Source organism: Pelophylax lessonae (genome assembly GCF_965119305.1).
Source record: "Pelophylax lessonae genome assembly, chromosome: 1".
Lineage (NCBI taxonomy): Eukaryota > Metazoa > Chordata > Amphibia > Anura > Ranidae > Pelophylax > Pelophylax lessonae.
Genome location: NC_138768.1, coordinates 366,880,152 through 366,952,240, shown reverse-complemented (window position 1 = coordinate 366,952,240; position 72,089 = coordinate 366,880,152). Strand labels below are relative to the sequence as shown.

General features: G+C 43.2%; 2 protein-coding genes across 2 annotated transcripts in view; one reads left to right on the top strand and one right to left on the bottom strand.

Moving 5' to 3' along the window:
• Positions 1 to 1,105, bottom strand: part of LOC309545695 (uncharacterized protein) — a gene marked incomplete at both ends in the record, with an annotated part of 1,201 nt that extends 96 nt beyond the window's left edge. The window contains 3 exons of the mRNA XM_082245031.1: positions 1 to 552; positions 646 to 928; positions 1,014 to 1,105. The exon at positions 1 to 552 is cut by the window's left edge and continues 96 nt beyond it. Of these exons, the coding sequence (XP_082101157.1) occupies positions 1 to 552; positions 646 to 928; positions 1,014 to 1,105 (927 nt within the window). The remainder of the gene's footprint in view (positions 553 to 645; positions 929 to 1,013) is intronic.
• A 34,454-nt stretch (positions 1,106 to 35,559) lies between these two features.
• LOC309545694 (cytochrome P450 1A1-like) lies at positions 35,560 to 71,458 on the top strand (the record flags this gene model as incomplete). The annotated part of the gene is made up of 7 exons (XM_082245030.1): positions 35,560 to 35,699; positions 39,318 to 40,135; positions 48,326 to 48,449; positions 50,165 to 50,254; positions 62,177 to 62,300; positions 69,585 to 69,671; positions 71,176 to 71,458. Exons 1-7 carry the CDS (start codon positions 35,684 to 35,686, stop codon positions 71,456 to 71,458), a joined length of 1,542 nt encoding a protein of 513 aa, XP_082101156.1. The 5' UTR covers positions 35,560 to 35,683.
• Positions 71,459 to 72,089: the final 631 nt, after the last annotated feature.

Below are 72,089 nucleotides of genomic sequence, written 5' to 3'. Positions count from 1 at the left end.
CCTTGAATGCCGTATACAGGCCTGACATGATGCCTGGTCAATATCTCCACATGCCTCCTCCATTGCCTGTAAAAGGGCTACCTGTTGATGAGGATGATGGTCGTACACTTTCCAGCGCCAGGCAGAGAAGAACTCCTCGATGGGTTGTAAGAATGGAGAGTATGGAGGGAGGTTGAGTGCCATGAAGAATGGGTGGTCTGTAAACCAGTTGCGGACCAAAGCAGCCCTATGGAAACTAACATTGTCCCATATGATGACATATCGGGTATGCTCTGGTCTCTGAACAGTTAGCATGTCATGTAAGGTGTCCAGGAATGCAATAATGTGTGCAGTGTTGTATGGGCCTATGGTTGCATGATGGTGAACAACACCATTTTGGCTTATAACTGCACACATGGTTATGTTACCACCACGTTGTCCTGGGACATTGATGATGGCACGGTGTCCAATAATGTTCCTGCCACGTCTCCTGGTTTTACTGAGGTTAAAACCGGCCTCATCTACAAAAAGTAGCTCATGTCCCATGGCATCTGCTTCTAGTTCCATCACTCTCTGGACAAGACAAAACAAATGCAACACATCAGGCCCATGCACAGCACTACAGTATGCACTTCAAAATTCAGGACCAATGACACTATAGCTTACCTGCACATAGTCATATCGCAGTTGCTTTACACGTTCTGTGTTTCTCTCGAAAGGAACTCTGTAAATTTGCTTCATTCTTATTCTGTGGCGCGCAAGTACACGACTTAGTGCAGAAATGCTTACACTGTGTATATTTTGAAAGATGGTGTCATTATCAATTATGCGCTGCTGTATTTCGCGCAGTCTTATTGCATTATTGGCAATCACCATGTTCACTATATGGGTCTCTTGCTCTGGAGTGAACATTCTTCCTCTGCCCCCAACATCTGGACGTCTAGCAATTCTGTAAAGTAACAATTTCAGTATTTTTGCATGTATGGTACTCTTGTGTTTCTCATTAGAGTATGGCAGTGCTACAAAGTACTTACCGATTCTCATTTCGAAATGTCCTAATGATGCTTGCCACAGTGTAGCGGCTCAAATTAGGCAAAAACCGTTGGCCAGCTTCCCTCAGGGTCATCCCATGGTTGATGACATGGTCCACTATTGTAGCTCTGATGTCATCAGTTACAGTATTCTATGTCTTACTCTTTTTACCCTTCCTCTTTCCCCTCCTCGTCCTCTTCTTGCTCCTCCTTGTCCTCTTCCTCTAACTTCCTCTAGCCCTCTCGCTTCTTCACCTCCATGTCCTCTCCCTCGGCCTCCTCGTCCTCTTCTTGCTCCTCCTTGTCCTCTCCCTCTAACTTCCTATAACCCTCTCACTTCTTCAACTTTACGTCCTCTTCCTGCAACTTCTTCACCTCCACGTCCTCTCCCTCGGCCTCCTCGGCCTCCTCTGATTCTCACTCTTCTCACTCTTACTGCTCCTTCCATTGTACTCCACACAGACAGCTTACCTGTGGCTTATTTATAGTGCTTAGGCTGATTGCAAAGTGAACTAATTATCTAAAACAGTTTTCACATGTGAAAGTGTGCCAGACAGTTGGCAAAATAGTGTTAATGATAGCCATACGTGTGTATAATTTTGCTAGGAGTGTGTTGGAAATTTGGTAATTGAGTGTAAGCAGTGAGTTGTGTTTACAGTTCTGCAAAAAGAGTGTTGTGCAGCGAATTGTGCCTGCAAAGTGTGTGTTACAAAATTGCAAACTGAGTGCAAAGCAGTGTTTGTGCTTTTAGTTTTGCAAACTCAGTGAGTGGTTTTGCTACACGTATTAATAGTTTTAGAAATTGTGCTACAAGAATCACGATTAGCGCTTAAGCATTCAGAAAAAACTGTAACCTTGTTTTATAAAGTAGATGGGGGGGGGGGGGGATACCTGCAATGATCTTTGTCATGGATCAACTTAGTATTTTAAGAACCCTTGGGTAGAGTTTCACATTTATCAAAAAATAAACACAATAACAATACCTATGTAGCACCCTCCTAGACAGGTGCTAGGTAAAAATTTGGTTTGCTTCATCTGCTTATCAGGGGAGCCTGATCTTTAGTTAGGCCTGCTCATTGGGCTCATTGGGCTCAGTGTGTATACATCTGGTCTGAGGGAGTGTCTCCACTGCATCCAATAGGGAGGCCTGTTGGACAGTGGAGGAAACCTGGCCAATGATACACAGGCTTAGGTAACCGTCCCAGTGGCTTAGCACCTTGAGAGGTGCAACATGGGATTGGAAATAAAAGCCGAGAGCACATGACCCTTTGGGCGGGAAGCCAGGTCCCAGGTGGGGGGTGATGGCTGTTTCTCCTCCTGTCAGAGAAGAAAGTGGTCACAGGCAGTTGGCCTAGTGGGCCAGGTGTGGAGCTGAGCCAGAGAAGTCCAGAGGGAACTGACAGTGGAGCTGAAGGCAGAGCTACCTGGGAAAAACAGTGTCCGTGAGTACCAGGGAGCTTGCCAGAGGTCTGCCCAGGAAGGGGACCACTCCAGTGAGGTCAGTGGACAAAGGGATAGCACACACAGTCAGCAAGAAAGGGGGTGCCAAATTAGACCCTGAAGAGTAATCTATTGAATAGTTTGCCTTTCAAAACTTCACTTCAGTGGCAGAGTGAAGCAGCAGCCTTGCTGCATTCAGTACAGATAGAAGTCCTCAAGATTGTGCATAGTTACTAAGTTGGAGTATCCCACCCAAGTTCAAATAAAACACAAAAAAAACAAATCCCCTGGACTGTTTACTGTCACTGACTGAGCCAAGGACTTAAAGTGCTAAGAATTTACAATTCATTGCTATGGGTAACCCAGGGGAATCCAATCTAAGCAGCTCCCATGGGGCAGTGCTACACCTAAATTATTTAAAAAAGAGTTCTTATCAGTTATACATAGATCAGTATTTTCTCTTATGTGCCTGGCTGAGCTTATTTCTGTTTAGACTATTGAACGTAAGGGCAGTGACTCATTAGTCTATAATGCAAGCTTGGTTGTCTACAGGGAAAGTGAGCTGCAATTCATTCAGGGCTCTAACAATCTCTTTCGGATAAGTGAATTATTTCACAAGTGAATAATTGCATTTTTGAAGACAGCATTACCTTTGAATCACAATAAAGAATATAATATGTTTCTTTACAAAATACCCATAGGACTTCTGGTTTTAGTAAACTATTTTATATTTTATTATCCTCAAAAGCCTCAGAACTGAAGATTTATTTAACTGATGTTCTAGGAAGAAGGATTTTAAAAGCCACCCACTCATAATTATAACTAATGCATACAGTTTATAAAAAGGAGTATCCTTTATGAACAAATGTTCCGGATGGTTGGCAGATTTCTGCTCACTACTAGTTGATGAGAAAATGGCTACAGTATACGTAGATAGAACCTATCTGGAGAGAAACATGGAGGCTTCCATTGCTTACCTCTTCTTCCCATTATGCTAGTCAATATCCTGTCATGCTGACCTTGTTTTAACTTCTTGTTTGGACAATGAATCATCTTTATCAACTCTGTCCATGGCCATACATGTTTGCAATTGATATAACCTTAAAACCAAGAGTTAAAATGTAACAGAAGTCACCCATGGGTTCCAGGATATACAGTATATAGTTTGCACATAATGACAAACTTATTTCTTAGTTTGGTCTCCTCCAGAGATGATGGGTAGGTGCTCCCTTTCATTAATCTGTCAAAGCGGCTGCCCTTCTTTTTGCCCTATGTCTTCTTTCTTCAGCCACAAGAAATGTATTCGCAGCACATGCCCACTGGAGTAAATTATTTCAGCAATGGTAATAAATACTGAACTGCCAATGTGCTCAAGACAGTGAACACACAAAACAAAAACATCTAAGGAAATAGAGGTCTTTTCTACCAAAAAATACATCCTAGAATTTTTTTTTTTTTTTTTACTTCTGTTATGCTTTAAAATACAAATTATAACAAAACATTTTGGAGTTGGAAGTGCTTGTTATGACATTTAAAGAATGTCAATTTATGTAAATAAATTTTCCTTTTTTATCCTACACCCTGCCTACACAGGACTTTGGCCAAGATAGGGATGAACATTGTGCCATGTGTAACACCAACATGGTGATTTAAACAGGCATGAGCAAGGCTCTTACCTCGCAAACTTTATGAGAAATTAGCCCAACACTCACCTAGGGATGATCCGCTGGACAGATGGAAAATAGGGTTTCCATCCGTCCAGATTTGACAGATCGGATGTCAGCGGACACTCGGCTGACATCCGATGCACCATAGACATGCATGGGGGGACCGTTCAGATCTGCCAAAAAAATGGACAGGCGGATCTGAGCGGTCCGCCTGTGTGAAAGGGGCCTAAGAAGGCACCTGGACTCCCATCACCGAGCCCAGTGGGAGCAACACCATCAGAACCCACAAAGCCACACTCCAGGCTCTCACCGTCCAGCCTCTTCTCCTTCTCCTCTCTCCTCACAATTGTCCTCCACTCCACCTTCCATCATGCTGTCCTCACGTTTTTTTTCTAGAAAAAGGCAGGCTTCCATTGCCCAAATGTTCGAGCGTAAAAAAATGATGACGCCGGATAACCCTCTTACCCAACGGTTGACCGATGGCTTGTCAGGACTGATAGCCCGCCAACTACTGCCATATAAACTGGTGGACTCGGAGGCCTTTCAAAAATTTGTGGCCATTGGAACACCACTATGGAAGGTCCCAGGAAGGAAATATTTCTTGCAGAAGAGCTATATGGCCATGTTCAGCAGCAAGTGAATGTATCTCTGGCACACAGTGTTGGTGCCAAGATACATCTGACCACAGACACGTGGTCTAGCAAACACGTGCAGGGAAAGTATATAACTTTTACTGCACACTGGGTGAACCTTCTGACGGCTGTCAAGCATGTAACCTGTGGCACCCGTGTAGATTTGGTTTTACCGCCACGGATTGCATGCAGGCCTGCCACTTCTTCTCCTCCTCCTACTACTACATCCTCGGCTGACTCCTCCTTTTCCGCTACTACTGTCTCTTCCGTTGCGCTGCCCAAAATCCCCAGAACCTATTCGGCATGCCAGGTGAGTTGTCATGCTGTGCTGCATCTGTTGTGCCTGGAAGCCAAAAGCCACACTGGTCCTGCACTCCTTTCAGCTTTGCGTTCACAGGCAGATCAGTGGCTAACACAGCTCAATTTGACAGTTGGTAAAGTGGTGTGCAACAACGGTGCCAATCTGCTGAGCGCGCTGAAACAGGGCAAAATTACATACGTGCCATGCATGGCACACGTCCTGAACTTGGTCGTGCAGCAATTTGTTGCCAAATACATCGTACCTTACGCCTTCTTTCTGGAGCGTACATTGTGTCGTGTCATTGATCAAGTCGTCGAGGAGCAGGAGCAGGAAGAGGAGGAAGTCGCAACGCTGGATAAATATAGAAAGCATATTATAGTGGATTTGTATTGTGCAGCATTGTGACTGGTGAGCGGTTCTGCAGCGATACTACAACTACAAAGAGTGGCAAACGCAATTAGAAAAAAGTATTATAACTGGTGGGATAGACCAGTGGCCCCCCATAATGACAGATTGAAGCGGGGGTTGTATATAAGATGTTACTTTCATAATAGTGTATTTGGGTACTGCAGAAATTTTGCCTCTGCATCATCGACGTCACATTCCCCACCGCTAAAATTAGAGATCTCGGAGTAGGCAGCAACAGCGGGGACCAACCTCCTTGGGCTGATCTGGGTACTATCGTCAGACTGCTGAGTGGCGGCTGTTGCTACCTCCTCTTCCTGATCCGATGCCAAGAATGGCTGCGCATCATAAATGTCTTGTGATGGATCGGAAAACAATCCCTTTGACTCAAGCAGAGGGTATATGGTGGTGGTTTAGGTGTTGGTGGTGGTGTCTTTGGGGGTGCACACAGCAGAGAGTGAAGAGGGTGCAGATAGAGAGGATGAGGAGGGTGCAGAAGAGGAATGCTCAGTGAGCCACTCAACCAAGTCTCGTGCGTCTTTTGATGTAATCGAATGCACCTTCTGCAACTTCCCACTTTGGCTCCGGCCTGGTGCTCCTGCCCTACCCCTACCACCCCTGCAGAAGGGCCTGCCTCTTCCTCTGCCTGTCATTTTTTAAATAACCCTGTGACAAAAGTCTCTAGAGAAGCGCAGTATATGTGGAAGAAGGTATATAACACCCGCTTCAATCTGTCATTTTGGGGGGCCACTGGTTTATCGCACCAGTTATGAAAAATATTTTCTAGTAACTTTTGTCACTGTGTGTAGCAGAGTTAACGCAGCGAAAGAGGCACAATTTCTGCAGCACCCAAATACACTATTATGAAAGTATAACACCCCGCTTCAATCTGTCATTTTGGGGGGCCACTGGTTTATCGCACCAGTTATGAAAAATATTTTCTAGTAACTTTTGTCACTGTGTGTAGCAGAGTTAACACAGTGAAAGAGCCAAAATTTCTGCAGTATCCAAAAACACTATTATGAAAGTATAACACCCGGCTTCAATCTGTCGTTTTGGGGGGCCACTGGTCTATCACACCAGTTGTGAAAAATATTTTCTAGTAACTTTTTTCACTGTGTGTAGCAGAGTTAACGCAGCAAAAGATGCAAAATTTCTGCAGTACCCAAAAAACACTATTATGAAAGTATAACACCCCGCTTCAATCAGTGGTTTTGGGGGGCCACTGGTCTATCACACCAGTTACGAAAAATATTTTTTAGTATTTTTTGTCACTGTGTGTAGCAGAGTTAACGCAGCGAAAGAGGCAACATTTCTGTGGTACCCAAATACACTATAATATGCTTTCTATATTAGAAAGTATATTATAAGTGTATTACACCCCTATATACTGCACACCGAACAATAGTACACCTATACCAAATACCAGTCCTTTAAAGGACTTTTGTGGACCTATTACCGAGCGATTTGTGTCACTGACAATCTGTCCCTGCTCCACACAGCAAACCTCTCCCTACACTGACAAAAGACAGAATATAGATACTTAGATAGTACACCTAATACCAGTCCTTAAAAGGACTTTTGTGGACCTATTACCAAGTGATTTGTGTCACTGACAATCTGTCCCTGCTCCACACAGCAGACCTCTCCCTACACTGACAAAAAGCAGAATGTAAAATGGCAGCCAGGTCAGGTCTATTTATAAGGTAGGGGGTATGTCCATGTGCTGAAATGTCTCAATTGGCTGTCCTGTACCACCTGATGGATGTGTCATGGGTCAAAGTTCTTCACAATGTAAAAGAATATGGCCGCCGCGAACATCGCCATATGTTCACATGATCGGCGGACAGCGAACGAGCAAAATTTGCAGCAAACCGCCGAACCGCAAACCGCAAGGCCATCTCTACTGCTAGATAGTGTAATCACTATGCCAAAGTAACTTAGAATAGAGTTCTATACCACTAAACTGGAATCAACTCATTAATAGGCAAAATCAGCAATAAACAGTGCATATAAACATTAACTACAGTGTGAATAAGAATACTGTAACTGGATTGGAGTGCACTCTTACAGAATGGCTAGGATGTGGTGTAATGTCCCCTGAGAGGTACCTCTTAGCATAAGCAAAAGGTAAAGGTCTCTGCATAGCATCTGCAAAGGGGGCAGTCTTTAGACCTAACTTTTCAGCTGGCAAGCAGTGGGGCCCATATGCACCATTGGTGCACATGAGAATAATCGAGTCAAGCTTGCAGGCAGCAAAAAGGCTACTAGATAGCTGCATTGTCAGCTTCTAAAGGGCTCAGTTTCTCTAGGAGCAGATTGTAAATCCCCCACAGCAGCAGCTCACCACTCCCAGCGATATGGCAACTCCCCATTCAGTCACAAACAGCGATTGGTCCACTCTCTGTTCTACACTTAGGTGACTCTAGCTGTCAACATTCAAAACTCAGCGCTCCAGATCCCACTCAGGCAACGGATATACAGCAGTCATTGCATTGCATTCTACAGTATGCATTAAAGTGCAAAACCTTCTTGGTTTCACCTATCCCCCAGACCCCAGGTTATTCTTACTTGAACTCGAACGTTCCAGCTATGAGCACGAGCCCAGCGGCTCCAGCCGCTGTCTCGGATCCTCATTGGGTAGATTTATAGCAGCAGGAGCCATTGGCTCCCGCTGCTGTCAATCAAATCCAGTGCATGGAAGTGGAAGGTGGGGCCAAGTCCTGCTGTTTGTGTCAATAGACGCAGCAGCAGGACTTGTGAGTGCGCCCACACAGGTGCCCCCATGGAAAGCGGCTCTCAGTGGGGGCACCCAACTAAAAGGAGGAGCTAGCAGCACCGCCAGGGCACCCCAGAAAAGGAGGATCGGGGCTGCTGTGTACAAAACCCTTGCACAGAGCACGTAAGTATACATGTTTGTTATTTTAAAAAAAAAGAACCTTTACAATCACTTTAAACTCTTCCTACTCAGCAGCTCCCCCCTCTCACTGACACAGCTGTTAACCAGGTCATCACCGCAGGGCAGCAGCTACAGAGACCAACTGCAGTCGGTGTGTCTCTCACTGTCATCTTTAGCCAAGCACCTGGCTACATGAGAAATGGTCCCACCCAAACCAGGGAGGTAAATAAGAGAATGAGAACCTTTGCTAAATGGACAAATTAGTTTGATAATAGTCGGCAGTGCCTCCACTTGGGACAGGGCCTCTGGGAAATTAACCAGTAACCTATTTAGAGTAATTTGCCCCAGAGGAACTTCTGCAGCCTGCATAAAACATTAACCATAAGTATACAGATGCACACCGGTATGGAAATAAAACGAGCTTAATATATTAAAAGATTAATAATAGTACATACGTCCAATGTACCAACAGGTAATATCAGCAAAGGGACCAACAAGAGTCCTGGTGGAATTGTGCACATACAGTGCCTTGCGAAAGTATTCGGCCCCCATGAACTTTGTGACCTTTTGCCTTTTTTGTTAAAAAAGTTTGAAATATCCAATAAATTTTGTTCCACTTCATGATTGTGTCCCACTTGTTGTTGATTCTTCACAAAAAATTACAGTTTTATATCTTTATGTTTGAAGCCTGAAATGTGGCAAAAGGTCGAAAAGTTCAAGGAGGCCGAATACTTTCTCAAAACACTGTATACGCTGGTATATATAGTTAGTAATAAAGATACCTTTATTAATAATGAATGTTGCCATAAAGTTCAGTTATAGGGGGCCCCTGAGGATGATCACAATATAGCATCGTCTTTTTACTGCAGACAAGATAAGCAAAGATGGGGAGATCCTCCAACGATTGTTCAACCAGCTTGGAAGGCAAATTCCCACCAGCAGAAATCATGACGTTGCACTGGAACTCAGAGTCAGCCTTTCTACTCTGTGTCTTAGTCCTTAGTAGTTCTAATTTGTCATGCACCTGGACCTCTAACTACTAGACATGGCCATGGGATGCTTAACCTGGGTCTAGATTATGCTGGTTATTGGGCCCTAGGCTAAAAGTACCGTAGCTATAGAATTTCAGAATGGAAAGGAAAGTGTTAGCTAAAATACCAGGAGCTGTATATAAATTCTATTGCATTAAACAGGCTCATCTACTAACATGCACGTGGTCTCTCTCTCTCTCCCTCCTCACTGTCCTCTTTCTCCCCTCTCTCTCTCTCTCTCTCTCTCTCCTCTGGGGATTTCAACCCAGCCCTCCAGAGACAGGAAGTGATGTACAGTACATAGGTAACACAGTCACTTACAAATACAGACAGTAGAGGGCAGCAGATCCCTACAGATGAAGTTTTACACATTTTATACATAAACCTAACTCTTCATGGAGCAATGGTATCCTGGATAAGTTCTCTTGTGCATTATCAAATGTTGTATGCATTATATTGTTGTAAGAAGAATACTCCTCAAGAGGGATCTACACTGGAGAACAAAAGCAAAATCCACACACAAGACTGAACCAGCACTGTTAGAAAATTAATTAAAATTCATGGTACACACTGTGCCACAAAAAGGAAAACAGGAAAATGCTTATGCCAAAAGGAAATTAGACATTTCAACAAGAGCGGAGAACCTTGCACTATAAATGTATTTAGATGTTTAACACACTAAAGGAACAGTTAAATGTGGGAAAAGTATACCTGACAGCTCATGTAAACTAACTTCCATGAGCATTTCAATAGATTCTATCAGAATAGACTTTCTGACTCCTCACACTCCAGGGCTAATTAGTGACTCTTGCCAGTTTGCCGTTTACCTATCTACAGGTCATCTTTCTCTATCCTGGTAATATTTCCCACTCTGTGATTATGACCTTTGCATCTTGTAGTCTTTTAATGCAGTAACAAAAGGGCTTTTTTCAGCTGGAACTTGGTGGAATTCAATTCCACCACCTCTGGCTCAGGCTTTTTTTCTCCCTGCTCACCACTATAACTTGTAAACACAGAAGTTTGGCTCCTGTGTCTACAAATGACAGCTTGTCTCCTGAGCAGCTCCCACTTAGTGCAGAAATGGGACAAGGCAGATGCAGTTGCCCTGGGTGCAGTGTAGATGCTGACACCCCCACTGGAATATCTCTGTGCAAGTGAGAGAGGCAGAGGCACCTACAGTGCATGGGGAGGTACTAGAGAAGAAGAGGGGTGAAAGTGAGATGTGGATGGGGGATGCAGAGGTAAGCACCTGTGGAAGAAGGCTAATCTCTACACTTTGTGTGCAGCACAACCCCAAACTTTTCATGTAGCGCAAATCTGAACTCTGTGTGTAACCCCCTCTGAACTCTGCATCCGGTACCTACTATGTACTGTACTATGCACTCCTGCTATTTAATGCCCCTTTAAGATTGTCCCACTATTAGTGAAGTTTGACCACACCCACTATTTGATACGGTTCTGGGGAGGGTGTGTGTGTGGGAGGGGGGTTATGGAGGGTCGTGGCTGAGTTCCTGCACCTATTGTATTAGAAAAAAAAGCCCTGAGTAACAGTATATATACTGTATATTTGATATCTCACAAAAGTGAGTACACCCCTCACGTTTTTGTAAATATTTTATTATATCTTTTCATGTGACAACACTGAAGAAATTACACTTTGCTTAACTGTAAAGTAGTGAGTGTACAGCTTGTACAACAGTGTAAATTTGCTGTCCCCTAAAAATAACTCAACACACAGCCATTAATGTCTAAACCGCTGGCAACAAAAATGAGTATACCCCTAAGAGAAAATGTCTAAATTGGGCCCAATTAGCCATTTTCCTTCCCTGGTGACATGTGACTCATTAGTGTTACAAGGTCTCAGGTAGGAATGGGGAGTAGGTGTGTTAAATTTGGTGTTGTCACTCTCACTCTCTCATAATGGTCCCTGGAAGTTCAACATGGCAAAGAACTCTCTGAGGATCTGAAAAAAAGAAATGTTGCTCTACATAAAGATGGCCTAGGCTATAGGAAGATTGCCAAGACCCTGAAACTGAGCTGCAGCACGGTGGCCAAGACCATACAGCGGTTTAACAGGACAGGTTCCACTCAGAACAGGCTTCGCCATGGTAGACTACAGAAGTTGAGTGCACGTGCTCAGCATCATATCCAGAGGTTGTCTTTGGGAAATAGACGTATGAGAGCTGCCAGCATTGCTGCAGAGGTTGAAGAGGTGGGGGGTCAGCCTGTCAGTGCTCAGATCATACGCCACACACTGCATCAAATTGGTCTGCATGGCTGTTGTCCCAGAAGGAAGCCTCTTCTAAAGATGATGCACAAGAAAGCCCGCAAACAGTTTTCTGAAGACAAGCGGACTAAGGACATGGATTACTGGAAACATGTCCTGGGGTCTGATGAGACCAAGATAAACTTATTTGGTTCAAATGGTGTGAAGTGTGTGTGGCAGCAACCAGTTGAGGAGGACAAGTGTTTCTTGCCTACAGTCAAGCATTGTGGTGGGAGTGTCATGGTCTGGGGCTGCATGAGTGCTGCTGGCACTGGGGAGCTACAGTTCCTTGAGGGAACTATGAATGTGAACATGTACTGTGACATACTGAAGCAGAGCATGATCCCCTCCCTTCAGAGACTAGGCCAAAGGAACAGTATTCCAACATGATAACGACCCCAAAAACACCTCCAAGACGACCACTGCCTTGCTAAAGAAGCTGAGGGTAAAGGTGATGGACTGGCCAAGCATGTATCCAGACCTAAACCCTATTGAGCAACTGTCGGGCATCCTCAAACGGGAGGTGGAGTAGCGCAACGTGATGTCATCATGAAGGAGTGGACGAGGACCCCAGTGGCAACCTGTGAAGCTCTCGTGAACTCCATGCCCAAGGGGGTTAAGGCAGTGATGGAAAATAATGATGGCCACACAAATATGGACACTTTGGGTCCAATTTAGAAATTTTCACTTAGGGGTGTACTCACTTTTGTTGCCAGCGGTTTAGACAGTAATGGCTGTGTGTTGAGTTATTTTGAGGGGATAGCAAATTTACACTGTTATACAAGTTGTACACTCACTACTTTACATTGTAGCAAAGTGTAATTTCTTCAGTGTTGTCACATGAAAAGATAGAATAAAATATTTACAAAAAGGTGAGGGGTGTACTCACTTTTGTGAGATACTGCATATGTCTATGTGTTCTTGCAGTTACCTGCATTTATCTAGTACAGAAGCACAGTAGCTAAAGGCCCGTACACAGATGACCACTGCCTTGCTAAAGAAGCTGAGGGTAAAGGTGATGGACTGGCCAAGCATGTCTCCAGACCTAAACCCTATTTAGCATCCTCAAACGTAAAGTGGAGGAGTGCAAGGACTCTAACATCCACCAGCTCCGTGATGTCATCATGGAGGGGTGGAAGAGGACTCCAGTGGCAACCTGTGAAGCTCTGGTGAACTCCGCGCCCAAGAGGGTTAAGGCAGTGCTGGAAAATGGTGGCCACACAAAATATTGACACTTTGGGCCCAATTTGGACATTTTTAACCACTTCCCGCCCGCCCTATAGGCAATTGACGGCGGGAATGTGGTTGTATTATCCTGACCGGACGTCATATGGCGTCGGCAGGATAATACAGCTCTGGGCGCCCCCCGGGGGCGCGCAGAGCGGCGATCGGTGATGCGAGGTTTCAGCCTGACACCCTGCATCTCCGATCTCGGTAAAGAGACTACTGACGTAGCTCTTTACCATGTGACCAGCAGTGTGCAATCACGGCTGGTCAAATAGTAAACAGGAACAGCCGTTGATCGGCTTTCCTTAGTGGGTGCCTGACAGGCACGAGTAAAGGAGCGCCGATCGGCGGCTCCCCTGACAGGGGGGGTTTCGGCACTGGTAATCAGATCATTGATTACCAGTGCAGACCCTCGGGGGGGGATGCCACTAGAACCACCAGGGATGCCCACAATGACCCCAGGGATGCCCACTATGACCCCAGGGATGCCCACTATGGCCACCAGGGATGGCAATCAGGGCTCAGGGAGCCCCCATTGCCCTCCCCATCAGTGCTGCCCGCCAGTGCCCTCCCTATCAGTGCTGCCCACAATTGCCCATCATTGCCATCTTTTAGTGTCGCCCACCAGTGCCCATTATTGCCCACCAGTGCTGCCTATCAGTGCCCATTAGTGCCCATCAGTGCTGCCCGTCAGTGCCGATCAGTGCAGCCCATCAATGCCCATCAGTGCCCACCAGTGCCACCTATCAGTGCCCATTAGTGCCACATATCAGTGCCCGACAGTGCCACCTATCAGTGCACATCAATGCCGCCTATCAGTGCCCAGCAGTGCTGCCTATCAGTGCCCAAAAATGCTGCATATCTGTGCTACCTATCAGTGCCACATATCAGTGCCTATCAGTGCCGCCTATCAGTGCCACCCCATCAGTGCCACCCCATCAGTGCCTCCTCATCAGTGCCTGTCAGTGCAGTATCATCAGTGCAGGAAAAAACTTATTTATTTACAAAATTGTATAACATAAACAAAAAAACTTTTTTTTTTTTCCAACTTTTAGGTCTTTTTTTATTTGTTTAGCAAAAAGGAAAAAACCCACAGGTGATCAAATACCACCAAAAGAAAGCCCTATTTGTGGGGGGGAAATGACATAAATTGGTGTAGGTACAGTGTTGCATGACCGCGCAATTGTCATTCAAAATGCAACAGCGCTAAAAGAGGAAAATTGGCCTGGGCAGGAAGAGAGGAAAGTGCCCTGTATTGAAGTGGTTAATTAGGGGTGTACTCAATTTTGTTGCCAGCGGTTTAGACATTAATGGCTGTGTGTTGAGTTATTTTGAGGGGACAGCAAATTTACACTGTTATACAAGCTGTACACTCACTACTTTATATTGTAGCAAACTGTAATTTCTTCAGTGTTGTCACAAGAAAAATGTGAGGGCTTTACTCACTTTTGTGAGATACTGTGTATGTATATATATATATATATATATATATATATATATATATATATATATATATATATATATATATATATATATTAATACCTGGAGAAGGAGCATTACAGCTCGAAAAGCTCTTTTTTATAAAAATATCAGCATCTAATATACACGCAAGTGCTTTACACTATCTTTGATGCTCTTCAACATCCATATGGGGCTAAAATGGGATTGCCAGTGGTTCAAAAATAAATAAAATATTTAAAAGCAAATTTTTGATTAAACTCTTAAAAAATAAGATTTAACTGAATCTTTAAAAATAAGAACACATTATAGTTGATTTTAATCTCATTGACATTTTTTTTAAATTTACATTGGTTTTACACTGCAGAATAACCTCTTACACCTTTTAAAATGGAATGCGGCACAGAATGTTATAATATTTGGATTAAGAGTGCGTAAATATTTTGGGGAGGAAATCACCCGGCATGAACAATTTCTCATGCTGACATTGATTTTGCAAAGATTTAGACTAGAAAAAAAATTCAGAACATAAATTAACTTTGATGCCAATTAATGGACTCTTAAGCCACAAAAATATGTGTTAAAGGACATAACACATAATTAACCTTCTACTCTACGCTAATGTACAGGTCTTCCAGCATCCAGAAAAAGCCTCTGTGAACAGATCTGTTAAACTGAAATGGCATAATGCATAGTTTAAATACTTTTATTTCATATGTTTATTCTTTAAAAATATAGAATAAATATAATTTTTATTCTGCATAGAGATGAGATGCATTTTATGTCCAAGAGGTTTATTTTTACATAGTTTATTTTTAGCTCAATGTATTACACTGCCATTAGGTTTTGTCCACTTTATTTTTATAAATAATTATTGGATGATTGACTGCGAGAAATATCAAGGCTTACAACTAATTCAACCAGTTCTGAGTCTGACTTTCTTTTCAATAGTTTTTATTAAATTAAAAAAAAAAACAAATAACAATTACAACATACAGGTACACTGGTTGAAATTATCAACAATCACAATGAACAGTGCATACCTGGCTCGGCTATCAGACTGCGCCATAGCATTACCCAGGGTAGAGCTCCCCCCCAGGCCGGCCCCCCGCCCAAAACTGCCGCGTTGGGCCGAAAGGGAGGCCACCCCAGACCACCCCTAAAGGGAACAACACTGTGGTCCGGTGCGATCCCCCCCCGCCCCCCACAAGGACCGGGCGCCGACCCTGGGGTGCCCACCCCTTTCCCCTTGTCTTGAATGGGCACCAGATATGGTAACCATAACCATAGCTAATTGCACTTCAACCCTTGTATAACTGATAGGCACAGATCATTGGTAAAGAGGACTATCAACCGGACAGTCCGAAACACTAGCCTCTTGTGCAATTACAAGTCATCATTCAGAATTACAAACACAATGACATATAGAAATACCCAAAGATGAGGCTTGCCTTCACCTCGGGTATTTCAGTGACCAATGGTTCCAAGTCTGTTCAAATTGTAGACTCCGCCCGTTCATATTAGCAAAAATTTTTTCATAAGAATAGTAGGAGTGGACCCTATTAATCACCTCCAGTGAAGTGGGCACAGTATCAGATCTCCAAGCCGCTGTGATAGTCGTCCTGGCTGCAGTAAGAATATGGGTAACTAAGGTACGGTGGAGAGAGGGAATTTTTTGGATTCCTAGATTCAAAAGGGCCAGAGCCGGGGACATAGGGATCAACTCTCCGGTTACTGACCGAAGTAGGGCAAACACCGCTGCCCAGTAGCCCCTAAGTTTCCTACATTGCCACAAAAGATTAAACAGCGTCCCTGGTCTCCACAGCCCCTCCAGCAGGTAGGGGCGGCATCCTTAAACATCCGCCTCAGCCTCACTGGAGTTAGGTAGCTACGATGAAGGATTTTTAGGGCCACCTCCCAATGATTGGTGCAATGAGTATATGAATATCCGGAGCGAACGGCTAATCTCCAGTCGCGCTCCGAAAATTCCTCCTCCAGGTCCCTTTCCCATGCTAACTCGTTGGCTGATTTACTGTACCTATGATGGTGTTGCAGTGCCTGATAAAACCATGAGAGCCTTTTTGGTTTGTGATAATGTTTGAGCAGATAGTCCCACATGTCCGATGGTACCTCTACTGTCGGGTCAGGGTGTTTAATGTGGTAGTGATGTAGTTGGGCCCGGAAAAAGGGAGGTGTAGCTTTAAGGGAAGAACGTAATTCCCGATACATCCCCAGATGGAATCTTCAAAGAGGGTATGAGGAATTCATAATACACTAATTTCAGTTCTGTCTTAGTCCTAGGGATCCCCGTCATGGATTGCGTCCCTCCCCAGGCTCTCAAAGTAGCCTGCAGAGAGGCCAAGTTGGGACTAGGAACTTCTCGCTTCTTCAGGGAGGCCAGGAGCAAGGCCGGGAGTTCTTTATGAGCCACTACTGCCCTTTCCAGGAGAACCCACAGCTTGTCGGAAGCAGGGTCAAACCAAGCCTTCTCCTGGTCCAACAGGGCTGCTGAGTAGTAGGTTTTGAGGCGCGGGAAGCCTGCGCCCCATGCGGATCTGGATTTAATCAACGTAGAGTACGGAACTTTCGGTACCTTGCCCCCCCATAGGAATTTCCGAAACCCTTTGTCCATGCTATGAAAGAAGGATTCCGGTATCACCACAGGGAGTGTCCTAAAATAATATAGGATCCTTGGTAGAACCAACATCTTGAGAGCAGCTATGCGTCCCAACCACGATAGCTCGTAGGAGGCAATGTGCGTTAAGTCCTCCGTAACGGTGGACTGTAACTAGCATGGTATGTTTGAGACGTCGGCACCACTAAGGATACTCCTAAGTAAGGGACAGATTTGGTAGTCCATTGAAAGGGGTACTGAGCCCTAAGGAGCTGCAGCTCTCGGGTGGATAGAAAGATCGGCAGGCACAGGGATTTAGTCACATTAAGTTTATAATAGGAGATGGCTCCAAAGGCATCCAGTTGGCGCTGCAAGCTCTGAAGGGATTTTGTTGGGGAAGTCAGGGTAAGGATCACATCGTCCGCAAATAGCCAGATTTTGTGATCTCTAACCCCCCACCCTAATTCCGGAAATGTTGGTATCACTCCTAATGGCTTCCGCCAAGGGCTCCATGACCAAGGAAAAAATGAGTGGGGACAAAGGGCACCCCTGGCATGTGCCATTAGTGATAGCGAAGCTGTCGGACAATGCACTAGATGTAAACACCCTGGCCGATGGCTTCGTATAAAGTGCCGAAATAGCAGAGAACATAGGTCCCTGAATCCCAAATTTAGTCAACGTTGCCCTCAGGTACCCCCAGTGCACCCTATCAAACGCTTTTTCAGCATCTAAAGTCAGGAACACAGAGGGCACCCTCCGATTTTCGGCAATCTGTAAGAGATTTAACATCCTTCTAGTGCCGTCCGGTGCCTGCCGACCTTTCACAAATCCTACCTGGTCTGCTTTAACCAGGCAGGGGGGTCACCTCAGCCAGCCTTACTGCTAAGATTTTTGCATATAGCTTTAGGTCTGAATTTAGGAGGGAAATGGGGCAAAAGTTTTGGGGAGCATCGGGTGGTTTACCAGGCTTGGGAAGTGCAACTATTACTGCTTGTAGCATCTCCTCTGGAAAGGAGGAGCACTGTGCGGCTGCATTAAACACTTTGCAAAGGTATGGAGACAGGGTTTGTTGGAATGCTTTATAATATTCGGCCGAGAAGCCATCCGCCCCAGGAGATTTGTTAGATGGCAGAGAGGAGATGGCTTTTTGTACTTCGTCCTCCGTTATGGGGGAGTTCAATGCATGCAGCATATGTTCTGTTATAGTGGGGAGTTGCAAAGAGTCCAGAAAAGAAGTAATGAGGGAGTCTGAAGGCTGCGGGGTAGTCCTATCATCCTTAAGATTATGCAGTGACGTGTAGTAACTTGAAAATGCGTTGGCAATTGCAGTGGGGTGGTGCACTAAAGTTTTTGTTTTGGGGTCCCTAATAGAGGATAGCTTAGTTTTTTTGTTGCCTTTTCCTCAGGAAATTAGCTAGCATTTTACCCGATTTGTTGCCCTGGGAATAATAACGCACCTTGGTGAGGAACAAAAGGTGCTGATGGTCTTCTAAAAGCTTGTGACGGACACGCTGTCTACAGTCAGTAAGCTCTGCCAACTTAAGCAAGGTTGGGTCCACCTTATGAGCGGCCTCCAGGGATCGGAGTTCCTCTAGCAGTAATTTCAAAGCTTGAGCCCTTGCCCTCTTAACCCTGGAGGCCTGCTGGATAAGGATCCCCTGAGAAAATGCCTTATGGGCACACCAAAGATTGAAAATATCCATCCCCGGAGTATCATTATGCTCAAAGTATTCCCGAATCCGACCACCCAGCCGCTCCCGATGGCCCGCATCCCGGAGCAAGGAAACATTGTTACGCCACAGATGAACTGGGGAAGTCATATGGGGCTCCGAGACCACCACTGAGACCAGAGCATGGTCAGACCAGGACATCGTATGGATCGAGGATTTCTCGACTGCTCTGAGAAACTGCAAGTCAGCCACAAATAGATCCAGTCTCGAGTATGATCCATGAGGGGCTGAGTAGTAGGTAAAGTCCTTATCCGTAGGGTTAAGGCAGCGCCACACATCATACAGGTCAGAAGAGTGCAAGAAATTTTGAAGAGTAGCCCTTGCACGCCCCTGAGTAGGAAAACAATCTAACTGCGCATCCGCAATGCAATTAAAGTCCCCACAGTACACTGTAAGGCCCCTCTTCACACGATCCACCTTTTTCACCAGCGCTCTCAAAAATCTAAGTTTGCCCTGATTAGGAGCATAAAGGTTAACAATTGTGTAGGTAATATTATTGATATCACATATCAGTTTAAGATAACGACCCACCTAATCAGTAAACATCTCATGCAGGTGAAAGGCTACAGAACTTTTAATAGCAATAAGCACTCCCTTCTTCTTGGTAATACCAGAAGAAGTGAAAATGTGGGGGTAAGATCTATCAGAGCACTTAGGTGGCCTGGATCGCATGAAGTGGGTCTCTTGGACACAAAGTACATCCCCTTTAAGAGCACGGGCCTCCCGCCAGAGAGACCTGCGCTTGAAAGGGCTATTAAGACCGTGAGCATTAACGGTAACTATATTAATAACCATTTAAAGGTAATAAGGATAAAGATAAGTGAACATGGCAGTCCTTGATCGTGAATTAACAAAAGGGAGTCCTCCAGAATTAAAAAAGCCCCCACTGGGGAAGGGAGATAAAAAAGAGAAATGGTGTGGACAGTACCTGCAGTCCCTGCAAGAAGACACAGTCACAAACCTTCGCTGTTGCCGTGAAGCAGAGCCGTTGCAAACGTCCTTGGTCACTAGAACAGTGGTTTCCAGATCAGCGTAGAAAGTATTGATGCTAAAAAAAAATAGAAGATAAAAGAAAAGGGAACAAAAAGAGAACAGAAAACATGTAAACAAGGGTACGGGGGAAACCCCATCATGAGATAAGATCGCAGGCACTGGTGAAGGGGTATCAGCTCTGATCACCCGGTCACTCCTGGACTCCGACTCATCCAGGCATGGAAGCAACAAAAAAAAAATGATGAAAAGAAGATCCGCAGTGGACCCATGGAGTAAACATCATGGAAGCATAAGTGAGGGCAAGGAGCTCATCTGTTGACCCGCCGCCATTCAGGTTCCAGACGAGAAGGTTCTGCGCGGGGAGAAGATTCCTGTGGGTCCGGAAGGAGACCCCACTTCTTGGTGAGAGCGAATCCATCAGCCACGGAGCGGACAACGTGCGTGCGGCCATCTTTAACTATGAGGAGTTTGGTAAGGAACCCCCAGGAGTACGCCACTTGGTTGTTTCGGAGTAGTTTGGTCAGAGGGATCAGCTTCTTCCGAGCGGCCATAGTGAATTGGGACAAGTCAGCATACACCGATAAGCCGTGATAAGGATCAGGCAATGGGGAGTTATTCCTTGCAAACCTCATGAGATCGTCCTTAACAAGGAAGAAGTGGATGTGTGCTATAACATCCCTCGGAATTTTGTTAGGCAGGTGTTGCGGTTTAGGCAGGTGATGAGCACGATCCACCCCTGCTTCTGCTACAGGGGTGTCAGGCAGAAGAGCCAGCAGCATAGCCTGCACGTAGGCTCTCAGTTCAGATGGGGAAACTGACTCAGGGACCCCTCGCAGTTTTACATTATTACGGCGGGCCCTATCCTCTAGGTCCGCCATCTTGCTCTTTAGGGCCTCCAGGTCATCTCCCCTTGCGTTGTGATCATCCACTAGTTCGTTGTGGGCAATAGAGAATTCCTCCATTTTATTCTCTATGTGATCCACCCTGCCCCCAAGCTCCACCACCTCCGTTTTAATGCCATTGACACAGGCCACAATTTCCCTATGAAAAGCGCCATTAATGGACATCAGCATGTCTTTCATAGTGATATCTGTGAGCGGCTGCCCTGTAGTAGGAAAGTCCTTGATATTAGCATAAAATTCTAGTGTGCTGTCCAGGGAGCCATTGCCCGCTCTGCTACCTCCTGCACAGCGATGTGCTTCTGAACGCCTGGGCGCAGTCTGTTGCGGGCTGTGGGATGGGGAGCCCCCCTGGGATGATCTGCTGCTAGCGGAGGGCGATATTAAGCCCAGGTCCCTCCCGCTCCCATGCTGTGATCCGCCCGAGGCTCCGGCGCCTCCAGCCTGCGGGGAGGCCTCGGCGCCATTTTGAGATCTCGGAGTGCTGGTGGAGAAATCGGTCAACTTACGGGGTCCCCCGCGATTCTTACGCTTCCCCATCACAGTCTCCAGGGTCTCAGGGATGTAAGTGGAGCCGGAGTCGCTTGCCCACGTTGCGGTAATCATTGCGGAGAGACCGGGAGTGTCGGAGCTCTGTACTCACGCGGCCATCTCCATCGGCTGCCGGCCATGCCCCCTCCCTGAGTCTGACTTTCAAATACATGTTACTCTGATTCACTACATTGAAAATAATTACAGGTAGGTTCCATTTTTCTTGCAGTGTAATTTTAATTTGTGCCTGGAATGTTACATCTCTGGTTTTAAAATTATGCAAATGTATACATAATTTCACATTCATGGGACAAGACAATGGGTCATAGGACTTAAAGCCTAGGCTTACTTAAAAAAAAAAAAAAAAAGCACAAGAGACATTACTTACCTATCAGCCTCCTTTGTGTTCCTTGTCCTCATTTAGCAAACATATTCCTCCCACTCCCACCACTAAAAGTCTTCTGGTGCAGAGAGGGTTAATCAAAATGTGGGTGCAGTGACAGCAAGAGTGCTTCACTTTGCTCATCCTTTACATCTAGCCTCTCCATTTACAGAAGCTGCACCACAGCTTCTATTAATCAATTACGATCTAGAGATGGAGAGGATGGACTTTTCACTCATCCACCCAACCTCCATAGTTACATAGTTGGTAAGGTTGAATAAAGACACCAGTCCATCCAGTTCAACCTGTAGTGTGTGTGTGTGTGTGTGTGTGTGTGTGTGTGTGTGTCAGTAGTAAATCCCATATCCCTGTATGTTGCGATCATTAAGGTGCCCATCTAATAAATATATTTTTTTTAATTATCAACACTCCCTGCTGATACCACTGCTTGTGGAAGGGAATTCCACATCCTTACCCCTCTGTAAAGAAGCATCTGCTCAGTTTAAGGTTAAACTGCTACTCTTTCAATTTCAATGAATGGCCATGTGTCTTTTTAAACTCCCTCCCATTGAAACCTTGTTTCCCTATGCTAGGGTCACCACTAAGGTATTTGTATATCGCTATCATATCTCCTCCCAAGTGTCTCTTCTCCAGAGAGAATACTTTATTTTTTATAGTCTTTTCTCACAGCTGCAGTCCTCCATAGGGATGATCGAACGGTTCGGGTCAACCATGGGTTCGACTCGAACATTGGCTTTTCGAGGTTCGGCCGAATTCCGAACTTTTTGCTGAAAAAGTTGGGAATTCGGCAACCAGAACCGACCAAAAGGTAATAGGACAGGAAATGGGCTTTAAAAGCCCGTGATTGGACCAGAACCCATCAGTAAAAGCCAATTGAGGGGGCAGGAGAATGCTAGGAATGTGATTGGAGTGACTAGGGGGTCCAGAGGCCAATCATTAGTGAATACGCCCCCCAGTATATAAGATAGCCCCGCCAAATTCCTAGCATTGTAATACAGGGACGTGGAAGAGAGTGGAAGCAGTTCTGTTACTTCTGCTTCAAAGTGTCATTTAGCAATTATTAGTGTGAGGAAAGGGATATCTAGTGTAGTTAGGATACTATTTTCCACTATAGTTAGATTTAATAATCTAGTTTCTGTAGGGAAAGTGTTAAGTGTAAGGGGACCGTAGTGTAGTGTAGGGTTAACTGACTCTGACTGCTATGGCAGGGTGACAAAACCCTTCCATGTCAAGGTGACCGCTATAGAGAAAAGATCGTTTCTCTTAGAACACTTATAGAACAGGGATATGGCTTCGCCCCTGTCACCCTGCTTTTTGCTGCAGGCGTTTATAGGGCTTTTTTGAGGACATGTTTGGAGTCAGGCATGACATCTGAACTTCTGTGTAGGGGTATATATACACACACACATGTATGTATATATACACATACACATATATAGGTGTGAAAGTAGCAGAAACCTATGCTTGCGCTAATGAAATAATTAACACCCACATGGCTTCTCTGCTATAACACCTATATGTGTGTATGTGTATAAATACATATAAGTGTGTGTGTGCATATATACCCCTATACAGAAGTTCAGATGTTTTGCCTGCCTCCAAAGACCCCAAAAAAATGCCCAAAAAAATGCCTGCTGCAAAAATACACCTGGGCGTTTTTGTAGCTGGCGTTTTATTGGGCATTTTTTGGGCGTCTTTGGAGGCAGGCATAACATCAGAACTTCTGTGTAGGGTTATATATACACACACACACACATGTATGTATATATACACATACACATATATAGGTGTGAAAGTAGCAGAAACCTATGCTTGCGCTAATGAAATAATTAACAGGCATATGGCTTCTCTGCTATAACACCTATATATGTGTATGTGTATAAATACATATAAGTGTGTGTGTATATATACCCTTAGACAGAAGTTCAGATGTTATGCCTGGCATTGCAGGGTGTTGCTGAACCTGTCATCTACTAGCACCTCAGAAATAATGGCAAAGTCTGTTCAGAAAAAATCATATAGCCTCAATCATCCATTATGGGATCAAACAGTCCAGAGCCACACGTGATCCGGTAAGATGGTGGCAGCACTATAATAAAAGTCAATGTCCAATCTTGCTCTAAAGTCCAAATAAGTACTTTATTTAATATACAATAAAAATAAGTCCATAAAATGATGATAACACTTCACACTATATTCATTATTAAGGTACTTACTGTGGTATCTGCAATGTGCAATGAGGAACCAGCATAATTCATACTCTGTGGGAATGAACAGGGAGAGCACAGATGTATTATACAGCTGATGGGTATGGAAAAATCCACAACAGCAGAGAAGGATGGGTATAAGAGCATGCAAGCCGAAAAGGACTCCCAGGCTGGAAGTATGTCACTGCTAGACAGGAAGTCTTCAAACGGCCATGTTTTTGGAGTCCTCAGCAATAGACAATACCAATAGACATGCACAGTCTCCAAGATACTTAAACAAATATGACCTATAAGTGCAATCACTCTTTAAACATTACCGTGAATATACAGTATGTCTGTTAGATTGAGGCACAGGGAGACTGGAGAGCATGGGAGACTGCATGGTTAATGGAATACTAAAGCTTGACACTCTGGAGTGCCTTTTCTATCCTATTTTATGTTGGTGGTCTTACCTTACTTTATTTTACAGTTATAAGTACACAGGGAGCACTATTTGTCGAACATAACAACATAACTCCCTTTCTCTGTACCCTGGATTAGTGGAACATTTTTTCTTTTGGCTTCTTATGTTAACCACTAATGTGCATGGGACTGGTTTGATCTATTTTATTGAATCATTAGCATACAAAGAGCATTATTTGTTTTTCCTTTATACTTTTCATACACCATTATCGTCTGGGAGAAAAACACCAGTGAGGATCCAATAGGTATTATTTAAGACATCCAGAGTTTTTGGATCTTTATTAAATGTGTGTGTGCCTTTATCTAACAGAGACATCACACAAGAAGGCGAGCAGCTAATTTTTCTATATATCTTGGTAACTCCGAGGAGGAGGATCCCATAACTATTGCACATTGAACACAAGTTTTTTTGATAAGATAGAACTATTTATGTACACTTTTTAAGTAGATTTTTTTGTTGTGCTGTGCTTTTGATAGTATTACAGTCTCCAAGATGACATGTTTTGAGGCACTGCCTCTTTCTCAAATCTTGGACATGGAAGCCTAAGGCTGCAATAATTAGTGAGGGGATACCATAATGCAGAGGATCACTTGATGATCTCATTGAAGATCACATCCACCGTATTGTTGAAGCCCAAGGGTTATACATTTTATAGCTGTAGCACCCTCTAGCTTAGTGTGCTAGCTGTATATAGTTTTTTGTGCTAGTGTAGGTGAATTTGGCTTGGCTGGCAGCAAAGGCTGTGTTAAATCTGGGTCAGGGTGAGTGACTCAGGAAGGCAGGATGACTCATCAAGAAGCATCTCTGGTACCACCCTACTTGCTGGAACCTTAGAGAAGCTTCCAAAAGAATAAGTGGGAGGTTAGGAGGGGCTGCTTGGAGTACTGATGAGGGCCCAAGCCAAGTGGGCTAGCAGGAGGAGGGAACCTCTTAAATACTCCAGAGTCAGGCCAGCAGAGGCAGTCAGATAGAAGATGGAGATGGAGTGCTGAGGAGGCTGTCAGTGGCCCTTGAGAGTGCTCCCTAGTCTGGGGTGACATGGGGCCTGAGGCTCGGGTGTTGGAGGGATCCACTTACAACACACAGGGGAGTCTTGTCCTGGAGGAACGGGAGCAAGAGTGAGAACCACAGGAGCCAGCTAGCATGTCCAGGAGTCTCCAGAAGAAGTCAGTGGGGTGGGCTGGTAAGTGTGCAGTCTGGGAGAACTGTGGGAAGTAGCCAGGAGGGCTAGTGAGAGAGGCAGCTTCAGCCAGGCAGGCTGGCAGTGGCTAAAGAGGTGGTGCTGGGATCAGTAGCCACACAACCCAGGGGGCCCGCAGTCCCTGCCTGTAAAGGACTTTTGCTTGATCTGGCTGAGTGCTTTGCCAGATTCATAAAACAGTGTTCCAGCTTGATCTGTGTTTTCTGCAAGCAAGTCAGTGCTGGAGGAAGAGGAGTGTATATAGGCTATATATAGACTGTAAATAGCCAAGTTGTCCCTGAAGAGTTTTGCTAATGTCAAGTGGGCCTCCCATAATTTCCCTATTCCCTATCAAAGTTTTATCGCCTCAATAAAACATAAAAACAAGCACTGGACAATTTACATAGTTACATAGTTACATAGTTAGTGAGGTTGAAAAAAGACATCAGTCCATCCAGTTCAACCTATGATGTGTCTGTGTGTTTGCTTTTAACCGTACATTGTATACCCCTGTATGTTGTGGTCTCTAAGGTGCCCATCTAATAGTTTTTTGAAACTATCAATGCTCCCTGCTGATACGACTGCTTGTGGAAGAGAATTCCACATCCTTACCGCTCTTACAGTGAAGAACCCCTTACGCATTTTAAGGTTAAACCGCCTTTCCTCTAGTTTTAGTGAGTGGCCAAGTGTCTTATTGTATCTCCTTTCTCTGAATAGTTTGTTCCTTATGCTAGGGTCGCCAGTACAGTATTTGTACATTGATATCATATCCCCCCTCAATCGTCTCTTCTCCAGAGAGAATAGGTTCAGTGCTTGTAGTCTTTCCTCATAGCTGATGTCCTCCATTCCCCTAATTATTTTTGTTGCCCTTCTCTGGACTCTTTCCAATTCCAACACATCCTTCCTGAGGACCGGTGCCCAGAACTGGACAGCATACTCCAGATGTGGCCGGACCAGAGTCTTGTAGAGCAGGAGAATAATCTCTTTATTTCTGGAGTGAATCCCCTTTTTTATACATCCCAGTATTCTGTTGGCTTTGCTTGCAGCGGCTTGGCATTGCATGCCACTGCCAAGCCTGTTGTCTACCAGTACCCCAAGTCTTTTTCCATCCTAGACTCACCCAGAGATTCCCCCCTTAGTGAGTAGCTTGCTTTCTGGTTTCTGGCCCCCAAGTGCATTACTTTACATTTTTCAACATTAAACCTTATCTGCCATGTAGTTGCCCACCCCGTTATTTTGTTCATGTCCGCTTGTAAGGTTTCCACATCCTGCATAGAAGTGTAATGTTCTGGTACCTTTGGGTACCCTAATTACTCTTTCATAAGTGTATGCGCCCCACCATTCTCTTTTGGTAAGGTGCGCATACACCTTTAAGACTGATGCTGTCATCACTGAGAGCCGGACTGGATGGCTATTTAGATCGCCGGCTCTCACTCACATGTGTTCGTTCAAACTGCTTTGTGCCTTGATGCTAACCTGTCTTGAAGCTCTCATGCTTGCAAGCATACCTCGCTATCGGAACCACGCTGCGCTGATCCCTGTATCCCGCTACCGGATCATCCGCTCTTGCCGAACCTCTCCTCTGCTACATTGCTATTAGTGATAAGTACCCCACAGGGGAAACCTCTATAACCTTCATACTAAAGCTTACACTATCTAGCTCTGCATACTAAGGACTATTACTACATCTGCATTATCTAAGATTGCTAGCTCTTGAGCCTACTACCACCTGTTCATGCACTGGGTTGATCTCTCTTGTATGTCCACCTGCTACTCTGTCATCTGCTACCATACATGATTGCTAAACCTATCTGCATCCCATCTGCTACTATCTTACTTTCAAGAACATTTCCTTTCAAGTGTCTGTCATCTACCATCTCTACCCAACCTGTCTCTTCAGCCTATCATCACTGTGTTACTATATACATAAGTCACTCTAGGAAACATCTTATTGAGTGTGTGTATTTACTTGCTGAATTGAGATCATCCACACATGATGAGTCATTGGGAGTTGGGATTGGTGTCTCAGCGTTTCTCTACATGACTACTGAAGTGGAATATTTCTGCAGCTGAAAATCCACATCATACATAAAACGCAGGAGTGTTACAAGAAGATATTGGCAAGCTTAGTTTAGTATCATCCGCAAATACTGAGATTGTACTAGATATCCCCTCCTCTAGATCATTTATGAATAAATTAAACAGGATTGGTCCCAGGACAGAACCCTGGGGGACCCCACTTTCCACACCCGCCCAATCCGAGTACTCCCCATTAATCATCACCCTCTGGATTCTCCCCTGGAGCCAGTTCTCTATCCAGGTACTCACCTTATGGTCCATACCTACCTTCCTTAGTTTGTACAGTAAGCGTTTGTGGGGAACGGTGTCAAAGGCCTTTGCAAAGTCCAGATACACCACATCCACAGGCTTTCCTTTATCTAGGTGGCAGCTCACTTCATCGTAGAAGGTTAATAGATTGGTTTGGCAAGAAAGATTTTTCATGAATCCATGCTGATTACTACTAATAATACAGTTTTCATTACTAAAGTCTTGTATGTGGTCCCTTAACATCCCCTCCAAAATCTTGCAGACTACAGATGTTAGGCTGACCGGCCTATAGTTACCCGGGATACATCTCGGCCCCTTTTTAAATATTGGTACCACGTTGGCTTTTTTGCAATCAGCTGGCACCATACCCGTCTGTAAACTATCCTTAAAGATCAAGAATAATGGTCTGGCAATCACCTGGCTGAGCTCTTTAAGAACCCTCGGGTGCAAGCCATCCGGTCCCGGTGATTTATTTATGTTAAGTTTCTCTAGTTTAGTTTTAAGTCTATCTTCTGTTAGCCATGGCGGTATTTCCTGAGGTGTGTTGCTTAGTTCGGCCTTACAAGCTAGTTTTGTGTAGCCCCCCGATTCTTTTGTGAAGACTGAAGAGAAGAAATTATTTAACACTTCCGCCTTTTCTCTGTCCTCAGTGGCCATATTTCCTTTGTCATCTTTTATGGGGCCAATGTGTTCTGGCCTCGTTTTCTTACTGTTTGTATACTTAAAGAACTTCTTGGGGTTCTTTTTACTCTCCTCCGCTATATGTCTCTCGTGTTCTATTTTAGCCGCCCTGATTTCGTTTTTACATTTCTTATTACACTCTTTGTAATGCTTAAATGCTGCCAATGACCCCTCAGTCTTGTATTTTTTGAAGGCCTTTTCTTTAGCACTAATATGCATTTTTATGTTGGAGTTTAGCCACCCAAGGTTTAGTTTTGCTCTTTTAAATTTATTTCCCTTTGGAATGCACTGGTCAATCCCCTTGTTAAGTGTGCTCTTGAAGCACTCCCATTTTTCCTCCGTGTTCTTTGTTCCCAGGGTTCTATCCCAATTGATATTTTCTAGCAGCGAGCGCAGTTTTGGGAAATTGGCTCTTTTGAAATTCAGTGTCCTTATATTACCCTTGTGCTTCCTATTACTGTAATTAATACTGAAACTTATTGACCTATGGTCACTGTTTCCTAAGTTGCCCCGTATTTCTATATCCGTGAGCAGGTCTGTATTGTTGGTAATCAGTAGGTCAAGTACCGCATTGTTTTTTGTCGGTGCATTCACCATCTGACCCATGAAATTGTCCTGCAAAACATTTAGGAACTGCCTAGCCTTGGCTGAGTGTGCGGTTCCTTCTGCCCAGTCTACATCTGGATAATTAAAGTCCCCCATTATAATGACATTTCCCATCCTTGCTGCCAATCCTATCTGTAAAATGAGGTCCGCCTCCCCCTCCTCCCTCTGGTTGGAGGGCCTATAGCATACGCCCAATATTACCTTCCCCACCGTGCCTTCCCTTTGAAGCTCTACCCATAGGGATTCTGCCTCGTCCTTAGCTCCATTATTAATATCATCCCTCATATTTATCTGTATACTGTTCTTAATATACAGACATACCCCTCCCCCTTTTTTACCTTCTCTATCTCTGTGATAAAGGGAATACCCCTGAATGGTCGCCATCCAGTCATGAGAGCTGTCAAACCAAGTCTCAGTTATCCCCACAAATTCTAAGTCCTCCACCAACATCAGCAACTCCAGCTCTCCCATCTTGTTGGCCAGGCTTCTGGCATTGGTAAACAAACCTCTTAATTTTGACCGGCTACATATATCCTCATTTGATGTTTTTAGGCTGCTCTCTTGATTTTTCCCCTTTCCCACCCTAGGTATAGGAGCTCCGAACACCCTACCGCTAATGCCCCCATTTGTGCCCTCTGAAACTTGCTTTCCACTGGCTAATTCTACATCTGTACCCTCCCCCCCATCACCTAGTTTAAAAGCCCCTCTAACTTTTTGGCCATCTTCTCACCCAGTACGGCTGCACCCTCCCCATTTCCTTGACTCTGGGATACTGTGGAGATTCAATGTGCCTGGCTGTACAGGGTGGGGAATCCCAATTCCCTACATGGGGTGTGCTACATTATATTACATAGATTGATACGATCTCAAGGGGACCTAGCATTACCCATTTTATTTAACTACTACTGAGCCGCACAACGATATTCTCACGTGGACCCAATCCCGACTGGACACACATTATAAGACAGGCTGTCCCAAATTACACACTTGACTTCATTGCGTGTTGCCCTAATACACTCAAACCTCCAATTATGGCTCCCACCCTTTCATACTCTATAAAACTCTATACCTCTATGTCATATTTTTCATCACCCTCAATTTTCCCCTGGACAAAAAATTAAAGCATTTAAGTGGTGAACAGACAAGGGTCTATATTGCATCGGTCACTTCCTACCCCCCTCGGGTCCGCTCTCTCTGACACACTGAAATTCAGTTTCCTCCATATTACCCACTTCCTTAATAAACTTTGGCCCAACAAACGCGAACCCCCGTCTGCAACAAATTATGAACGCTGGTGTGCAGATTCCCAAGATCAAAGAGGGGGCATTACGACCATCTATTCGGCCCTGATGTCCACAATGGACAAGCCTTCTTTTGCCCTTCATTGGGAACGGGATGTAAATATAGAACTTAAGATGGAGGATTGGCACCGTATTTTCCGCAGATCCTTTAAAGGTATTGTTAACATCACCTTGATCGAAACCAATGTGAAAATACTTTCCCGCTGGTATTTGGTCCCTACTCGCCTACACATCATGTTTCCACAGACCTCTCCACTATGTTTCAGGGGCTGTGAACACTTAGGATTCTTCATGCACATTTGGTGGTCTTGCCCCAGGATTATGAGCTTCTGGAACAAAATATTCCAACTCATTAGATTTGTCACAGGAATCCCTCTTCCTCAAACCCCCCCAATCAGCATTTCTTCACGAGAAATTCTCTGGGTCCCCCAAACACTCCTTTTCTCTTATCTTCTTCATGCTCCTAGGCGCCAAACTCACCCTGGCTAAAGCTTGGAAACAACTCTTGGTCTCTTTTAGAGCTGCCAAACGGAAAATTTCCTGGATAATGGCACAAGAAAAAATAGTAGCCATCATGCAGGATAAAGTACCAAGATTCAAGAGTATCTGGGAACCATGGGCACAGCTACAACGAATACCAATTTAACGGTTTACCTTCTCCAGTTACCAGAAACCCCCCAGGGACTACGCCCTTTACTTCTCCCTCTTCCCTATCACTTATCTCTCTATCGACTGTGCTCTAATTATCTTCCTCTCATAGCCAGACTTGTATAAAGTACTCGAAATTTCTACTTGAGTAAAAGTACAAGTGTTCAATCAAAAAGTGACTTAAGTAGAAGTGGAAGTGCTCGCAGAAAAAGTTACTTAAGTGGAAGTACTAAAGTATTCAACATTTTTTTTACTTAAGTATTGCAAGTAGTTTTTTCAAAAAAATTGCTACTTAAGTACTAAAAGTTAAAAGTACCAGTAGTTTTGAAAAAAAAAATTCTACTCAAGTACTGAAAGTAGAAGTAGAAGTAGAAGTACTGTGTTATGTAGTTATTAAAGAAAGAAGTCAAAAGTTTGAACATCATATTGTTTTTTATTATTTGAATTTATTTCAAATGATTTATTCAAATGATTAACCTAAAGGACAATCACAATTCCTTAGGCTGTAACTTTTTGTAAACAAAAAACAGATAAAGTATGTCCCTCCCTTCCCCTTTTAAAGCATCCCTCCTTCTCTTCCCTGCCTGTTTTTTTTTTTCTCCACAGCTTATTGGTGCGCAAAATCATATATAAACCAATGTGATATACAACAATATATTCCAATAATGAAATAAAGGAAGAGTGTATGAAATCTAAGTCAATAAAAAGTTCAAAATATTGTGAATCTTCAAATATATATATGTGACAAAACAAGATGAATATAATTTCATATCTGCTGTTAATGGGAAAGAACCTCCCAACCAGGGCCGGCCTTAGGTGTTCAAGTGCCATGTGCGAGCTGATCCTGTGGCGCCCCCACCAGCGCCCTGCACATTTTTTCTTGCACTTTTTTTGCACTTCATTTGACTTTTCTTTTTTATGATCACTACAAACTTAGCCCCCCTTACATTAGAGACCCCCCTTACATCAGAGACCCCCCTTACATCAGAGACCCCCCAACGGAGCCCCCCTTACAACAGAAACCCCCCAATGGAGCCCCCTTACAACAGAAACCCCCCACAGAGGCCCCACTTACATCAGAGACCCCCCACACAGAGCACCCTTACAGCAGAGACCCCCCAGCCCCCACAAAGAGCCCCCTTTACATCAGAGACCCCCACACAGAGCCCCCCTTACATCAAAGACCCCCCACAAAGAGCCCCCTTACATCAGAGACCCCCATACAGAGCCTCCTTTACATCAGAGACCCCCCCACACAGAGCTCCCCTTACATCAGAACAGAGCCCCCTTACATCAGAGCCCCCCACACAAAGCCCCCCTTACATCAGAGATCCCAACACAGAGCCCCCTTACATCAGAGACCATCCCCACAAAAAGCCCCCTTACTTTAGAGACCCTCACACAAAGCCCCTCTTACATCAGAGACCCCAACACAGAGCCCCCTTACATCAGAGACCATCCCCACAGAGCCCCCCTTACATCAGAGCCCCCCCCATACAGCCCCCCACAGAGCTCCCCTTACATCAGAGCCCATCCACACAGAGCTCCCCTTACATCAGAGCCCCCCACATCAGAGCTCTCCCACACAGAGTCCCCCTTACATCAGAGACCCCCCCACACAGAGCCCCCTTACATCAGAGACCCCCACACATCAGAGACCCCCCACACAGAGACCCTTACATCAGAGACCCCCACACAGAGCCCCCTTACGACAGAGACCCCCCACACAGAGCCCCCTTACACCAGAGACCCCCCACACAGAGCCCCCTTGCATCAAAGACCCCCCACACAGTGCCCCCTTACATCAGAGACCCCCCACACAGAGCCCCCTTACATCAAAGACCCCACACACAAAGCCCCCTTTACATCAGAGACCCCCACACAGAGCCCCCCTTACATCAGAGATCCCCTACACAAAGCCCCCTTACTTTAGAGACCCCTCACACAAAGCCCCGCTTACATCCAGAGACCCCAACACAGAGCCCCCTTACATCAGAGACCATCCCCACAGAGCCCCCCTTACATCAGAGCCCCCCCATAGAGCCCCCCACAGAGCTCCCCCTACATCAGAGCCCCTCCACACAGAGCTCCCCTTACATCAGAGCCCTCCCACACAGAGCCCCCCTTACATCAGAGACCCCCCTTACATCAGAGACCCCCCTTACATCAGAGACCCCTTACATCAGAGACCGCCCACACAAAGCCCCCCCTTACATCAGAGACCCCCCCATGTTTCCCTTAACCAAGATGGCCGTCAGTGCCTCGATCGCACTGCGCATGCGCACGTGCCTCTACTGCGTGGCCGCCGGAATCCCCGCCTCCCGGCGCGGAGACGTCAGCGAATGGAGACAAGGAGGGGAGGAGCGGAGTGGCCGAAGGCCGCCACACATGTCAGAGTGCCGAGAGGATCATGTGGGAGCACTCCACGCCGGCCCAGCGGAAGCCTGGAGCGGAACAACGCTACCCAAATGGCCAGAGACCAGGTACCCATGAAAAAGGGGGGTATCTTTACCTTTGCCTTCCTATAGAAAAGGGGAGGAGAGGGGGGAAGGCAGAATAGGGAGGATAATTGAAAGAGTAGGAGAGAGCAGTAAGGAGGGAAACCAAACAAAAAAGAAAAAGGGAAAGGCAGAGAAAAGTAACGATGCAGCACAAAAAAAATATTGGAGTAGAAGTATCGAAATCATCGAAAAAATGTAGTGAAGTAAAAGTAGAAGTAGGAGTAAAAAATTCTACTCTAGGAAAGTACAGATACCGCATTTCGGTACTTAAGTACAGTACTTAAGTAGTTCTACTTTGTTACTATACATCTCTGCTCATAGCCTTATTGACCTTTCCACCCTTCCTCTCCCCCCCGGGAACTTTCACAGTGACCCTTTAAGCCGAAAGGGTCCCTCCTTTCTCTTTTGGCTGAGGTACCGCCTGGACTCCAAATGTGTCGCAACCTTCCCCAGGTGCTTGGGACCAGGAGCGACCTTGGGATGCACGGCACCTATGAAGGCTGAAGGAACATAATATTCCTGTTTTTACACCATGATCTCCACGCTACACATTGCGTTCCAGAAGACGGTTGTATTATGAATTGGTGGTGTTGATTACGGTATATATCTTTTTTGTACTTGTTAATAATGTATTATTATATTTTCTTTCTCAATAAAAATGATTGAAAGTTAAATTACAGATATCGAGTAAAATTACCTACAATATTTAGTCCCAGGGTAGCTAAATATCGCAACATAGGAGACATGATCCCAAACCACAAGATTTTTTCAGAATAAATATTTGGGGATTTTTCTGTGAATCTGACAGAAAAAGCACAGATGTAAAGCGTGCAGGAAAAACAAGGCAACCTTGCAGAAGCACAGGGGGAACCCTATGTACCTTTAGATTTCCTAATTTACTTTCATGTCAGCTACTCCTTTTGTCTTAATACCCAGTATTTCTGGGTATGCAATTTACTTGTAAATTCCCTCCGCTTCCCACAATGTACTGATCAGTGATCAGTGACCCATCACCAAGCTCATGCACCGTTACAATTCACAGATGTTTTAGATTTTTTTTTATTCACTTCATTGGATACACTATATTACCAAAAGTATTGGGACACTTGCCTTTACACGCCCATGAACTTTAATGGCATCCCACTCTTAGTCTGTAGGGTTCAGTATTGAGTTGGCCCACCCTTTGCAGTTATAACAGCTTCAACTCTTCTGGGAAGTCTGCCCAGTGTCCACAAGGTTTAGGAGTTTGTCTATGGGAATGTTTGACCATTCTTCTAGAAGCACATTTTTGAGGTCAGGCACTGATGTCAATGAGAAGGCCTGGCTCACAGTTTCCGCTCAAATTCACCCCAAATGTGTTTTATCGGGTTGAGGTCAGGACTCTGTGCAGGCCAGTCAAGTTCCTCCACCCCAAGCTTGCTCATCCATGTTTCTAAGAACCTTGCTTTGTGCACTGGTCTAAATCATTTGATGGAGGGGGGATTATGGTGTGGGGTTGTCTTTCAGGAGTTGGGCTTGGCTACTTAGTTTGGCTCCTTAGTTTGTGCAGGCCAGTCAAGTTCCTCCACTCCAGAGTCCTGACCTCAACCTGATAGAACACCTTTGGGATGAATTAGAGCTCAGACTGCGAGCCAGGCCTTCTCTCCAACAGCAGTTACTGACCTCACAAATGCACTTTTGGAAGAATGGTCACACATTCCCATAGACACACTATGCTCTTATATCTGCAAAGAGTGAACCAACTCAATATTGGACCCTACGGACTAAGACTTGGATGCCATTAAAGTTCTTTTGGATGTAAAAGCAGGTGTACCAATACTTTTGGTAATATAGTGTATGTTCAGGTAGCCTCAGACAAGCAGGTTACATACATATACAAACTGCATGTAAGCCCTGTGTTCTTTCCATCGCTGAGTAAAAACTGTGTGAAACTGTAAAAGGTTATTGTTACTGCAGTAAAACACTAAGAGGCAAAGATCTTAGTCGCACAGTATGTAACTAGTAGATAACATATCTAAACAGAGGCCAGGCAAGAAATGTTTCTTTTGCAGAAAGATATAGCAAGATACACAAATCAGCACATTTAAAAAAAAAAACAGGAGAGAATATAACGAACATGAGCTTGAAAAGTACAAAGGTTAATACAGTTCCCGCTGTTAAGAAACAAGTCAAACCAGTTTGGGCAAAGGCGTCCATAGAGAGGAACACACAACATTTCTATTTTTTTTTTTTTCTTCATAAGTCACTGGGGAATCAAAGACCATGAATTTGAAGTCAGGTAAATGTTTTTCTGTCCTTTTTAATACATTTTTTATTTATTTTCCATATGAAAACTTTTCATTTGCTAGTACAAATCACTGCTTAATGAAAGCATAAATAATTGCCAAATCTATAAAGAAGGAGAAGGGGAATGACAAGTAGTAGCATGGGCTATTGTGTAATTTCATTCTTGTCTTGTATTATGTTACTTATATTACATTGCATGTGTGATATCAGTCTGTTTTGTTCTATTTCTTGTTTAAAGAGTAATGCCACTTTTTTCGATAAAAAAAGACAAATAAAAAAAAAAAAAAATCCCCTCTGAGTGATCAATGTAAATTGCAAGCATTTTACCAAACTTTGTTGCAGAGTTCTACCTGTTTCTACTCTGAAAAATTAGCTCTTCCGTTAGATCATGCGTCACAGGACTGAGGCTCGGTTCACATTTATGCGATGCGGGAAGGCTGCGAATTTGCAGCCTGTTCCCGCATCGCACACGCACCCCCGGCAGTTCACACTGCCATATGCGATACGCTGGGGGTGTCAATGTAATCTTAACGACACCCCCAGTTTGATCGCATATCGCAGTGCGATCGTGCAGTTCGCACAGGATGGGATCGCACAAGTGTGAACCGCTGTGCGATCCGATCCTGATGCGGCTGCAAAAATGCCTCCTGTGCGTGTTTGCTCCGGGTGCGATGCGAATTTAGCCATACAAACTGTATGGCTAAACTCGCACCGCACAGCTGATCGCATGTAATGTCGGAGCAGTGCGCTCCGACATTACATGTGAACCCGGCACTCGCACAAATGTGAACCGGGGCTGATACTGAATGGGAGTGACTTTTTAATTTCTGATCAGCTGATGCATTTGCAAGACTCTTAATGAGAAGAGGGGCAGGGTCTGAATGTAAAAGCTTTAAAAGTGACTAATCCTTTAGGAGCATCTCATCAAAACATACATTTTTGTTGTAGAGGATGCTGAAAATCTGACTTGTATCTTAGTGCAGACTTTGGGGGAAATCAGTGAGCCAATCACACAAGCGGGAAATTACATCCTGGGTGGGGGAGGGGGGGAGTTGTGTTGCGTACACCATCTATGTACAGAATGCCTTCAGGTCGCCTTATTGCGTTGAATTTTACAGCAAATTACAGCACTGCAGATTGAAAAGGAAGTAGCATTTTTAAAACAATAAATTACAATATGGCTTGTAGCTCAATTGTATACACTATATTATTTTTTTTTTTTTTATATTTTTTCCCACAAAAGTTGAGTTATGTTTTAATAGACATTGACTTAACCTAATGAATACATTTGGGATAAGATATCCATAAAATGCACATTTTGTTAAATTGTTAACAAATAGAAGGTCCTGTTGGCACTACATGTGCCTTTCTTTTAATAAATTATATTTTTTATTTCTTGTAAATTAGCTTTTTATGATTTTTCTATTGATTTATTTTTGCCATTTTGCATCAGCTACTCATGACCCACAATGGGCGAAAAGTCACCAAATTTGTTAAGGCCGCTAATTAATAAATGAGGCCACATTGTAAATATATTTTTGTCAGGCTCTTGGGCAGATGGGAACTATGCTGTGGCTGATGTAACTTATTTGACCATTAGGGATGGGTGAACAGATTAGTGGGAATCAGAGCTAGCAGTGGATCAGACCACATCTCTTGAAGTAGAGGCTTGCAAATAATTTGTAATCCATACTGGAGGGATGAAGGGAGGGGTGCATGCTTTTTAATGCCACGTGTGCATTTTTTTGGGGATACTGGCAGACCTGGTTTTTCTCACTTGCATTCCCTCTGACAAAGGGGTGAAATTTCCACAAAGTAAAACCTCAGGCTTTAGAGAATGTTAACATTTCATGTGTCCTGTAGAGAGGTAGAAAAGCGGGAGAGACTAGTGGCTGTTGTTAGGAGAAATTGTGTACAATTCAAAAACTGCTGTTAAAAATTCAAATGGTATCTGCATCTTAAAGAGGAGTTCTGACCCCCCCCACGAAAAAATGAAAAGTCAGCAGCTACAAATACTAAGCTGCTGACTTTTATTATTAGGACTTACCTGTCCAGGGTTCCTGTTATGTCGGCACCTGAAACTGATTTTTGGATCAGCTCTCGGGTGCTGGCGCCGCCATTCAAGGTAAGGGAAACTAGCAGTGAAGCCTTTCGGCTTAACATTCTGTTCCCTACTGCGCATGCATAGTGTAGGGAGGAGGAAGGAGGAGGGGGGTCGAACTTCCGAGAGACGGCGCAGTGCTGCCGTCTCCCGGAAGTGGGGAAGGGTACCTGTCAAAAACAGCGGAGGTTCCACTTTTGGGTGGCTTTAACTTAGACTAGTTAACAAGCTGTCCGTACAGGTAGAACTTCATGTGATTATAAAGAAAAATAAATAAATAAATCACAAGCATGTTTACATGTACCTGCTTTGTGTAATGGAATTGCCCAGAGTGGCCCCAAACCTCCTCTTCTTGGGTCCCCTGCCAGTTCTCCTGGCCCCTCCTCTCTGTCCAGTACCCCCATAGGAAGCTGTTTGAAATATGAAATGAAATAAAAAGGCCCTAGCAACATTAGAAACAATATTAATGGTGGAATGATTTGTTATGTTTCTGTTATACCATGTTTCTTCAATAAACTTTTTGGAAAAAAAAAAAAAAGATAAACACCATAAAAACATCAAAATGAAAAAAAAGCAAGGGAGGGCCCAGCAACTAAACAGCAATTGACAGGACAGAGCTCTGTATTATTTACATTCACAGAGCTCTGTCATGTCATCCTTTTCACTGATCAGCAGGTGCTAGTGGTCAATCATTGGCAGGGACCCGCTGATTGGCTTGTGCTGTGACTAATCACAGCACAGCTGGGAAGGCCCCTACCTGGAAGTACTACATCACGTATCTATTACGTGATCCAGCGCAGGAAAGCCGCTTTGCCTCTGTACTCCTACATGAGGCGGTCAGCAAGCGGTAAAAATAAAGACATGTAAATTGAATGTCACTCATGTCATTCAGTAATGTAGATACTCATTATTCACAATGACTTTCCACATGAGGATGTTGATGTTGATATTGATATAGCAACCTGCCACCTGACAACCTGCCACCTTACATTGCTCTCCTGTCACACATTAAAGTTTAAGGTTCCATGTGCATTTAGATTTTAAAAATGTTAAATTCAAAAAAGATCTGGTTATAAGCCTTTATATTTGTATTTGTGTTATTTAAGCAAGAATAAAGTTGTTTGCTATGAGTACTTGTAGCTGTGTATCAAGACTATATTGAATAGTCATACTAATGTAGAACATCGTTTTGAATGCACTTGCTCTTTCTTCTGAGCAAGCCAAAATAAAGGAAGAAGAGACATGTGCCTCCTCATATTGTAAAGATAAGTATTTTAATAATCTTTATTCTTGTGAGTATAATAAGGTAATAACTGAGGGAAGCATAGGTATTAAAAGCTTCCTCAGTTTTAATTTGGATATCCATGGCCATGGAGTGTGCCAAAGATTTCAGTGTATGGGTACTCAAGGAAAGGGCAATAGTGATGATTAGGCTCTTAAGACTTGGAAATTCGTAGCAATAAACACTGTACAGGAAGCATTTAAAGACTGTGTTTATTTCCTTTACAGCTTTGAAGAACCTACTGGGAGAACTTTTTTCATTTGAAGTGACTGTGGTTCTAATTGCCTTAACAACTGTTTTACTTGTACTGAAATCACGTAAAAGAAGAGGACTTGCTTTGCCAGGCCCATGGTCACTGCCTATTGTAGGGAACTTCTTTCAGATTGGAGATCAAGCTCATATATCTCTTACTGAGATGAGAAAACTGTATGGCGATGTCTTCCTCCTCAAATTTGGCATGATGCCTATAGTGGTTGTAAGTGGTTCTGACACAGTAAAAAAGGTCCTTGGTAAACAAGGGGAACATTTTGCAAACAGGCCAGAATTCTATTCCTTTTCTCTGCTGGCCAATGGACAAAGTATGACATTTTCAGAGAAGTACAGTGAAGCCTGGAAAATACATAAGAAAATAATGCAAAATGCTTTAAGGTCTTTTTCAAAAGAAGAGGCCAGTTCATCAAACTGCTCATGTCGTCTTGAAGAATACATATCTGCTGAAGCATCAGAGCTGGTTAACAATATGACACAACTGTCAGCAAAGCAGGGGAGTTTCAACCCTCTCCCTCTTGTAACAATTACCGTTGCCAATGTTGTCTGCGCCTTGTGTTTTGGTAAGAGATATAATCATCATGACAAAGAGTTTCTCCAAATAGTTGAACTAAATGATGACCTCCAAAGATTGTCTGGGGCTGGACTTCTGGCAGATTTTATTCCAGTTTTAAAGTATTTTCCATCATCTGCCCTTAATGAGCTGAAGAAGTTTATAGGATCTTTGAATGATTTCATAGCTAAATCTGTACAAGATCACTATGAGTCACATGATGAGGTAAGTGGCCATAAATAATTGTTTTATTAGTAAAAAAAATAGTTTTAACTTTTTCTGTTGTTTTAATCACTCTGCTCTTGAAACTTTTAACATTTAAATGATAATAGTACCAATTTCTGCAGGATTTATGTTTTCATGCTGTTACTCATCCTATAATAGTCCCTACTCAAGTTACCTAAGCCAAATACAGAACCCAAACTAACTCAATTCTTACTTGTCCTCATTTAAGCTCTTTCACTTTTTCAAGGGACATATCATGGTTATGCTATTTACAGTATCTCCCAAAAGTGAGTACACCCCTCACACTTTTGTAAATATTTTATTATATCTTTTCATGTGACAACACTGAAGAAATGACACTTTGCTACAATGTAAAGTAGAGAGCTTGTATAACATTATAAATTTGCTGTTCCCTCAAAATAACTCAACACACAGCCATTAACCACTTACAGACTGCTCACGTTGCTGCTACTGCAGCAAAGTGGCAGCCCTGTGTCCAGCGACTTAGACCTACGTCGCTGGATTCCTCGCTGTCTCTGCAGCATGCGCCACTGGAGGAACGCTCCCGCTGTGTTTAGACACAGTGGGAGTCGGGCCGGAGGAGGAAAGACAGCGATCACCATTTCTCTTCCCCGATCATCGGGGAAAGAGTGAGAAAATCCGCCCGCTTGTGTAAACAAAGCGGGCAGATCTTCTCTGTGACAGACAGGAACAGATCACAGGATTCAGCATAGCTGAACCTGCGATCTCTGTCTCTGTCACAGAACCCCCTCCGCCCACACACGTCAGTAAGCATGAGGCACACGTTTAACCCCTTGATCCCCAACAGTGTTAACCCCTTCCCTGCCAGTGTCATCATTACAGTAACAGTGCATATTTTTAGCACTGATTACTGTAGTAATGTCACTGGTCCCCCCAAAAGTGTCAAAAATGTCAGTTAGGGGTCCGATCTGTCCGCCGCAATATCACAGTCCCGCAAAAAATCGCAGATCGATGCCATTACTAGTAAGAAAAAATAAAAAAATAAAAATGACAAATCTTTCCCCGTAGTCAGTAACTTTTGTGCAAACCAATCAAAATACACTTATTGCGATTTTTTTTTTACCAAAAATATGTAGCAGAAAACAAATTGGCCTATAATGTTAAATTTTGATTTGTAAATTTTTGGGGGGAAATGTAATATATATGAATGTGACAAATATTGTTTTTTTTTTTTCAAACTGGTCGCTATTTTTTTCAAAAATTAAAAATCGCACAGGTGATCAAATACAACCAAAAGAAAGCTCTATTTGTGGAGAAAAAAAAGGATGGAAAGTTAATTTGGGTACAGCGTCGCAATTGTCCGTTAAAATAGCGCAGTGCCGAATCGCAAAATATGGCCTGGTCAGGAAGGGGGTAAAATCTTCCAGTCTTAAAGTGGTTAAAAATATGCTGATTGAGAATTTTTTTGTCAAAGACATGTAGCTAAATACATTTTCGCCTAAATATATGACAAAAATTTAATATATTGGATATTTTTTAACTGTCAAAGTAGAAAATGTCAATTTTTCGCAAAAGTTTCGCTCTTTTTTTATTAATATTGCAAAAAATAAAAAGCACAGAGGTGATTAAATATCACCAAAAAAAATCTCTATTTGTGGGAAAAAAAGGACATAAATTTCATTTGGGTATAGCATTGCATGACCGCGCAATTGTCAGTTAAATTCACGCAGTGCCAAGTTGAAAAAAGTGGCCTGGTCATTAAGCCGGAAAATCCTCCGGTCTTAAAGTGGTTAATATCTAAACCGCTGGCAACAAAAGTGAGTACACCTCTAAGTCAAAATGTCCAAATTGGGCCCAAACTGTCAATATTTTGTGTGTCCACCATTATTTTCCAGCACTACCTTGGGCATGGCATTCACCAGAGCTTCACAGGTTGCCCTTGAAGTCCTCTTCCACTCCTTCACTAGGACTTCATGGAGCTGGTGGATGTTAGAGACCTTGCACTCCTCCACCTTCCGTTTAAGGATGCCCCACAGATGCTCAATAGAGTTTATGTCTGGAGACATGCTTGGTCTGTCCATCACCTTTAACCCCAGCTTCTTTATCAAGGCAGTGGTTGTCTTGGAGTTGTGTTTGTGGTCATTATCATGTTGGAATACTGCCCTGCGGCCCAGTCTCTGAAGGGGGGGATCATGCTCTGCTTCAATATATCACAGTACATGTTGGCATTCAGGGTTCCCTCAATGAACTGTAGCTCCCCAGTGCCGGCAGCACTTATGCAGCCTCAGACCATAATACTCCCACCACCATGCTTGACTGTAGGCAAAACACACTTGTCTTTGTACTCCTCACCTGGTTGCCTCCAGGCACGCTTGACACCATCTGAACCAAATAAGTTTATATTGGTCTCATGAGACCACAGGACATGGTTCCAGTGCTCCATTTCCTTAGTCTGCTTGTCTTCAGCAAACTGTTTGCGGGCTTTCTTGTGTGTCATCTTTAGAAGAGGCTTCCTTCTAGGATGACAACCATGCAGATCAATTTTATGCAGTGTGCAGCTTATGGTCGGGTAATGATGACCCGCTGATCTCCCACCCCTTCAACCTTGGCAACAATGCTGGCAGCACTCATACTCATGTTGCCAGCGGTTTAGGCATTAATGGCTGTGTGTTGAGTTATTTTGAAGGGACAGCAAATTTACACTGTTATACAAGCTGTACACTCACTACTTTACATTGTAGCAAAGTGTCATTTCTTCAGTATTGTCACGTGGAAAGATATATTAAAATATTTACAAAAATGTGAGGGGTGTACTAACTTTTGTGAGCTACTGTATATGTGATGTTTTGAAGATCTGTAATCAAAACATGATTGGAGAAAAAATACATTTTATTTATAAAATATCTTACACTTATTTATAAAATATCTTAGAGGAAGGGTGCCCTGGTATAGAGAGGACTGGACCCAAGCTACGTTGCATACAAGGTTACAAAAACCTTGTATGGCTCCCCAATACTGTAAAATGTAAACAGATACCAAGTAATCAGGCAGGTATCACCATAAAGCTTTTATGAGTAAAAGGTTTTGTATATGCTTCTAAATGTTTATTGTGTTTTCATATACAGTATCACTGTGGGATTACTTTTGGGCATGATACTTATTTTTGTGTGCAGCGATATCTGTATTGATATTTAATAATTGCACATGAACTTCAGCTATAAAACAGCTATAAAACAGCTACGTTAAAAATGTAATATAACTTGTCATATGTACAAATGTAAATATTTTGTAATATGTTCAAATTTAATATATAAAATGTAATATAGACTGTTGGTGCTATATAAATCCTAAATAATAGTAGTAATAATAATAATTATGTTCTAAGTCCATCTATTTTATTGCACTTGTTGTAATATGGGAAGGAGGATGAGATTTGGATCAGGATATCCCCATAGTACTCTAGATCTCAAACATTAGGTTGGACCTCAAAGTTTCTTATGGTTACCTTCAACATCAGACTGTGCTGGTGATGCTCCTGCAGAGCTCTGGTTCCTTGGCAATTGGGGGTAAATTGGTACCTCAGTCTCTACATCCAAGGAAAGGCAGCATGGAAACGCTCCTGTAAATAATTTTACTACACTATACCTCACCACAAGTTCATATGTAGGGAAAAGGTGCAGCTTTGCCTTGCACCCTTATTTGGAACAGCCTACAACTTCAGGGGTACCTCCTAGGAGAGCAGATCTCTTCATCCTCCTATGTCCCTAGTTCCTAAGTCGAGGAGAGATTGGCTTTAAGCTGACAACCTCACAGGGCAAAAGCCCAGGAGGAAAGAGACAGAAAGGAATGTGGCTCCAACACTTACGTAATAGTTCTTCCAGCATGCCTCAGCAGTTTCCTCAGACCCAGTTGTGGGCGGGGCCACTCATCCTCCACATGGGGGTACCTTTTCGCTCATATGCACGCTCATCAATGCCCAGGACCAGGCAGGGACCATGTTCATGTGAGATTCAAACATTATTGTGGATCCCCAGGTTAGAGGTGAGTTGTAGACAGTGTGCAGCAATAAAAGTCCTTCTGTCCCATCGCCAGGTGTTCCCGCCCTTTCTTATCCACTTAAGCCCCGGAAGATTTTACCCCCTTCCTGACCAGGGCCTATTTTGCGATTCGGCACTGCATTATTTTAACGGGCAATTGCGCGTCGTGCGGCGCTGTACCTAAACGAATTTGACATCCTTTTTTTCCCACAAACAGAGCTTTCTTTTGGTGGTATTTGATTACCTGTGCGATTTTTTGATCATGCGCTATAAACAAAAAAAGAGCGTCAATTTTGCAAAAATAACAATTTTTTTCAAATTTTTTTATATGAAATCCCCCCCCCCCCCAAAATGTAAAAATCTAAATTTTTTAACATTTTAGGCCAATTTGTTTTATGCTACATATGTTTGGTAAAAAAAAATCACAAACAGCGTATTTTGATTGGTTTGCGCAAAAGTTATTGTGTTTACTAACTAAGGGAAAGATTTTTGTCATTTTTTTTTTTTTTTTAACGAGTAATGGCGGCGATCTGCGATTTTTTTTTTTGCTGGACTGCGACATTGCGGCAGACGAATCGGACCCTTGACTGACATTTTTGACACTTTTGGGGTTACCAGTGACATTACTACAGTAATAAGTGCTATACATATGCACTGTTACTGTAAAAATGACACTGGCCGGGAAGGAGTTAACTTTATTTGAGAAGGAGGGATTAAGTGTGTCCCTAGGGGCGTGCTTCTAACTGTGGATTCATTGAATCATTGGATGTGGCTACTGGTGTAAGAACAGAGATCAACGGTCCTACATAGCAGAATGTAAATCAGCATTAGGCAGTCGGCAAGTGGTTAAAAAAGAGCTGTCACAGCTCTGGCAGCTCATTGCCAGTAGGCGTGTGAAGCGGCGGGGGCGTCTTTTTTATTCTCCTATTTTTCGGGTGTGCGCCGGACGACGTGATTGATGATGGATTTACATCGGGGGACACTTTTTTTAATAAAGAACTTGTCAGAAACTGTTTTTTGTCTTTATTTTTTTGTACACATTTTTGGTGAATGGGTAGGGGTGCGATGTACCCGATATCCACTCACATAGAAGCGGGTCGTGATCTGGGGGACCCCTTGTTAAAGGGGTTTTCCAGATTCCGATAAGCCTCCCCCCTGCAGACCCCCACAACCACAGCCCATGGTTGTCGGGAAGAGACCCCTGTCCCCATCAACATGGGGACAAGGTGCTTTGGGACGGGGGGGCAGAGCCCCCTCTGCTCCAAAGCACCTACCCCCCATGTTGAGGGCATGTGGCCTGGTATGGTTAAGGAGGCGGGGGACCTCGCTCGTCCCCACCCCCATCCTGTCCAGCCAGGCTGTATGCTCGGATAAGGGTCTGGTATGAATTTTAAGGGGAATCCCACGCCGTTTTTTGTTTTTTACTTTTGGCGTGGGGTTACCCTTAAAATCCATACAAGACCTGAGGGGCCTGGTATGGACTGGGGGGGGCCCCACAAAAGGTTTTTTCATTTTTTTATCTTTATTGCCGGGAGCCGACAATACATTACAGCCGCAAGCAAGTTTAACCACTTCCCGCCCGCCCTATTACAAAATGACGGTGGGAATGTGGTTGTGTTATCCTGACCGGACGTCATATGACGGCGGCAGGATAACACAGCTCTGGGCGCCCCCCGGGGGCGCGCAGAGCGGCGATCGGTGATGCGAGGTGTCAGTTTGACACCCTGCATCTCCGATCTCGGTAAAGAGCCTCTGACGGAGGCTCTTTACTATGTGATCAGCCGTGTCCAATCACGGCTGGTCACATAGTAAATAGGAACAGCCGCTGATCGGCTTTCCTTAGTTCGTGCCTGACAGGCACGAGTAAAGGAGCGCCGATCGGCGGCTCCCCTGACAGGATCATTGATTACCAGTGCAGACCCTCAGGGGGGGGGGGGATGCCACTAGATCCACCAGGGATGCCCACTATGACCCCAGGGATGCCCACTATGACCCCAGGGATGCCCACTATGGCCACCAGGGATGGCAATCAGGGCTCAGGGAGCCCCCCATTGCCCTCCCCATCAGTGCTGCCCACCAGTGCCCTCCCTATCAGTGCTGCCCACAAGTGCCCATCATTGCCATCCTTTAGTGTCGCCCACCAGTGCCCATTATTGCCCACCGGTGCCGCCTATCAGTGCCCATTAGTGCCCATCAGTGCCGCCTGTCAGTGCCGATCAGTGCCGCCCATCAGTGCCCATCAGTGCCCACCAGTGCCGCCTATCAGTGCCCATTAGTGCCCGTCAGTGCCACCTATCAGTGCCTGTCAGTGCCACCTATCAGTGTCCATCAATGCTGCCTATCAGTGCCCATAAGTGCCGCCTATCAGTGCCCACCAATGCTGCATATCAGTGCTACCTATCGGTGCCACATATCAGTGCCTATCAGTGCCGCATATCAGTGCCGCCTATCAGTGCCGCCTATCAGTGCCACCCCATCAGTGCCACCCCATCAGTGCCTCCTCATCAGTGCCTGTCAGTGCAGTCTCATCAGTGCTCATCAGTGCAGGAAAAAAATTATTTATTTACAAAATTGTATATCATAAACAAAAAAACTATTTTTTCTTTCAAACTTTTCGGTCTTTTTTTATTTGTTTAGCAAAAAGGAAAAAACCCAAAGGTGATCAAATACCACCAAAAGAAAGCTCTATTTGTGGGGGGAAAATGACATAAATTTGGTGTAGGTACAGTGTTGCATGACCGCGCAATTGTCATTCAAAATGCAACAGCGCTAAAAGGGGAAAATTGGCCTTAAGTGCCCTGTATTAAAGTGGTTAAATGACATTTTTCCCTTAGAAATGTCAGTATTGCTGCAACGGGCTACAAACATCGCACAAATGCGCCACTTTACAGGCACATTAAGGGGCCCCCCCGGGCACAATATTTAAAGGAATTTTTCATTTTTATTGTTTCACTTTATGCATTATTAAAATAATAATTTTGCTCCTGTAAAAACGATTGTTTTAAAAAAAATATTTTTGCATTGATTCATGTCCCCCAGGGCAGTACCCAGTACACTGGGCAGTACCAAGGGCCCCATAGACTTTTTTGGGCAAATAACGTGCATTTAAGCCTTTAAATGAGGACTTTTGATTTTTCATGTTCGTGTCCCCTAGACTTTAATGTTGTTCACATGTTCACTAGAACATTTCCCCTGTTCGAGATGTTCTGGTGCAAACCGAACAGTGGGGTGTTTGGCTCATCACTAGAGGGAACCAGAACACTAATCCCCTCGCTACTGGAGGACCTGTCACCTACCCCCTGTACCATGCTTAATGGCTGGCTGAAATGTACTTTGCACTAGTTACTGTTTGATAATGTGAAAACAATTACTGGTTACCCATAGCAACTGCATTCCTCCTCCTGTTTGCCTTGCCAAGTAGACCTTTCATAGTGGCTTTGCTTCAAATCCCACATGTGCTTTACTGACCCTGTTATTTCATACACCAGAAACCATTATACACCCCTTTGAATGACTTCAGACCAGGCTTGAGAGAGTTTGAAATCTTTACTGCAATTTCTTACTGCAGAACAGACAACATGCATAACAAAGTGCAGAGCCTAAACTAACTAACAGAGGTAGCTGCCCAGGCATACCTTTACAGGTGCTAGTCTAAAGCTGGCGATCCCCAATGACTGGTAGTGTCTACTGGAACACCAGCATCTTGTGCTTATTACATGCTGGTTCTTGGATGTTTGGCTTCCGAGAACTGTGGTGTTTCTTCATTCTCTTAGCTACCATTCGACTCTAAGCTTTCCCAAGAGCCCCCCTCAAAGTGACCTTTCCCCTATTTACATATATCACCGGGTGCTACAGGTAACCCTTTTCCCAGCCTGGGCAAACCAACTACCTAACTAATACACAATACTGTAGGCTACCTGTTTAAACACTGATTAACCAGCCAGATTATACAATATCCATAACACTGAATTATATCATATTCTGCTGGAGAAAGCTCAAACAACATGTGGCAAAAAAAATACACTCTGTTTAGAAAAGAACAGTATTGAGGTACAGTTTGGCTGCTTACAACCTACTGCTGACTATAGAATTCACAAAAATGCAAAAAGGAATTTAGTAAAGTACTAAATCCCTACATGTATAGTAACAGAAATGTCTGATTGTTTTCCAGAATAATATCCGAGATATAACAGATGCCCTTATTCAACTCTGCAGTAACAGAAACACTGTGGATAAACATCACAAACTAACTGATGAACAGATCATAATCACTGTGAATGACATATTTGGTGCAGGTGATGTTTTATTATATCTTATAGTTAATTCAGTAACGTGCACACTAACATTTCACTCCTATTATATTTATAGTTTGTTGTAGTGGGCCTATTTAGGAAAAGCTGTGAAAAAACAATATTTTTGCTGAGCTGCACTTAGGCCTCTCTCAAAGCAGAATAAGTTTTGTAATTTACACATGCAAAAAAAAATGAAAAAAGTAGACAGCTTAAAAATGTGGATAGAAATGTCAAAGTTTTAAAAAATTGAACAATATAATAGCAACATAAGTAAATATGGGGATTTAGTCACACCATATGGCCATATTGTGCTTAAGCCCACCACTGTGTCAAAGTACCCCATCTTCAGTGGGTCCTACACTATTCATAGAAAAGATAAATCCCACTTCTCAGAACCATAGGGCATACTCACTCCTTGCATGGGAGAAGTTTTCTAGCTGCAGATTCCTCTGCTTTTTTTGTGTATGTGTGCTCTATTATATGGTTCAATTTTTATATTGGTCTTTTAGCAGCAACAACCTTAGAATTGTGTGTTTAGGGTGTTTAGGGTATGCCCCCCAATACCTTTTTTGTTACATGTTTAGTCCTGACCAGACTTTAAGGTGGAGCACCCCACTCTCATACACCAATACATCATTATCATTGTCCACCTATGACCTATGAGTAATTATAGGAGGGGTCCCTTCAATGCAGTTTTAGCAGAGGAATCTGCAGCTAGCAAACTTCTCCCATGCAAGGAGTGAGTATGGTTCTGAGAAGTGGGATTTATCTTTAATTTTATGGAAACTGTAGGACCCACTGAAAATGGGGTACTTTGATGTAGTGGTGGGCTTAAGCACAATATGGCCATATGGTGTGACTAAATCCCCATATTTACTTAATAAGAGCATGTGTTTTTAAGTAGCCTTGCAAGATTTGAAAGCAACTTTTTTTTTTGTGTATGTGTGCGCTATTATATGGTTTAATTTGTATATTGGTCTTTTAGCAGCACCAACCTTAGAATTGTGTGTTTAGGGTGTGCCCCCAATATCTTTTTTGTTAAAGTTTTAAAAAAAGACCACTTTAAAATAAATATTTCACAAACCTAGGCAAGTAAAATAAATATATGATTTTACTATCAATACTCAGAAGCTACATTTGGTGAAAATCATGTATCCAAATTACCAGCAGATACAGAAATACAGTCTACATATGGAAAGCAAGGAAGTAAAGAAAACTGCCCACCTTGCCTTCCCAAACACAGCCTTCTTGTGATTGTCTGGGGTGGATATCCTAGAGCTAATTGAAGGGAGACAAGTTCTCAAGATCCTTCTGGAATCTCTTCAAAGATCTGACAAAAGCAATAATCTTCTATAGACTTCTTAGAAGTGCTTACACTTTTCAATTTCAAAAGTTTTCAAATTAGTCAAAATATTCATTACTGCCCATACAGGGGCAAAGCAGAAGTGCCAAGTTACCTCTACTATTCAATTTTGTTAGCAGAAAAAAAAAAATTGTTAGAAACTTGGCTCCGTCCTATGAGCTTTTGAGAAACTGACAATTAATGCAAAGCAGTCTTGTTTTGAACAGAGAACTGAGCTTTCATACATGAAAGCTGCCATGTTCTACAATACCCAACAACTATCTGCTTAGAAGTGAATATTTTTTGCACACTGGTAACACAATTCTTCAATGCATCTAAGATTATTTTTATTATTACTATTTTTCCCTGTTTTTAGGATTTGACACCGTATCATCTGGACTACTGTGGTGTATGTTGTACTTATTGAAGTATCCAGATATACAAGATAAAATTCACAAGGAAATAGGTAAATATTTGTGTTAGCACAATACAGTTTTAGGGTGTAAAACTAAAACCACATAGCTTGTACCACTATCTCATTGAAGCCAGTGAATGGCAAGTACAGCTGCTATCAGATTTAGAGCATTTAGCCTAAAGCTGTTATAGATAGGTCAATATTTGGCTGGTGCAGCAGGGGCTGGCCACATTTCGAACCATATGTGGCTGTTCCTGTTTGACAGAATTCAACCTTTAGCTTGACTCCTGTCAAGCGGTTTGTTGGAAAACCTTTGTTGATTAGGGCTACAGCCAATTTGACTACAACCACTGATCAGTGTATTCTTACAGTAGAGAATACTGCTGTCAGAATAAAATATCCTGGCGGGAAGGATTCCTCTATCCACACAAATGAGCTGGTATGCACCAGTATACTGAATGGAAGTGGGTGTTGGCGCTGCTAATAGTGAATGTAATAAGTATGTGCAAAATAACAAAAAGTGGTGAGTGGTCTTAAACCTAAAAGAACAAGCTAATGTATAATTAAATAAATACATAAAATAAACAATATTGGTAGTTTTGAGAACTGTGCAAACCATGCATATGATACTTTAAAAAATTCTAATTGTATGATAACATCTAGCACATAAAAGTCCAATAATGGTACTAGTCACACTGTGAAAGTGCAAGTGCAATATTAAAAAAGTGACTGTGTGCCAAATCCCTAAAAAAATATGCAAATAAAAAATAAAATGAAGTTTGGCAGCAAAAACCCTTAATAGGGGTTAACCTCTCTCATAGAGTGTAGATAACTTCCAGGAAAAAAACAGTTCATATAATTGTGCTCAGTGTTCTGTTAACGTCCATTAATCCAAAATGTTACTGTCCCTTTAAGGTACTTCAAAAATGGAGGATAATTATATGTAGCACCCTCCTAGATAGGTCCTAGGTAGGAAGTATGGTTTGCTCTGCCTGCTTATCAGGAGAGCGGTAGGTAAAACCTAGTTGCTCTTTCTGCTTAACAGGGGAGAAGGATTTCTAGTCAGGCCTGTTGCATTTGTCTATGTGTGATTCATCTGGTCTGAGGGAGTGTCTTCACTGTGTCCAATAGGGGAGCCTGTTGGACAGTGGAGGAAACCCAGCCAGTGACGCACAGGCTTCGTAACTGTCCCAGTGGGTTGGCACAGACAGTGGTGCATCCTGGGATATGTATAAAAGCCAAGGACACATGTGACAGGGGTCTTTGGGCGGGAAGCCAGATCCCAGGAGGAGGGTGACAGCTGTCTCTCCTTCTGTTTGCTGAGGAAGGTGGTCATAGGCAGTCAGCCTAGTGAACCAGTGGTGTGACTGAACCCAGAGGTCCAGTGAAACTGACTGTAGAGGTGAAGGCAGAGCAACTCTGGAAAAACAGTGTCCGTGAGTACAGGGGAGCTTGCCAAAGGGTATGCTCGGGAAGGAACCAATAGTTAATAGTTGGAGTATCCCACTCATCCCTTCTACCATCCCAGTTCTAAATAAAACACAAAACCCAAATTCCCTGGACTGATTATTGTCTGAGCCAAGAACTGTTACTGCTCTTTACTGTCAGTTGCTAATGGTAACCCAGGGGACCCAAGAAAGTGTAATTCTCAGCAGCTCTCTAGGGAGCAGAGCTACATATAGTAGAGACAGCAAATCCAGAAAACCCCCAACGGTGCATTTACTCCCAGTGCTATCACTCGTGTTCCCCAATGGGGTTAAACTCACCAGATAGCAGGCCCTTTAACCGGGGTATACAGCTCTGAGAATATAACTCTCAAGGGTGACTCCTCTCCCCTCGCCTCCAGTCAATGGTATTAGCTCTGTGGAAACCCTCCCTCGAACAGTGTCGATTCTTGCTCTCATTTTATTTTTTCATTATTTATTATTTTTTGCACAGTTCTCAAAACTACCAATATTGTTATTTTATTTATTTATTTATTTTTTTACAAAATATCTTTATTGAGGATTAACATGAAAAGAAACTGGCATACAGCAAATTCACAGTAATGTCTGTGTTAACAGGTGTGATGAAACTTCAAACATATTCTGACATCAGTTAGACATTAGGAGTCAAAAAGCAGTAACAGTACGTGATGTAGCATATTTTAAGGGAACTTACTAAATCTTATTAAATCACATTGAAAATCGTAAGGAATAAGTCTGCTCAAACGAATGACCTTAAATCGTGAATAGACCAAAAGAGGGTGGCATATGAAAAAGGTTACAGAAAGTAAACCGATTTTGAGTAGGTGTACGGGTTTAAAAAGAGGTTCTTTAAGTATGATGTATTTAACCATATAGTCAGTTTTAAATAAAGAGTGATATAATAAAAATTGAAGGGGTGATAACAAGACTCATTTAAGTGGGATAATATAGCCTGCTGTATGACGCAACTCCCTGGATGGAAAGGGGGTCCCCCACACCTCACAGGATGGAGGGTGCTTACCCCCCCCCCCCCCATAGTGGGAGCAGCGTATTAGCACAAAAAAAGAAGAAAGATGTAATGATTCTCCTTGATGGAAAGGAGAGGGGTGATGGGGAGGATGGAGAGAGGGGGGAGGGAAGGAGGGATGAAAGGGGGGGGTCAGAGTCTCTGTCCTCGATGGGATAAACAGTTAGGATTCAGTGAAGGTGTAGATGAGCATTAACGGTTGGTCTAGAATTATAGTACATATTTGCCGGGGTGTGAGTGCGTGATAAGAGGATACAGAGTACCTCTCGAACTCAACCCTTTTTAGAGGTGAGAGGAACTCATTTTAGTTCTGGAGTTAAAGTTATTGCTTCTATTTGAGTCATATTTGTATGGGGAGAGAAGTTGTATTTACATGGCTTTAGAGGTTTGTGTATTATTTTGTTGTGTTTTTTTGCAAAGATTGGCATAGGCTTCAGAGTGAATATAAAAGGTCCATGAGTTCCATATTTGTGAATATTTTTCAGTGCTATCTCGTGCTATGGAAATTAGTTCTTCCATTTTTGCTATTTTCTCAATTCTTTGTAGCCATTCTTTCACGGATGGGGGGTGTGTGTCTTCTAGTGAGTAGGAATACAGATCTTAGCTGGATTAATGAGGTAAGGGAGTAAACTTTTGCGGTATCCATGCGGAGGCATTTGCGAATGGTGGAGAAGAAATTGTGCCGGAGTGTAAGGTATGGGGGAAAGAGTCAGCGAAAAAGGGATGTTGTGTACTTGCTCCCAAAACGGCTGAAATATGGGACATGAGCAGAGCAGGTGAATTAATGTACCAGGTTCCTTAAAGCATCTCCAGCATTCATTAGGAACATCTGGGTAGAATTTGTTAATAATTGAAGGTGTTCTGTACCAGCGGGTCATAGTTTTATAGCAATTTTCTTGTAGGGAAACATTTAATGAACTTTTGTGTGTGTTGGTGTAAATGTTTTCCCACTGTTGGTCAGAGATAGAAATGTAGAGATCATTTTCCCAGGCCGTACGTGTTATATCGGTCGCTATAGGGGTTTTTGGGAAGAGTGAGTTGTAAACTGTGGATATTAAGTGCCTTTGTGGAGATGTTGAGGTACATAATTTTTCAAAGAGTGTTAGCTCTCTAGAAAGTGCTCTGGTTCGATTTAGAGAGGAAAGGAAGTGGCGTATTTGGAAGTATATCCAGTTAGGTATGGGGGAGATTTGAGTGCAGTACGGTCCAGAAGAGCTCCACTTTTGTAGAATTGGTAAGCTCTAATGGATTTGCTTCTTTGTAAGTCTACGAGAAAATTCTCAGTCATTCCTGGGCTAAAGTCAGGGTTGAGGTTTAACGGAGATAACGGCCCTGGATTAGATGATAGGTTTGCGTATTTACATGTTTCTTTAAAGCAGGACAAAGTGGTATTAATCAGGAGGTGTTTCTTCAATGAGCTAGGTACGTGAGTGTGATCTATCCATGGGATGGTGTATAAAGGTATGATGGAGAATGTGTCTTCCAACGTTATCCAGTCTTTACTGGATCTATGTATATGCCAATCTACTAGTCTCGTGAGGTGACAGGCCCAGTAATACTTTTTGAGGTCGGGAAAGCCGATTCCTCCTACCGATTTCGGCTTTGTTAAGAGATCATATGCGAGTCTGGAACGTTTATGATTCCATAAGAATTGTATACAAATTGATATGAAAGTTTTCAAGAAAGATGGGGGAATTTTTACAGGGATAGTCTGGAGTAGGTATAGTACACGAGGCAGAATGTTCATTTTTATTATCGCGGCTCTTCCGAACCACGGAAAAATTAGGTTTATTCCATTTTTTGATGTCGTCTTTTATAGTTTGGAGTATAGGAGTAAAATTTTTAGGGAAAATGTCAGATAGATTAGTCGGTATGTAAATGCCTAAATATTTAATAGTGTCGGGTGCCCATTGAAATGGGAAGTTATGTTTACATTGGGAGATCTTATCCTGGGTCAGAGAAACATTTAGGGCTTGGGATTTTGAAAAATGAATCTTGAAATTTGAGATTTTTTGAAAGTTTTGAAATTCTTTCAGTAGGGTTGAGATAGATAAGAGCGGTTCGCAGAGGAATAGTAGAATATCGTCTGCGAATGCTGCGATTTTATATGTGTGAGATTTAATATTGATGCCACGGATGTCTGGATTGTTAGCTAGTGAGCGTAGGGACGGTTCTAGCATGAGAATAAATAGTATGGGAGATAGCGGGCATCCCTGCCTCGCTCCATTGGAGATAGAGAAGGCGTTTGACAGGTGGCCATTCACTCTGACACTAGCGGATGGAGTAGAATACAGTGACATAATGTAATTGATCATCTTGTCTTGAAATCCCAAGTGCTTCAGGACACATGTCATATATGTCCAATCCAACCTGTCAAATGCCTTCTCGGTGTCCAGTGAAAGTATAAATCCCTCGTGTTTGTTGGCTGTCAACCAGTGATGAATGCTAATTGCCTTGATGGTGTTGTCTCGGGCTTCTCGTCCCGAGACAAATCCAACTTAATCTTTATCGATTATGTTTGGTAGGTTGGGGAGAATTCTGTTTGCAAGTATCTTGGCATATCATTTTATATCCACGTTTAGCAGGGATATAGGTCTGTAATTTGTAACACAAGTGGCATCTTTCCCTTCTTTGGGGATGACTGTAATTTGGGCATCTAGCAATCTGTTTGGTGGTATAGAGGGGTTGGATAGTAAATGAAATGCTTGTAATAGTGGGCCTGTGAGTAAATCTATAAATGTCTTATAGTATGGGGCTGTGAAACCATCTGGTCCTGGGCTTTTGCCCGCTTTGAGTTGGGAAAGGGCTTTCTTGACTTCATCTTGATTCATGGGTTGTTCTAAGAGAATAGATTGTGATTGCGGTATAGAATTGGGGCAGTGTTTTTGTAGAAAGTTTTGTATAAGCAAGTGTTTGTCAGTAAGTGGGACCGTGGGGTGTAGATTGTATAATTTTGAGTAGTATTTTTCGAATTGGGTTGCGATATCAGGAGTGGCTTTAGAACTCGATTTTGGTTATCTTTGATATTATGAATGGTGAGATTAGCCCTTTTTGCTTGTAATGCTCTCGCTAGGAATTTGCTTCTCTTGTTGTTATTAAATTCATAGAACAGCTTTTGCTGCAGAATGAATTTACATTTTGGTCTTAACATTAAGAGTTTCCAATAAGAGTTGTCTGTGTTTTATGAGTTCCTGGTATGTTTGTTGTGCTTGAGTGCTTTTGTGTGAAGTCTCAAGATTTTTGATTTTTTGCACTAGGTTTTGAAGTTCTGCTTGTTGAGTTTTTCGTCTGGAGGCTTTAAGGGAAATAAGTTTCCCTCTCAGTACACATTTGTGTGTTTCCCATAGTGTGATGGGATTGGTATCTGGGTGAGCGTTATCGGCAAAGAAATCATTAATGTCCTTGTGGATGGTTTGTATGTTGGAGTCTGTGATTAAAAGAGTAGGGTCAAGTCTCTAAAATTGGGGTCGCGTAGGAGTCGATGGGATTGAAAGTGTCATGGATATCGGGTGGTGGTCGACAATAACATTGGTTCGATCTATGCTTTACGTAATATAGGTAAGTCATTTTGTGACATAAAGAGGTATTCTATGCGAGAGTATTTGTTGTGTGGAGGGGAAAAAAACTATAGTCTTTGGTAGACGGAAAGAGTGTTCACCAAGTATCGTGTAGAAGGAGTTCTTGCAGTTGCAATTTTATCTGTTTTAGAGCTCTGTAAGGGAGGGAGGTAGTACCAGTAGAAGTGTCAAGAATGGGGCAAAGTGCCACATTGAAGTCTCCACCTAGGATGGTTATACTTGTTTTAAATTCCGCAAGAGTGGTAGCAATTTTTCAAAAGAATGTGACTTGGGCCGCGTTTGGACTGTATATGTTCACCAGCATGAAAGGTTTATTTGCTATTGTGCCTTTTAAAAAGATAAATCTTCCTTCTGGGTCAATATTTTAATCCTGTAGGACCCAATTCACATTTTTAGATATTAAGATGGAGACCCCTTTGGTTTTTGCTAGAGGGTTCGTAGAATGGAATGAAATGGGGTAGGATCGATTTGAGAGCTTTGGTGTGTATTTAGATCTAAAGTGAGTCTCCTGCAGATATACAACATCCGCTTTCAGTTTGGACATAAGATCAAGTATTTGACTGCGTTTCTCTGGAATGTTCAGACCTTTGGCATTTAAAGACACCACTTTAAGTGTAGTGGATTTGTCATTTTGGTTTGGGCTAGGCATTTTAGGTATGTAGCAGTGTAGTTATCAATTAAAAAGGGATGGGTTGAAAAGTTTTGTATATTGTTCGGCACTCACAAATTGAGAGAATTGGGGGACAGAGACTGTGAGGGAAGATAAAAGAGAGGGTGGGAAGGTGGAATAAGTTGGAGGTGGGGAGTGTGGGAGGAAGGGATAGAGGATAGAGGAGAAGGAGAGAGATCGAGAGGGGATGGGAGAATGTAGGGGGGGTAAAAACCGAACAATTCGGAATTGGTCGACAAGGGAAAAGCACCAGCAATTCCTGTCGTTGGGGAGGGAGGTCTGTGTTTGATATGGATTAGTATGGTGTCAATTGTAGTCCCAGTGAGGAGAGGAACAGAGAGTCAGAGATGGTATACAGTGACCATTTTGAAAGAATGCTTGTTAAGTTTAGCCAATGGGGAAAGAAGAAGAAAAACTTTTGTATATAGTAGCTATAAGAATAAGGAGATAAGTAATAGCAGGCTGTATATCGTGGGGGAGCCTTTAAGCATGAATTACATTTTAGAACTATAATTTGTAATTAAAACATCAGCAACCAATTACAACTTGTAAGACTGTCGAAGTGTTGTCTTTTTTTTTTTTTTCCCTTTCCTTTTGTCCCTTCTTTTTAATCCCCTTCTCCTTTTTCTTCCTTCCCCTACCCCTTCCTTCCCTTCCCTTTTCATGCCTCATCTCTTCATAGGAAGGAGGCTCGGCCCTAGAGAGCTGATCTCTGCCACCCATCATGGTTGCATATAGACATTAATTGACTAATAATAATGTGTTATTGCATTTAAATGGCTTCTCTATAGATCATGCGGTAATACATAGAGTATTTTTCTCAAGTAAATGTTACCACATTCAGCATCAGCCAGTTGTCACCTTTCAAAGACTGGAGTTTGTGTCAAATTCCTGACAGGATCTTCTTCCCTTTATGTGGGGGGTAGTAAATATGAGGGCTATACTAACATGGGTAAGCGTGGGAAGCTCTATTCACCAATCTGATAAAAAAGTTTTGTCCAAAGTTAGAGTTTGGTGAATCTGCTTAGAATCTGGGGCTGGCGGTCTTCAAGTTATCAATGCAATGAAGTCGCTAGATGAATAAGAGTGTGTAGAGATACTTTACCAGTCCAGATTTTGCAGCGGTTTAAAAGGTTCGGAGATGGTAAGTCTACGGAAATTTTGCAGCCGGTCATGGAAGTCACATTGCTGGTTTAAGAAGTTGCCTGATGAGATCAAAGAATTGGTATGAAGATTAGCCATCAACGAAGAGCTAGGACTATTGTGAATAAAGTCAATCCATTCATTCAAGGTGGATGAGCGAACATAATACTAATAGGGAGAGAAAAGAACCAAAAAGGGGACAAGGAAGAGACAAGAAAGATGCTACAGTCTAATACAGGAGAACGATCATTCTGGTCTGTCTTGTCTTGATCTCCTGTGAGCTGGAGAGGCTGTAGGGCTTCCGTTGCTGCGGGTCCTATCTTGAGTTGAGGAGGATCTTCTAGGGGAAGTAGATCTAGGTCTTCTGATGTGGAAATCCTCTCTTTCTGGTATAGTGTCCATTGAATTGGCTCTTCCCAATTGTGGGGGATGAAGACTTCTGTACCAGTCAGGAAGGTCAATGCATGGTATGTTGAGTGTGTTGCAGAATGACACTAGGTCCTCGGGAACTCTCAAATTTGCTGTGCGTCCTTGGGAGGAGGCAGAGAGACAGAAAGGAAACTTCCATCTATAGTGTATGTCTCTGCTGCGGAGAAGCTCTAGCAGGGGGCGAAGGTATTTTCTTCTTTGCAACATTATTTGTGATAGATCTTGAAAGATTGTTATATCAGATCCATGATAGGATATGTTTTGGTTGTTTTCGGATCTTCTTAAGATATCTTCTTTGACCCTGAAGTTTACAAGACAGCAAATGATGTCTCTCGGTGGGTCAGTTTCTCTCGCCCTGGGTCTCAGAGCTCTATGTATATGCTCAATGTAAATTAGAGTGTCTGGGGGTCTTCCAAGAATTTTGTTAAATATGGTCGCAGTAGCTTGTTCTACCCGATTGGGCTCTACTGATTCTGGCAAACCTCTTACTCTCAGATCGTGACGCCTGCCACTATTATCTAGATCCTCCATGTGTCTTTGGAGGTCTCTTAATTGCGCAGTGTGGGATCTGGAGGTTGTATGTAGGTTTTGGATGGAATTACCTTGAATTTCTGTTCTTTCTTCCACTTCCTCAATCCTTAATGTAGTGGATTGTAGATCTCTTCTCAGATCCGGACAGAGCGATGGTGAAGTGGGTCTTGATGTCTTCTGTGATTGTTCTTAGATCCTGCATATTTAGGGGTTGCTGTATGCAGGCTTGTGGGGGTTGATGTTGAGCCTGAGCGATCTGGGGAGAAGTTGCAGGTATTGAGTCTGCAGAGTGTGGGGCGGAAGATCCTCCTCTTGTGACTTCCGCATAGGCTCGATTTGGAGCCTGGGCCTCATGTGGTGGCTGCCGGAATAGATCCGGAATACTGCGGCTGGTCTGCATTGTATTCGCTCTCGGAGAGCGCGATCGCTTTGGGGAGTTGGCGGCCGAAGATTTCCCCATGCTTGATGAGTCTGAAGTGCGGATGGCTGTGCTTGGTTGTAGCTTTCTCCTCTCTCTGACCGGGAACACTGTGATTAGATTTCCATGTCTGTTTGGCGGTAATCCACGCCCCCTCGGGCAATCTTTATGTTAGAGATGTTGTGGTAAATGCCCAGGGTAGGTTTACAGGTGTTCAGGGCTTTGTGGTATCTCTATTGGGATGCTAATTCTGGGATCTGCTCCTGGAGAGGCATGGAGGCTGCCAGGGTGTGCTAGGCCACAGCCAAAATGGCGGCCGGCGGCGGGGAGAAGGGTGGCCTGGGGCATCTGCGGGTCTTCTAACGGTAGATCAGCCCCGGTGGAAGGTAGGTGAGGGGGCATTGGGGTGGCTCGTTAGGGTATGTGAGTGTCGCCTACCTTCCGTCCAAGATTAGAGGCATCAGGCTACGGCGCTAGTACAGGAAAGGCCGCGGCTGCGGCTTAGGAAGTAGGCCAAGGTCTCTTTGTGGTGAATTCTGGGATCCCGAAGTCAAAATAGAGGCATCAATTGAGTCCAGAAGGTAAGCTTAGGCAGCTAAAAGCTATTTTGGATCCAATCACTGGCCAGGTGTATCGGATGGCTGCTGATGGAGAGTTCCTGGTGGCGGAGCGGGAGCCGGCGCGGTAGGCCTGGGGCCTAATGCGGCTGAATCCAGATACCCACGGGGAAATACAGGCAGCTGCCAAATGTATGTGAGCAGGTCAGGCACCCAAGTTTGTTTTCGGGGCTGATGGCTGGTTTAAAACGGCGGATTTTAATGGATTGGAGTGTCCCTGTATAGGAGCTCCTTTCCAGCGCATCTTGTCAGGTCGGCTTCCAGTCACGCCCCTTATTTATTTAAGGTTTACTAGCTTTTACTTTGAGGTTTAAGACCACACACCACTTTTTGATATTTTGCACATACTTATTACATTCACTATTAGCAGCGCCAACACCCACTTCCATTCAGTATACTTCATTCAGACGCCACCTTGGGTGGTTAGTTGCAGTGGGGGCAGAAGCAGCTAGAACTTCATGCTTTATATAGATCCATAGCGTGGGACTAAACACATAATTTTTTTCTAAATATGCACCAGTACCCACTCCTTTTTAGGAGTTAGGTATTATTAACCCACTAATGTAAACAAACACCAGGTTTTTCTTTGCTGTTAGATAACACTAAGGCTCGGTTCACATATATGCGATGCGGGAAGGCTGCGAATTCGCAGCCTTTTCCCGCATCGCACACGCACCCCCGGCAGTTCACACTGCCATATGCGATACGCTGGGGGTGTCAATGTAATCTTAACGACACCCCCAGTTTGATCGCATATCGCAGTGCGATCGTGCAGTTCGCACAGGATCGGATCGCACAAGTGTGAACTGCTGTGCGATCCGATCCTGATGCGGCTAGAAAAAAGGGTCCTGTGCGTGTTTGGAGCGGCTGCGGTGCGAATTTAGCCATACAAACCGTATGGCTAAACTCGCACCGCACAGCCGATCGCATGTAATGTCGGAGCAGTGCGCTCCGATATTACATGCGAACCCCGCACACGCACAAGTGTGAACCGGGGCTAAAACTAGACTTTATAGTCTTTGTTGTTATCTTTGAGGATCTTTGGGGATGAATCACTTCACATTGCAAGCAGCTACAGAGGTCAGGGATTACAAGCTCTTGACTTCTTGTTAGGAATATATAATGTTCATAATTTGTGCACAGGGGCTATTTAGGTTTAATAACAGGTATAATAGGAAATAGCTAATAAATCTGGGCCTGACATTTTCATAGTATATACTGCTGTAAACTCAAACCTAAATCCCAATCTTGCAAGTTACTAACAACTGAGCCATTGAGTTGTACCTAGTTGCCATACTCCCTTTAGAAGGAAAGGTAATTTTTTACCAAAAAGCACACTATGCTGTCCTATCAGCATATAATGCTAAATGTACCTTCCAACCAGGGTTCCCTTTCAGTTCAAAGAGAAGATTGTTATGGCCTACATTCTTTAACCTGAAAGAGAGACCTGGCTGAAAAGTAATTTTAGCACACTACATGCTTTACCCATATATGCCAGAAAAAAGGGCTTTTTGGTAAAGGTGAACTTACCCTTTAACATCCATATTGCAAAACATGTAGAAATGTTTGTCTGTACTAAGCTTTAAGCTGGCCATACATGGTTCGAAGCCAGTTCAGCAGGAACCAGCCGAACTCTGAACCATTAATGGGCAGGCTGAATGTACCAAGTTGATTGATCAATCAACTTGGATACAACCAGCCTGCTGGATTGTCTTGCTATTATCACTAGAGGCTGCTATAGCCGCTAGCGATAATCACTTCTCCCTGCGGGGACAGCTTCCCCGCCTGCCCCAGCCTTCCCGTCTGGAGAAGACAATTGCTGATTCCTCTGTCTGTTTTGATGGAGGAATCGTGCAATTTTCTTCCCTGCAACTTGTAGTTGCAGGAAAGAAATTTGCACCTTGTATGGCGAGCCTTTGGCATACTATTTTATGTAAATTGCATTAAGCCACATCCCAAAACTATCCTCTTTAATCTAGCTGCTATAAACGAAAAAAGTTCCAATCCCAATAGTTGTTTTGGGTTTCTGCAGCTTGCACATCACAACTGTATTGACCATACTTTTTTGTACTTCTTGCATCTATTTTTGTACAGATGAAAATATTGGAATCAGCAGATCCCCAAGATTTGATGATAGGAAAGTTTTACATTACACGGAAGCATTTATCAATGAAGTCATGAGACATTCATCATTTGTACCGTTTACAATTCCACACTGGTATGTATACATAAACATATTTCAAACACATGTTTAAACACAAAATGGAAAACTGTAGCAAATACTTACTTTAATTTTCCTTTAGACCCCGTTCACACTGGGGCGACCTGTCAGGCGACCTGGTCGCCTGACAGGTCGCCGTAGGTCGCCTGGCATAGAGAAGCTGTGGACCCGTTCTAATAGGAGCGACACAAGTCGCACCGACTTAGAAAAAGGGTCCTGAGCTTCTTTGGGGCGACCGGGAGCGACCTGCATTGACTTCAATGTTATGAAGTCCGTGCCGGCCACTCCGAGGTCGCGGTGCGAGCTGCGCGCCGCGACCTGTGAGGTCGCCCCGGGAAGTCGGATCGCCCCAGTGTGAACGGGGCCTTACTGGTGTCAATCCAGAAAACATGTGTTAGTAGCTCATCCTACTTCCACCCACAGGACTATGAAGTGCTGCAGCCCACATAAAAGTCCATTCCCCATTAAAAAACTAGGAATGAACTGGGTGGGTTTAGTACGTTGCCATGAATTGGTGCCAGGAAGGAAAATTATGGTAAGCATTTGATACAATTTTCCAGTTGTCAACTTGGCAGCATATGGTAGACCAATAATTTGTAACCAATGTGGGAAGCTTAAGGAAATCCAATTTTATAGGGAAGAGAGGAGGCTTCAGTCTTCCTGCCAAAAGCAGCAGTGGTGAGGAGTGCTGAGTCCATTAGTAGTGTTGAAGGAACATACCAGAAGAGGACCAGTTGACTGTCCCACATATCTTTTCCATCAGCACCCTTGCACAAGATACCCACAGTGTCAAAATGCTTCTTGGTCAAATTTGCAACAATTACTTGTGGTGGCTCCAGCCTGGCTGTATAGTAGGCTATTTTAATTAACTTTAGCAACTACAAAATGATTGTTTAAATATGCTTTCAAACCTTGTTGGCTCCTAAAAGACTGGGTATAGCCATTCTGTAGACATGTGCAATTCGTTTCAGGCCAAATGTAAAAAATGACTAATTTTTGGTCATTGAGAGATATGGATGTATATGAATCTCAGAATGAAATAGTAAAGAAAATAGGTTAATTGAAATTAGTTTTGTTTAATCGTTTTCTAACAAATTGCACATTTTTGGAACAATTTGAATTCTGATCGGTCTAAAAATGATCGACCAATTCAAATTCTGTGTGAATAATAGCTGGTTTGTTAAGGAGCAGGCCGGAAAGCCAGGCCACAGCGTCCTTAATAATCGATGACTCAGCTGTCAGCCGGCTTCACAAGGGGGCACGGTCACCCGCTGACACAATTGGCTAACTCTGCCCCTTTCTATTTAAGAAATGTCAGATGGTGGAGCAGGCAGTCAGTGGGGAGCCTTCAGGGAGGCTGGAGGTTTTTTTTTTTCTTTTCTCGGGTCTGTGATTAATGATCTACTTCGGGGGACATTTTTTAAAATGTTTTAACCACTTCAATACAGGGCACTTTCACCCCCTTCCTGCCCAGACCAATTTTCAGCTTTCAGTGCTCTCACACTTTGAATGATAATTACTCATGCAATGCTGTACCCAATAAAATTCACACAAATAGAGCTTTTTTTGGTGGTATTTTTTATTTTTTGCGATATAAGTGGAAAACGAGCGAAATTTAAAAAAAAAAAAAAAAAAAACATTTTGTTTTAGTTTCTATTATAAAATTTTGCAAATAAGTATTCTTTTTTTCATAAATTTGTGCCAAAATGTATACTGCTACATATCTTAAAAAATAACCCAAATTAGTGGATAGTATTTAGTCTGTGTGAAGGTTATAGAGTCTACAAGCTATGGTGCCAATCATTGAAAATTTATCACACCTGATATACCGACGGCCTATCAAATTTCTTGAGGCTTTGAAATGTCAGGCCAGTACAAATACCCCCCAAATTACCCCTTTTTGGAAAGTAGACAAGGTATTTTGTAAAAGGCATAGTGAGTTTTTTGAAGTTGTAATTTTTTCCCACAATTCTTGGGAATATAAAGAATGAATTAATTTATTTTTACACAAAATTGTCATAATAACAAATTATTTCTTACACACAGTATATGCATACTTGCACTTACACCCCAAAATACATTCTGCTACTCATCCTGAGTATGGCGAAAACACATGTGTGAGACTTTTACACAGCCAGGCCACATACAGAGGCCCAAACATGCAAGGAGCACCGTCGGGTGTTCTACGAGCATAAATTATACATGTAATTTCCTAACAACCTATTACACTTTTGAAGACCCTGAAGCATTAGGACAATGGAATTACCCACAAAATGACCCCATTTTGGAAAGAAAACACCCCTACGTATATTCTATGAGGCATAATGAGTCTTTTAAACATGTCATTATTTTTCCATACATTTTTGGAAAATGTAGAAATGTGGAAAAAATGAAAACGTATTTTTTTTTTTTTTTTTTACACAAAGTTGTCCATTTATAAGATATTTCTAACACATAGCATGTACATAGCAGAAATTACACCCCAAAATACATTCTGCTGCACCTCCTGAGTATGGCAATACCACATTTGTGAGACTTTTACACAGCCTGGCCACACACAGAAGCCCAACATTCAAGGAGCACCATCAGGTGTTCTAGGAGCATAAATGACACATATAATTTTGTAACGACCTATCACACTTTTGAAGGCCCTGGAGCACCAGGACAATCAAATTACCCACAAAATGACCCCATTTTAGAAAGCAAACATCCCAACACATAATCTAGGAGGCATGAGCTGCAGATAGGTACTCAGGTACTCTAATGAGCTGCAGATAGGTACTCAGGTACTCTGATGGGCTGCAGACAGGCACTTAGGTACACTGACTGGCTTCAGAAAGGTACTTGGGTATTCTGATGGGCTGCAGAGAGGTACTTGGGTACTCTGATGGGCTAGAGACAGGTACTCAGGTAATCTGATGGGCTGCAGATACGTACTCGGGCACTCTGGGCTGAAGACAGGTACTTGGGTACTCTGGGCTAGAGACAGGTACTCGTGTACTCTAATGGTCTGCAGATAGGTACTCGGGTACTCTGATGGTCTGCAGATAGGTACTCGGGTACTCTGATGAGCTACAGAGAGGTACTCAGGTACTGTAATGGGCTGCAGAGAGGTATTCGGGTACTCTGATGGGCTACAGACAGGTACTTGGGTACTTTGATGGGCTGGAGACAGGTACTCGGGTACACTATTGGGCTGCAGATAGGTACTCTGAAGAGCTGGAGACAGGTACGCGGGTACTATGATGACAGGTACTCGGAGTACCTGAGTACCTGTCATGGGAGTACCTGAGTACCTGTCATCGGAATACCTGAGTACCTCTCATCAGAGCACCTGTCATCAGAGTACCTGAGTACCCGTAACCAGCCCATTAGAGTACCCGAGTACCTGTCATCAGAGTACCTGAGAGGTACTTTGATGGGCTACTGACAGGTCCTCTTTATTGTGGGGGGAGGGGGGGGCAATCAGTGAGTTTGGTTTGCACTGTAATCGGTAACTAGCTGTTACCACAATCTCCCCCTCACACAGGATGAGTGTGAGGAGGAGAGCCCGGTAACCGCGAGTTATCGGGTTTGTTAACATTCTGTGACCAGCTGTGATTTGACACAGCCAGGTACATGGTAAAGAGCCAATTTTATTGTCTCTTTACCCAGATTGGGGATGGACTGTGTCAGAGTGGCACTCTCCATCCCTGATCGCCGCTCTGCGCGGCCCTGGGGGCGCGCACGAGCAGCGTGCACAGGGACATGGTAAAGAGCCATTTTTTTCATTTGCTCTTTACACTGATCGGGTATGAGCTGTGTCCCGAAGGACATGCCTCATCCCCGATTACTGCGCTGTGTGCCCCCCCGGGGGGGCGGGAGAGCAGTGAGAACGGGCCGACATCATATGACATCCGCCTGGAGGGTGGAGACATTCCTGCCAGTGTCATTTTAAAATGCGCCTGTAGGGAAGATGTTAATGAAAGAATTGTCGGAAACTCTTGTAGTCTCTTTATTCACTTTTAACATTTTTTGGTGAATGGGTAGGCTAATTCACATGGTGGGGCAAGGATCTGGGGGTACCCTTGTTAAGGGGGTTTCCAGATTCCTATAAGCCGCCTGCCTGCAGACTCCCACAACCACTACCCAGGGTTGTGGGGAAGAGCCCCCCCCCCCGCATGTTGAGGGCACGTGGCCTGGTATGGTTCAGGAGTGGGGGCGCTCGCTAGTCCCCCCCCCCTTTCCTGGCCTGCATGCTCTGATAAGGGCCTGGTATGGATTTTGAGGGAAAACCCACGCTGTTTTATTTTTCTGACTTTTCTATTGCCGGCATTCTTTTGTTTACATTGTTTACAGTCTTTGGTTGTTAAGGACACGGCGGCCGACTTCCCGGCCTGCTCCTTAACAACCAGCTATTCTTCACACAGAATTCAAATCAGTCAATAATTTTTAGACCGTTCCGAATTCGAAATGTTCCGAAAATTTGGAATTCATTAGAAAATAAATACAAATAATAGAAAATTAAATGAAACAAAACAAAACAAAACTAAATGAATTCCGAACTGAATCAACAAAATGAAATTAGTAACATAACGAATATATCCGAATTGAAACAAGACAATTTTTTTCCACTCTGCACATGTCTACCATTCTGACTAAATAAATGATTTTGGCATTTTCAAGCGTGCTCTTCTTGATCAAGACACATGGAAGAAGAATTTAAACCCAAGGATGCCTAAAAGCAATCCAACTGTGGGTTAGACAAACAGTCAATAAATGCCAAGAGGCCCAGGACATAACAGCAACAGCACAGCTGTGAACTGCTTGCAGCTTCAAGGTGTTGCTCAAAAGTCTTATTCTCAAAGCTGGCTTCAGATGAGGCTGAACATCCACCCGGTAGAGGAAAGTGGAGATAAAAGCCCAGGTGGAAGTCTTGGACCAAAACCGAGAAGCAGTCATCTTAAGCGAAAAATCTCAGGAAGCACTCATAGGGGTTGATTTAATAAAGGCAAATAAACTGTATACTTTGCAAAAGAAGTTGCACTTTGCAAGGTAATTTGCTCCAAAGCTTAGCAAATGAGAGGAAGCTCTGGTGATTTATATCATCCAATCACGTGCAAGCAAAAATGGGGAGTCAAGTGGCTCCTGGTTCAGAAAGTTTGAATCTGAGGCTAGATACATCAATATGAAGCCACAGTACCAACATGCCTGAAGACCACTACTATCATACCAGTGCCTAAGCACTCAGCTGCTGAATACCTGAAGGACTTTCGCCCAGTTGCACTCACCCCTATTGTTATGAAATGCTTTGAGAAACTGGTCCTGAATCACCTTACTGCGGGCCTACCACCTACACTGGACCCACACCAGTATGCCTATCGCCCGAATAGGTCAACTGAGGATGCAGTTTCCACAGCTCTTCATTCTGCTCTCACCCACCTGGATAAGAGCAATACATACATTAGAATGCTGTTCATTGATTTTAGCTCTGCGTTCAACACAGTCCTCCCCACTGTACTGATCACTAAGCTCAGGGAACTGGGTATCTGCACCTCCATTTGCAGATGGATTCTGGACTTTCTCACCAACAGACCTCAATCTGTCAGGGTGGGAAACCAGGTATCCTCAACCCTCATTCTGAACACTGGCATACCGCAGGGCTGTGTTCTGAGCCCACTGCTCTACTCCCTGTTCACCCACGATTGTGCTCCTCTGTATAAATCCAACATCTTTATCAAGTATGCGGATGACACCACCGTGGTCGGCCAGATTGAAAACAATGATGAATCGGCCTACAGGGAAGAGATCTGTAATCTGGCAGTATGGTGTGCCACCAATAACCTGACTCTCAACGCCACAAAAACCAAAGAGCTCATTGTGGACTTCCGGAAATCCAACAGCGGGAGACATCTACCAGTCAACATCAATGGAACCGAGGTAGAGCGAGTCTCCAGTTTTAAGTTCCTGGGAGTTCACATCTCTGAGGATCTGTCCTGGCAGCAGAACACGTCAGCTCTGGTAAAAAAAGCACAACAATGTCTGTATTTCTTGAGAAGTCTCAAGAAATCTCATTTGTCCCCGGGGATTTTAACGAGCTTCTACCGCTGCATCATTGAGAGCATCCTGACCAACTCCATCACTGTATGGTACGGAGGCTCCACTGTGAGTGAACGTAAAGCACTGCAAAGGGTGGTAAAAACCGATCAACGCATCACTGGCACCCAATTACCTGCCATTGAGCACCTTCACCACAGCAGATGTTTGCGCAGAGCTCACAACATCATCAAGGATTCTTCGCATCCCAGTTATAAACTGTTTAACCTCCTTCCATTAGGAAGGAGATACAGAAACTTGCGCACTCGAACCAGCAGGTTCAGGGATAGTTTTTTTCCATCCACCATCATATTACTGAACTCAACATTACACCGCTAATCATTACAAAACAAACACAAACAAAAGACTGTATGTAACCTCTGTACTATACATGTACATACTACATAGTATATCTTTTTCACTCCTCAGTACATCTGCACTATTTATATCTGTATGTATCTTTATCATTACTGTACATTTTGCCCAATATTTCACATTCATTTGTGTATATAATGCATGTGTATGTATTTATATATATATATATATATATATATATATATATATATATATATATATATATATATATATATATATATATAGTGTATATATATTTTTTAATTATTTTTCTTCTGTTTAAAAAACGGAACGGATGCAAAAATGGATGTCAACGGTGTCACCTGCTAACGTCCGCAATTCCATAGACATACATTATGTCTGTTTTTCATCCGCAAACGGATGGATGAAAAACGGACATACGGAACGGACACTACAAAAGTGCATCCGTGTCCATTTAAAAAAAAAAAAACGGATAAAAAAACTGAACTGACCGTGTGAAAGGCCCCTAAGACTTTCTAACAGAAAGCCTGTGCAATGGTATGGGCAGAAAGCCATAGGTGGTGCCTGCAGGAGCCTTACATTGCACCTGCGATATGCTGATGTACAATGCTTTGCAGGCTCCCGAGAAAAAAATAAATGCACTTTTATTTTTACCTGCAAAAATATATGCATTTATTATATTTTTAAAAGGTGAACTTAGCCTTTATGAATTCTGTGTGTCTTTTTTCTATAGTTACACCATGACAAGGCCTAGTACTCTCACTATATATATAAATGTATAATTAATATACCATTTTGGAAAAGCCATAATCTCAAGATTACAAAAAAAATTGAAAAGTAAAATAATATTTATATATTTTTTTTTTTTAGTACTACGAGGGACACAACATTGAATGATTACTTTCTTCCAAAAAATACGTCAATATTTGTAAATATGTACCAAGTAAACCATGATCCGTAAGTATGGTTTCATTCAAGTAAGGTTTCATTCAATTGAAGGACTCAAAATGATATTATTTAATTGCAAATTGTTATTAAATTTACATTTTCATCCCTTCCTAACTTGGTATAGGAACCCAGAGTATTTTTTTTCTAATGTGTAGTTCGTGCGTTTTCATCATTGTTTCCGTGAACAGCACTATCAAAGGAGTTTCACTGGTATAGCTGCATTACAATGCAGTGCATCTTACCTTAGCTCTCTGTGGTTGGCTTTCTGCTTCAGTTACTTAGGCAGCTGTTACCAGGACCAGTCCTTTCTGATCACTATGAGTCTCTGTCCTGCATGTACATTGGTGCAACACTGGGGATGGAAGCAAATGAAACAGAAAACCAACGACATTCCAAGCTCAACTTACCGACCAGCCTGCTAGCCAACCTTTAATGAGAAGTGGACTCCCTCCAGGCTCAACTGTCCTCTGCCTATTCATTATAATGCATATGCTTCCACTGTGGAGGCTCTCAAATTTAGAGTTAGGACTACAGAAAATACCAGGATGCCTTGATGGGGCTCTGTAGCTTACTCATGCATTTGCAAATGTGTGCAAACTAAACCCCTATTTTTAATGCATTCTGTTAGACAGAACAATTTGGTTGGTTAGCAGGCAAAGGCCAGTTATAGGAAAGGGCAATGGCCATTTGTTTGTACTAAGAAAATGAAAAATTCAAAAACCAGACTACAAGATTGACATTGTCAGGGGGAGGAAGACAGGCAGAGTTGTCTTTATAAAGTGCATGTGCTGTTTGGGAGAAGTATAGTGTATCAGTGTATAGTTAGCAACTGGCCTTGAAAGGGGAAGATTTCTCTAATACTGTGAAATTTTACAAAACGTGTATGAAGTATGTAACTCATTAGTTCTTAAACTATGGTCCACATCACGGTTACAACCCATAGCCTTCATTTTACCAGTCTGCTGGATAGTGTGGCAAACGTCGGGGCTGGTTCAGGGACAATACCCCACAACAGTGCTGTCCTTGCAGTGGGAGTGGCAACTGATACCAGTGTTCTAGTACCCAGGAATGTTCCCTAGCCGGCACTGTCATTTCTTGCAAGACAATATCTAAATTGTTTCAGCCATTGTGTCATCCAGCCAGTAGAGAAGCAGAGCCTGGACATAGAGAATATAGAAAGAAAAGAGCTTCCACTATTCCTCCCATTGACACCAATGACAGAACACTATTGTTTCTACTGACACCAACAATTGGGCACTTTTCTTCCCACAGACACCAACAATAGGCACTTCACTGACACCAATGATGGGTTAATTCCTTTATTAATACATTTTCTGTGCATTGACCACTGGTATAGGGACATTTTTTTACTCCCACTGACCACCAACACTAGAACATTTTTTAACTCACACTGACTTGAAGTTCTTGCTTTCAATTTAGGAGTTTTCACATTATTGTTGACACTGTTTATCAATGTATTTTTACAATATATATTATTTGTTTGATTTTGCAGGACAATATGGAAAGATGCTGACCTATTCGTCCCAGAAAGGTTCCTTGATGAAGCTGGTCATATTGATAAAAGTTTAATAGAGAAGGTGTTAATTTTTGGTATGGGAGTCAGAAAATGTGTGGGAGAGAACGTAGCTCGTAACGAAATGTTTATCATTCTCACCTGTGTACTGCAACGACTCCACCTAGTAAAGGAATCTGAAAGCACTGTGGACTTAACATCAGTTTTTGCATTAACTATGAAACCAAAGCCATACAACCTCAAAATTGAAATTAGAGCATGAGCTATATTTGTATTTTGAAAAAGTCACAAAATGTTTTTTCTTCTTAGGAGTGTTGGTGGAATTTTACCAATGATTCGTCAGTGCTTCCTAGGAGGAACATTACTCAGCAGTGGGGTTCATTTATGATTTTGGTTAATTTTTTTTTCCAGTGTAAATTATACTGGTACAGGATGCCATTTTAAAGCAACTCAATTTAAAAAAAAAATTTGCTGCCAGGCATTAATTGATGACTGTGCTAAAAGATGATATGGTAGTAAATGGCACGTAAATCCTCAAGTTACTGTGTATTAGGGGAAAAAAAAAGCTGTTTTTATTTTTTGGAGGCAAAACTGACTTTTATGGTACCACCATAAGCATTACACTGATTTTTTAAAAAAATATTATATTTTTTTTACAAAAGTATATAAAAAAGACATACAGAATTGCCATATCTCAGAAAAGGACATCCTAAAAGCTCTCTCAAAAAAGACCGGACTAATATTATCATACCTCCCAACTTTTTGGGAAATCTCCTGCAATGCCCTCTTAAAGGAGAATTATACAAAAAAAGATTAGTTAAAGCCACAAGTGCTTTTTTTTACCACTCCTATTTCTTTATACTAACTTTTGAAATTAACAAACGCAGCAAATT